Source organism: Antechinus flavipes, chromosome 2 (genome assembly GCF_016432865.1).
Source record: "Antechinus flavipes isolate AdamAnt ecotype Samford, QLD, Australia chromosome 2, AdamAnt_v2, whole genome shotgun sequence".
NCBI lineage: Eukaryota > Metazoa > Chordata > Mammalia > Dasyuromorphia > Dasyuridae > Antechinus > Antechinus flavipes.
The window spans coordinates 541,453,425-541,525,513 of record NC_067399.1 but is presented as its reverse complement, the minus strand read 5'-3'; the positions used below and the strand labels follow the sequence as shown (position 1 = coordinate 541,525,513).

The window sequence follows — 72,089 nt, the reverse complement described above, 5'->3', positions numbered from 1 at the left end:
AAAAAAAAAAAAAAAAAGGAAGAAGAAGGTATATTTGGAACATCCATATACATAGAACAATCATGAAGACTTGTAACAGCACAGTGATAAATAATAAAGCTATAATGTGATTTACAGTGGAACAAGTTATTGTCATAAGGGAGACAACAATTTGTTTCTCTTCTCAAGTTCATTTCAGTATAGGGCAATGGGAAGGGATTTGGAGTCAGTGGATCTGGATTTGAAGAGGCATAAATACAGAGTCAGCAGGGAACAAGAAACCGTGAGTCCAGCCCCCGAAGATCAGGGAAGATCATAGAACTTGCAAGATCTGAAAGGATTGAAACTCAGGTTGAGTCAATGGCAAACATTTATTAAGTACTTGCTATGTGCCAGGTACCTGTGCCATCAGCTGGGAATAGGAGTACAAATATAAAGAAAGATAGAACCTGCCCTCAAAAGTTTACATTCTAATGAGGGGAAAAAATACATAAAAAGCAAGTAAAGGAGCAGCTAGGTGGAACAGTGGATAGAGTCTTTCTCTGGAGACAGGAGGACCTGAGTTCAAGAAATCCAGCCTCAGACACTTGACACTTAGTAGTTGTGTGATCATGGGCTAGTCAATGAATCCCAATTGCCTTAGCAAAAAAAAAAAAAAAAGCAAAAAGATGGGGCAGAGGTGGAAGGGAGTAGTCCAGAATCAGGAGAGGAATGGCAAGAGGAGTGAAGGAGAAAGTATGGCTGGTCTTGGGATTCCTCAAAATGGGAGGTTGTAGGAAGGGGCTGCAGGGCCAGAGAGATTTTTTTTTTTCAGGTTTTCCTGATTCCAAGTTCATAACTGACACTGTCACTTAAAAGCTGTAAACCTTGGTCTTCAGGGCTTCGAGGTGGCCCAGTGCAGCCCTGGACCCGAGTTCAAATCTGGCCTCAAACATTAGCTGTGTGACTCTGGGCAAGTTACTTAATCCTGGTTGCCTCAGTTTCCTCATCTATAAATCAAACTGGAGAAGGAAACAGCAGACCACTCCAGTATCCTTGCCAAGAAAACTCCAAATGGGGTCATGAAGAGTCAGACACCACTGATTGACATGACAGAACAACAAAACTTTGATTTTTATTTTTCTTCAGGGCTTAAAATGAGAGAGAGGGTGTGGAGAGTGGGGAGGGGAAGGGGGATTGGACTGGGTAATCCTCTATAAGCCTTAAAGGGATGAAATCACCCGGTAAAATCTTTGTCCTAAGAACATCAGAACATATATGGATGCTTTCTGCCACTGTGGGCTCTTCTCCCAAAACCCAGAATGCTGGGATTCTCTCACATTCCATGAACCACCAGACTTTGTGGGCCCAGGCTAAAAAAGAATTGGCGGACACACATACTCACCATAGATCCAAGCAGGAGCTCTCTGCAGTCACGTACACAAAAGTTGGAGGCTGTAATTGGTTCCCATTCTACCATAAAATTCTTGGAAACCCTGAAAGGGACTCCATCCAGGTAACTCATCCTGAACCTCGCTTGGCTGTTCAGCAGTTCAAGGACAATGGAATGAGTCTGGAAGGCTTGACCTAGACTCTGAATAGTTCTCTCTGAAATTTGGAGGAAGTCCCAGCGTGGGGGAGGTGAAGAGGCTGGCACTGCCCAAGAAAGAAAAAAAAACCAGTGGCTATGTTATCAACCGCAATTATACTATAAACTATTGAGATTCATAAAGTGATCACTGAATAATAATAGCTCATATTTATGTAGCACTTACTATTTCCCAGGCATAGTGCTAAGCACTTTTTAAATATCTCATTTGAGCCTCACAACTACCTGGGGTAGATGCTATTATTATCCTCATTCAGAGAGAAAATGACATCCTATCTAGTTTATGGAGACTGAATGAGGATTGAAGTATACTATCTTTACCTTTTAAAAATTTGGTTTGCTTTTTCTTTCTCATGATTTTTTCCCCTTTTGTTTGATTTTTCTTTCCCAATATGAAAATATGTATCAGATTACTTGCTATTTTGGGGAGAAGGGAAATAAGGATGGGAGGAAAAAAAGAAAATTTGGAACTCAAAATCTTGCAAAAATGAATGCTGAAAGCTATCTTTACATGTAATTGGAAAAATAAAATACTACTGAAATTTTTTAAATTAATAAAAAAAAAAAAAAGAAAACACAGTCTTGGTTTTCAAACCTTCTTAAATTGTAGGTTGCTGGGGCAGCTAGGTGGTATAGTGGATAGAGCATGAGCCCTGAAGTCAAGAGGACCCAAGTTCAGATCAAGTCTCAGACACCTGATACTTATTAGCTGTGTGACCCTGAGCAAATCACTTAACCCCAACTGTTTCAGCCAAAAAAAAAAAAAAATCTTAGGTTGTTATTTCCTTTTTCAAATGTTTATATTCTCTCCATAAGCAAATTAGGAGAGCAAGGAATAGTTTGCCTATCAGATCTTTGGAGAAGAGCCAAATTTATGACCTTTCAAAGAAGAACTAGAAAACATCATGAAATACAAAATGGACAGTTTTGATTACATTAAATTAAAAATGTTTTGCACAAACAAAATCAATACAAACAAGATTAAAAGGAAAGTACAAAGCTGTGAAAAAAAATTTTATAGTCAATGTTTCTGATAAAAGCCTCATTTTTAAAACATATAAAGAACTGTGTCAAATTTATAATAGAAGTCATTCCCTAACTGATAAATGATCAAAGGATTTGAACAGATAATTTTCAGATGATGAAATTAAAGCCATCTGTAATCATGTGAAAAAATGCTCTAAAAAACTATTACTTAGAGAAACTGCAAATTAAAACAACTCTAAGGTAGCACACCTTACACATCTCAGATGGCTAAGATGACAGGAAAAGATGACAAATGTTGAAGGAGATGTGGGGAAACTAGGACACTAATGCACTCTTGGTGCAATAACCATTCTGGAGAACCATTTGGAACTGTGCTCAAAGGGCTATCAAACTGTGCATACTCTTTGATCCAATAGTACTATTAATGGGTCTGTGCAAAGATGTTGTTAGTAGATTTTTGTGGTAGCAAAGAATTGGAAAATTCATAGTTACCCATCAACTGGGGAATGGTTGAATATGTTGTGGTATATAAAGGTAATGGAATATTATTGCTCAATACAAATGATGAACAAGTGGATTTTAGAAAATCCTGGAAAGCTTTACATAAACTAATGCTGAGTAAAACAAGTAGAACCAGAAATATGTTGTTCACAGTAGTAGCAAGATTGTAAGATGGTCAACTAGGAAAGACTTGGTTCTCAGCTTTTTGATGATCCAAAGCAATTAATCCCAATAAACTTTGCACAGAAAATGCCATCTGCATCCAGAGGGAGAACTATGGAGAATGAAATATAACACATGCTATGTTCACCTTTTTTCCTTTTTCTTGTTTTTTTTTTTTTTTTGCTTCTTATGGTTTTTCTCTTTTGTTCTGACTTTTCTCTCCTAACATGATTCATAAAGAAATGTGTATTAAAAAAATGTAATGTACATAACCAGAAAAAAAGAAAATTTTAAAAAAGGGAAAAAAAAGAAAAAATGTTTATGTTCTCTCTCTCCAACTAGACTGTCAGTTACTTTGGGGTAGGCATCATATTTAATTTTATGCCTATATCCCTCATCTCCATAACATCTAGCATAAGCCTTATACACAGATGGTGGTATGGATAGAACACTGGGCATCAGACGCCAGAAGTCAGAAGATTTGAGTTCAAATTTGACCTCTGATGTTTACTAGCCTTATAACTCTGGGTAAGTCACTCTCTTTGCCTCAATGTATTCATCTGTAAAATGGGGAAAAAAATAGTTCTCCCACCTCAGCTTTGCTATATGAGGTAATAATTGTAAAGCACTAACTAGTGCCTGGCAGACAGTAAGCATTACATAAATATTAAATATTATGATAACTATTTATTCATATTATTTCAAAGAGCTCTATAGATATTGTTCAATCTTTAAAGGTGTCTATTTGTCCTGAATTAAACATGATGATGGAGCTGCTTAGAAAAGCTCCGACCATGGAGCTCTCCGGGCATGAGTAACTGACATCCTTACCCCCTTTCTTCTAGTCAACCATGCCCCTCATTCAAGCCCTTTCCCCATAGATAAGCATCTGAAATGCTTTTTAAAATTTTAATAGTATTTTATTTTTCCAAATTTTTCTCCATTTTTCCTTCCTTCCTCCTTCCTAAGACAAGTAATCTGATATGGGTTAAAACATGTGCAATTCTTCTAAACGTATTTCCATATTCATCATGCTGTGCAAGAAAAAAATCTGCTCAAAGGGGGAAAAAGTGTGAGAAAGGGAAAAAAAAAAAACCCAAACAATCAAAAACAACAAAAAAGGTGAAAAAAACTATGCTTTGATCCAAATTCGGTCTCTATAGTTCTCTCTCTAGAGAAGCAGATGGCACTTTCCATCCCAAGTCTATTGGAACTGTCTTTGATCACCTCATTGTTGAAGAGAGCCAGGTTTACAACAGTTGATCATTACCTAATCTTGTTAGTACTATGTATGATGATCTCTTGGTTCTATTCACTTCACTCAGTATCAGTTCCTGTATCTCCAGGCCTTTCTGAAATCATCCTCCTGATCATTTCTTACAGAACAATAATATTCCATTACATTCACATACCATGACTTATTCAGCCATTCCCCAACTGATGGGCATCCCCTCAATTTCCAGTTTCTTGCCATTACAAAAAGGGCTGCCACAAACATTTTGGCACATGTGGGTCCTTTTCCTTTTTTTAAGATCTCTTTGGGATACAGACTAAGTAGAGACATTGATGTATCAAAAGGTATGCAGTTTCATAGCCCTTTGGGCAAATTGCTCTCCAGAATGGTTGGATCATTTTACTGTTTCTACCAACAATGTATCAATATCCCAGTTTTCTCACATCTTCTCCAACATTCCGCATTATCTTTCCCTGTCATTCTAGCCAATCTGACAGGTGTGTAGTGGTACTCTACCACTACAGAGTTGCCTTAATTTGCATGAAATGTTTTCTTGTGGGGTTTCTTACCCTTGATTAAATCATGTTAAGAGTTAGAAGGAGCTTTAGAGCTTATTTACATCAGTGCCGTCATTTTCACAGGTTAGGTCATCAAGGCCCTCAGAGATAATAACTGTGATGTGATAATAATTCACATTTACAAAGCATTTTCTTGACAATAACCCGGTGAGAATGCAATAAAAACTACATTCAACAAAAAGTTAGGTGTAAATAGACCAAAAAGTAATTGGAAACTAAATAATCTCATCTTAAAGAATGATTGGGTGAAACAGCAAATTATAGACACAATTAATAATTTCACTCAAGATAATGACAACGATGAGACATCATATCAAAATTTATGGGATGCAGCCAAAGCAGTAATAAGGGGAAATTTTATATCCTTAGAGGCTTACTTGAATAAAACAGAAAAAGAGAAGATCAATGAATTGGGCCTGGAACTTAAAAAGTTAGAAAAAGACCAAATTAAAAACCCTTAATCAATTACTAAACTTGAAATTCTAAAATTAAAAGGAGAAATTAATAATATAGAAAGTAAAAAAAACTATTGAACTAATAAATAAAACTAAGAGTTGGTTTTATGAAAAAACCAATAAAATTGATAAACCTTTGGTAAATCTGATTAGAAAAAGGAGAGAGGGAAATCAAATTAGCAGTCTTAAAAATGAAAAAGGAGAACTTTGCACTGATGAAGAGGAAATTAAAGAAATAATAAGGGGTTACTTTGCCCAACTTTATGCCCATAAATTTGATAACCTAAGCAAAATGGATGACTACCTCCAAAAATATAGGCTTCCCAGATTATCAGAGGAGGAAGTAAATTGCTTAAATAGTCCTATTTCAGAAAAAGAAATAGAACAAGCTATTAATCAACTCCCTAAAAAAAAAAAAATCCTCGGGACCAGATGGATTTACATGTGAATTCTACCAAACATTCAAAGAACAATTAGCCCCAATGCTTTATAAACTATTTTAAAAAATAGGGAATGAAGGAGTCCTACCAAATTCCTTTTATGACACAGACATGGTACTGATACTTAAATCAGGTAGGTTGAAAACAGAGAAAGAAAATTATAGACCAATCTCCCTAATGAATATTGATGCTAAAATCTTAAATAAGATATTAGCAAAAAGACTACAGAAAATCATCCCCAGGATAATACACCACGATCAAGTAGGACTTATACCAGGAATGCAGGGCTGGTTCAATATTAGGAAAACTATCAGTATAATTGGCCATATTAATAATCAAATTAACAAAAACCATATGATCATCTCAATAGATGCAGAAAAAGCATTTGATAAAATCCAACATCCATTCCTATTAAAAACTCTTGAGAGTATAGGAATAAATGGACTTTTCCTTAAAATCATCAGTAGCATCTATTTAAAACCAGCAGTAAGCATCATATGTAATGGGGACAAACTGCAACCATTCCCATTAAGATCAGGAGTGAAACAAGGTTGCCCACTATCACCGTTATTATTTAATATTGTATTAGAAATGCTAACTTTGGCAATAAGAGTTGAGACAATAACCCTGTGAGATTGGTAGGTGATTCTGTAATGTCACAGTAATCCATATTTCGTGGCATAGGTCCAAGAATCAGATTTTGTATTATCTATATCTTTATCTGTGAAGAGCAGCTAGTTGGTGCAGTGGATTGGATGATAGGCCTGGAGTTGGGAAGATCTGAGTTCAAATGTGACCTCAGACACTGACTAGTTGTGTGACCTTGAGCAAATCACTTAACCCTGTCTGCCTCAGTTTCTCCATCTATAAAATGAGCTGGAGAAGATATTGCTCCAATATCTTAGCCAAGAAAATCCTAAATGGGCCACAAAAAGTCAGACATTACTAAACAAAAAAATTTTAAAAATCTGTGAAATAGATTTTTTACTTGACATAAGCAGTAAGAGGCTAGAGATTCTTTTATGACATTTAACATTTAGTTACATGTAGATTTGTTGTCTTTTGTACACAAAAAATGTTATCCTAGTAAAGAATGTATTTTGAAGAAATAATGAAGAAAGATTTCACTGAGTTAGCCATACTCTATCAATTGGCCTTTTTGTGAAAAAGGGGAAAACTTTGCCCAGATAATTAGCCATGGAACAGAGCAAAGGTAGATACTATTCTCTATTCTAGACAGCCAAATGAGGTATGGTGTCTAGCACAGTACTTTGTAAAATCTACTACTCCCTAGGAAATACATGCAAGTCAGGGTGGCCATCTTGGGGTCCAGTGGGTTTTGCCAGTCAGCTGATTAACTATTTTTCTTTGTTATAAAAGAGAATTCAATGAGGTGAGGGCCTTGAGTTACTTGTAAGGGATTAGCATAAATCTTCCCCACACACACTTCTGGATCAATAGCTCCCAGCATCCTCTTACACAAATGATGACATCATTCCACGTGGCAAATAGGGTAATCTGAGCCTGGAAAGGTAGAAAGGCCATCTGGCTAACCCTCTTAACTGTCACCTCTGCCCTGGCTCTGCTCACTGCAGCCCCGCCCTCCATAGGCAGAGAGCAAGAAGATGAAGAAGGGGCAAAGGACCTAGTCCAGTGCTTGGAGGTGAATCCTCATCAGCAAACCTAACAGGACCAATTAAGCCTGAGGCACCTTGAGAGGCACTGGGTGGGTGAGGGGGTGAGGAAGAGAAGGGAATACTCAGAGATGAGGTAGCTCCTGGGTCTAAGGATTTTATGGTCATCTCAAAGACGGAGGCTAATAAATACACTCCAAGAATTACACAATGTAAGACACCATATAGTGAGTGCTGGAGGAGTGACACAAACAAGAACCGCACCAACAAAAAAAGCACTACCCAATGCTGAACACTGACAAAGTCTGATAAACAGTTACTGAACGGTCATTATGTGCCGGGCTCGGTCTTAAGTGCTGCAGATACAGCTAAGAAAAAGAGTTCCTGCCCTCAAAGAGCTTGGAATCCAATGGAGGAAGACAGTAATAATAATAATATTAAATTTAATATTGTTCCTACTTGGGCAAGAACCTGTTGGTCTTGAACAGTTGCAGGAGGCCTTATAATAGGACTTGTTCTATCTTAAGGGACAGATCAATTAGTTGTCTGACTCTGTGTGATCCCATTTGGGGTTTCCTTGGAAAAGAAGATGAAGAAAAAGGTTTGCCATTTCCTTCTTTTGCCTATTTTATAGGTGAGGAAACTGAGGCAAATAGGGCAAAGTCACATTGCTAGGAAGGGTCTGAGGCTGGACTTGAATTCAGCCTTCCTGACTCCAGATGCTCTGCTCTATCCTGTGTACCATCTAGACATCCTCAAGTAGAACAGGCAGGATTTAATTAGGTGAGAAGAAAGTGAGTCATCACAAGCTGTGCAAACAAAGGCACTAGGACAGTACCCTATGCTTTGGGGACAAGGAGGATTAGTTTGGTCATGGGGAAGACACAGGGAATAAAGTTGGAGAGATCAATTGTGGCCAGATTATCAAGTGATGTGAAAACCCAGCCAAGGAGTTTGAACTTTATCCTCCTGATAAACAGGCAGCTGTTGAAAGCTTTGGTGTAGGATCTCACTATCCACGAAAAAGCAGTGTTTGACATCAAGTTTAAAGAGTACAAGTGTGTAGGATAGATTGGAGATGAGGGAAAACTAGAGGCAGGGAGATTTAGCAGTATGATGGAAGCAGGCAGGGTCTGTTTCATTTTTATCTTCCCATGGATCCCCAGAGCCCTAACACAGTGTCTTGTCCCTATCAAGAGTTTAATAAAAGTTTGCTGAATTGAGCCACAACTGACAAAGGTCTGGACTGAGAAAGTGTTAGTGAGAATGAGAGGAAATTAAAGGCAGAGCCAGGAGTAAACACCTGAGTTATGACATAGACACAGGGCACATAGTGAACTGGGTTTGTTTGGAGAGTTGTTGCCATGATGAATTTGTCATACTTCAAAGTCCCAAATTCGATTTTAGGTGATACTTGTTAAAACTAAAAGCTCTGTTTAGATTGAACAGTTGACTGTTGGAAAGCTAAGTCTTAAGATGTGCTTCCTTTTTAGCCTGGAGAAAGAAATCCTTTAAGGACTGGAACCTGCAGCAGAATCATCAGTTCTGACTCACATTTCCCTTCATTAACTAGTATCAGTGTAGTCTCTAAATGTCTATTTGATTAAAACAGCTTTGGTTCTGCACAGTAGGTGATCCATGAGTAATGTCAATTGAATCAAAGACCATCCATATCCAAGAATCTGAATACTAAGCAAGAACAAAAGACTGTCTCAAAAACTAAATCACAGAGGGTTCCCACCCATCCCTTCTATTTTTATTTCTAATTCAATCTTATGTTCTGAATTCTCTCCCTTCCACCTCCTTCTTTATGCCATCTCTCCATCCACCCTCCCACAAAACAAGTTATAAATATGTATGGTCAAACAACTCAAATTCCCATATTAGCCATGTCCCCTGCTCCCCCACTTTCCTAGTCAAATATGCCTCAATCTGTACTCTGAGTCTATAATCTTTCTATTTGGAAGTAGGTAGCATGTTTTATGAGTCCTCTAGAATTGTGGTTAGTCATTGTATTTCTAAGATTTCCTAAATCTTTGAATATTGTCATTATGATATTGTTATTATCTAAATGTTTGTTCTGGTTCTGTTCACTTCACTTTGCATCAGTTAATAAAATTTTTTTAGGTTTCTCAGAAACCATTTTCTTCATTATTTCTTACAGCAAAAATAGTATTTCATCACATACATATATTAAAACTTGTTCCATCTTTTCCTTAAAATAGTCAGGAGCATATATTTAAAACCTTCAGTAAGCATCATATGCAATGGGGAAAAACTGGAACCTTTCCCAGTAAGATCTGGAGTGAAGCAAGGTTGCCCACTATCACCATTATTATTCAATATTGTATTAGAAACACTAACCTCTGCAATAAGAGTCGAGAAAGAGATTAAAGGAATTAGAGTAAGCAATGAGGAAACCAAACTATCACTCTTTGCAGATGATATGATGGTATACCTAGAGAACCCTAGAGATTCTACTAAAAAGCTATTAGAAATAATTCATAACTTTAGCAAAAAGAACTTTTAGAAAAAAAAAATCAAATGAAGGTGGCCTAGCTGTACCTGATCTAAAATTATATTATAAAGCAGCAGTCACCAAAACTATTTGGTATTGGCTAAGAAATAGATAAGTTGATCAGTGGAATAGATTAGGTTCACAAGACAGAATAGTCAACTATAGCAATCTAGTATTTGACAAACCCAAAGATCCTAACTTTTGGAAATGAGACCTTTATCAGAACCTTTAACTGTGAAGATGTTTTCCCAGTTTGTTGCTTCCCTTCTCATCTTGTTTGCATTAGTTTTGTTTATACAAAGGCTTTTTAATTTGATATAATCAAAATTTTCTATTTTGTGATCAGTAATGGTCTCTAGTTCATCTTTGGTCACAAATAAGAATTCATTATTTGATAAAAACTGCTGGGATAACTGGAAATTAGTATGGCAGAAATTAGGCATGGACCCACACTTAACACCGTATACCAAGATAAGATCAAAATGGGTCCATGATCTAGGCATAAAGAACGAGATTATAAATAAATTAGAGGAACATAGGATAGTTTATCTCTCAGACTTGTGGAGAAAAAAGAAATTTGTGACCAAAGATGAACTAGAGACCATTATTGATCATAAAATAGAAAATTTTGATTACACCAAATTAAAAAGCCTTTGTACAAACAAAACTAATGCAAACAAGATTAGAAGGGAAGCAACAAACTGGGAAAACATCTTCAGTTAAAGGTTCTGATAAAGGTCTCATTTCCAAAATACATAGAGAATTAACTCAATTTTATAAGAAATCAAGCCATTCTCCAATTGATAAAATGGTCAAAGGATATGAACAGACAATTTTCAGATGATGAAATTGAAACTATTTCCACTCATATGAAAGAGTGTTCCAAATCATTATTGATCAGAGAAATGCAAATTAAGACAACTCTGAGATACCACTACACATCTGTCAGATTGGCTAAGATGATAGGAAAAAATAATGATGAATGTTGGAGGGGATGTGGGAAAACTGGGACACTGATGCATTGTTGGTGGAACTGTGAACGAATCCAACCATTTTGGAGAGCAATATGGAATTATGCCCAAAAAGTTATCAAATTCTGCATACCCTTTGATCCAGCAGTGTTACTTCTGGGCTTATATCCCAAAGAAGGGAAAGGGACCTGTATGTGCCAAAATGTTTGTGGCAGCCCTGTTTGTAGTGGCTAGAAACTGGATATTGAATAGATGGCCATCAGTTGGAGAATGGCTGGGTAAATTGTGGTATATGAATGTTATGGAATATTATTGTTCTGTAAGAAATGACTAGCAGGATGAATATAGAGACGCTTGGAGAGACCTACATGGACTGATGCTAAGTGAAATGAGAAGAACCAGGAGATCATTATACACTTCAACAACGATACTGTATGAGGATGTATTCTGATGGAAGTGGATTTCTTTGACAAAGAGACCTAACTCAGTTTCAATTGATAAATGATGGACAGAAGCAGCTACACCCAAACAAAGAACACTGGGAAATGAATGTAAACTATTTGCATTTTTGTTTTTCTTCCCGGGTTATTTTTACCTTCTGAATCCAATTCTCCCTGTGCAACAAGAGAACTGTTCGGTTTTGCAAACATATATTGTATCTAGGATATACTGCAACATATTTAACATATATAGGACTGCTTGCCATCTAGGGGAGGGGGTGGAGGGAGGGAGGGGAAAATCGGAACAGAAGCGAGTACAAGGGATAATGTTGTAAAAAAATTACCCTGGCATGGGTTCTGTCAATAAAAAGTTATTATAAAATAAAATAAAATTTAAAAATTAAATTAAATTTAAAAAAAAACTTGTTCCATATGCACAAACAGTTTTAGAGGTACAGTTCCTCAGTATTCTCCAGGATGATTGAACCAGTTCACAGTTTCACTAACAGTAAAGTACTTTTTCCCACAGCCTTCTTAGCATGCCATTTTCTTTTACTGTCAACTTAGCCAATTTGGTACTAGAAGGTGGTACCTCAGAATTTTTTCAATTTGCATTTCTCTAAATATTAGTGATTTAGAGTGTTTTTTTCCTTTATATGGCTGATAGCTTTTTTCCTCTTAAAACTGCCTATTCATATCCTTTGACCATTTTATCAATTTAGGAATGACTCAGTCTTATAAACTTAACTTAGTTTTCTAAATATCTTAGAAATGAGACTTTGAATGAGACTCTTGTGACAAATGGGGTTTCCCCCCAATTTCCTTATCCTTTTCTGATTTTAAACTAAATTAGCTTAATTTTTTCAGAAAATAATTTTATATAATAAAAATTATCCATTTTACCTCCTGCAAGCCTCTCCATAACTTGTTTGGTCACAAACTCTTTCTTTACTTAGGGTCCATTTTAGAAAAAATTTTATGTAGTGGTGTTAGCTTAGGTCAAGTTAGGAAATCACTATGAGGACAACTAAAGTTAGCCTAATACCAGCTATTGATTATTCTAGAATAAGTTACCAGTGCTAAATTAAAATGTCTATGAACATGTATTTTAAGAAGAGGTATATGATTTAAGGTATTCTTCCCTCAAAATCTTATACTACACATTGCCTGTTCCCTTAAATACACAAGTCCAAAATAGTATTTCTCTATGATCACATTCAAATGCCAACATTCTGTACCTACTTTGGGGCTTACCTTGCTAGGATATACAGTAGCTTCCTTCTTCTTCTAGGAGTGGACAGAGCAGTAGGCTGCCCAGATGGCCATGACACGTTGATCTTCTTTGTGTTCTTACATGCGGAGGCAGTGACGTGGGCTCAGCAAGAATGGCTTTAGATTGCAGGGATCATACCTACTGGTTCAGGTTTATATTGCAAATCCTCTCACATAACCCTAGTTACTAGGTTGAATATCCCCTGATGCTGTATTTATGTAATCAAATTCTACTATTTAGTCTTCCATAAACCTCTGTACTGGATTACTGTACCTAAAATAGGCTGTTCCAACTCAGATGCCCTTTATATAGTGAGAAAAAACCCCCGTATAAAATAACCTTGATGTAGAGATACTTTACAATATGGCATTGGATAAATCAACTGTCTATAAAGTTAATTAAGTTTAAAAGAACCCAGTTTCAATTTATAGGCACTATGGGCTATGAGTTTGATGTGGTGTTATAAAAGGGAAATGAATTATATGTCTCCTAAGATTGTTCAGAAAAGTTCTAGACACAGCAAACATGATTTCCTCCTTTCTATTTTATTGTACCATTCTCTATGCACAAAACATCTTCCTTTCCTCTTTGCCTATTAAATTTTTTACCCTTTAAAACCCAACTCAAATGTCACTTCTTTGATATTTTTGTAGTCTTTTTTTTAACATTTCCCATGGGTAACCCTTCTCTACCTCAAACTTTACATTGGTTTTTTACCTTAGAAGACAGCATGGAGGAGTGAAAAACAAAGCATCAACTCTGGAATCAGAGAACTCGGGTTCAAATTTCTTGACACTATTGGCTGTCATACTGTTCATCACCGAGTCTTCCCAAAGCCTGTACCCTCATCTGTAAAATGGGTTGCACTAAGCAGCCTTTGAGGTTCCTTCCAACCAAAGATCTATGATCCTAATGTATTCACCATATAAAGCAGGCATTGGCAAAAATATAGCAGGCAGAGGGCAGCTAGGTGGCACAGAAGATAAAGCACCAGCCTTGAAGCCAGGGGGACCCAAGTTCAAATCTGACCTCAGACACTTCCTGACTGTATGACCCTGAGTTTAAGTCACTTGACCCCAATCATCTCAGCAAAAAGATATACAGATATAGATATATCAGGCAGCCCGCTGTTTTTAGAAAAATGAGAAAACCATACTTAACTCACTGACTGACCTTACAAAAAAGCCTAACAGAGAGCTGGATTTGGCCCTCAGACCATAGTTTGCCATCCCCTGATACAGTGACTAGTTCTCTAAGTCAATGTCCTCTCAGGTTAAGCTCAACAAAAGAGCTTAGTGAAGTTTGTCATCCTTTACTTTCTATTCCCCCCAGTGCCTAATACAGTGCTGTGGGACATAATTCTTGAAACTTCAGCATTTTATAGATCAAAGATTTCATCCACAGACACACTGCCTCCATTGATAAAAATCACAATTCTTCTACCATTTATCCTGTCTCCAATTTTCTGTCATTGTAAGTTTTCATCATCCTGCAGCTAATCTGGTGACAAATATTTCTAAAATTGGACAAGGCTGATCCTTGAATGACAGATATAAAGCCTGTCATGTAGCTCAAATTGTTTAGTTGGACCTGCCAGAACTTGTGTCCTACTGGCAAATTCTTACAAACATTTGTTGAATTGAATTAGGGAAGCAAAATGTAGACATGATTCTATTTCACTCGTCAAAGGATAAAGATTTCACCTAGAAGGACCAATCTTTTTGAACAATTACTGTTGCTTTTGCAATTTAAAAACAAATTTAGATATCTTTTGCACTAGGAACTATGTACTTTGTACAATCAATTTTGTATTTCAACCAAATGAGAAAAATCTTAATTTAAAAAATAAAATGATGTTTATTTAGCTTTATAAAAATATAAATTAATTTTAGACCATCTGGCATAAAGCATGTGTAAACTCTCATTTTACAGTACTGAGTATCTAGAAGAAAAACATTTCATTGATAAAAACAAATTTTACTCTGTGTAAAAATCTGTTCTCTATTCTATTCCATATATAGAATTTCCTTAACAGTTCCCTATGGAACATAAGCAACATTTCAACAAATGTCTCATCTATAATTGATGAGCTAACAAAAAGTAAACAATTTAAGATCTACTTTATAATATAGTTGTATATTTCCTCCAATGTATAACAGTTTTAGGTTAGAAAGTCTGTGCCAGGAGCAAACTAGTATCTTTATCAATGAAGATGCTATGCTGAGCCTTCCAACCTCTCTATAGAAATGTATTTACATTAGTTTTTTCAATTTGCAAAAGAGACATGACTCTACAATTAAGGCAGATCCATACAATCTGTAGAAAGAGGTATTCAACATTTTGTTCAAGCTTCCTGAAGAACAAAGCTCAGATCAAAAGATCCAATATATGAAAGACATAGGTGACCTGTCCCCAGCTGGAACTAGCTAAAAAGCACCAATATGTTTTCTCTTATTTGAATACAAGTAGTAGTCATTGATAATGAAGCTACAAAATTATAGTTGGGAAAAGCTGGCAAGAGGGAGACTTAAGGACTGTTCTCACCAGTACTTTGATCTGTTTTTAAATGTGCAGTCTTCATTCCAGCTAAGATTGTGTCATTTTTGCTTTATAAAGAAAGTACCAACCTAGGCCTTATGACTTTAGATGAAGAGAATGAGAGATTTAGCTTTAACATTCACTCAAAACCCTCCATTTTTAGGAAAGATCAGCTGGTTTTTTTCCCCCTGATCTTTCAGGAAAGTCCAACAGAGCATACCTGGATTTTTTGTTTGTACACATGAACATCCTCACATACATTGCATAAAGAGAAGTTACATATAATCAACCCCCTCAAAATAAGGGCAAATTAAGTTTAAAAGTGCAACAACAAAAGACATTCTATACAGTAAGAGCACAATTTGCATCCCTTCCTTCTTGCCCTTTATCCTTTCCTGAAGAATAGTATTAATTTACTGATTCAAAAGGTTCCTGTAGCACAAGAATCTGCATCATGAAAATATAACTTTCACTCAGTGCTGCCAAAGAGAGCGGAGATTCTGTCCTAATTTAGTCTGAAGAGAGACACAAGAGTGTTCCTGAGATCATCTTCATTGATTTAGTCTGAGTGCAGCTGCCCAGGTGTCACTGCTGGGGAGAGTAGGAATGACCCATCCTTGAGGGACCGAGGTTGCATCAGGATGATCGGCTGGTACCAAATACTGATCCCATTCATGCCTTTAGAAGAACATTTGAGAACAAAAGTTTGCTTCAATTTTGCTTAAATTTTTTTTGTTACATTGTGCTATATTGCTATATTATGCTAAAATGTAAGACTAAGTTTCTTAACTGTAAACAAAGAGAGGAAAACATTTTTATTCTTTTTTTTCCATTTACAAATGCTATTAATTGATTAAACTCCTGACTAAAATATGGTAAGTTATTACTGAAGATTCAGAATTGTATACAACATAAATTTTTTTTGTCCTTCACCAGAATAAAGTAGGTAACTAACTCTCCCTAGTATGGAAAACACTACTTTCTTAGAGAATCACAAAACCTAAGGAATGGAAAATATCTCTGAACATAACGTTATCTACAATCTAACTCCATCATTTTATAGATCAAAACCCTGTGACTCAGGAAGGCTAAATGACTTGTCCTCAGTTATGTGGGGCAATAATAGAAAATAATAGAATCAGCAGAGATCTGCCTAATGAATCCTGGACTGCATGTCACAATTGAAGTCCATTTCAGGGATGAGGAAAATGGATTCAGTGGTTTGTCCAAGATCACACAGAGAAGACAGAGTAAAACTGCTTTCAGGTCTTATGTTTCAAACAAAGACCTAAATTCAGAACAGATTTTGCAAGATTATTATCATCAGTTCCACAAAGAATCCTACCTCTTGTGTTGGCAAGTTTATTTTGCATGAGCATGAAGAATTGGAAAAATGATGCTTCAGATATGTATCATCTGAGGATCGATAATTTTCCTTTTTTTCAGCAAATGTAATCCAAGACCCCAGTTACAAGAACAAGTGCTCAAATAAGGTCATGGTCCTTTATGCGACCAGAACTAGTATGGAGGCACCACATTTTAATTACAGGCATAATAAGGTGGAGTACATTCAGAGTCAGGTCAGAGACCACCATGCCACAAGAAGATGGACTGAAGAAACAAGAATTGTTTAATCTAAAGAAGAAAAAATGCTGGGAATGTGGACAGAGAGAAAGGGCAATGGTCTTCTACTATTCTACTTCATGTGGAAGTGGGAGTAGATTTTTTTATTTTTATTTCCAGAAAGCAGGGCTTGAAGCACCAGATAGAAAAACTTCTTAATAAAGAATTGTCCAAAAGTGGAATGGGCTGCTTTTGGGTAATGAGTTTCCCTTCAATCGAAGTCTCTGAGTGGAAGTTAGATGGTCTCTTGTCACATATATTACCTATGGAATTCCTGTTCAGAAATAGGTTGTATCAGATGGTTTGTGGGATACCTTCCACCTCTGAACACGTGGGATCAAAGTCAGAAGACCCAAGATTCTAGAGCAGGCTTTGCCACTATCTACCTATGTGTCTCAAGGAGAGTTAATTAAACCCCACTGGACCTATTTTGTTATCTATATAATTAAAAAATTGGACAATGTTATCTTTCAAGTCCCTTCTTAGCTCTTAAATCTTACAAAAATAATAGCACTAACATTCATAAGTAGTATGATAGGATTGTACATGAAAAACTTGACAAATTAACAATTCTACTTTCACATTAACAATTTATTTAATGGAAAGGAAATTTATCATGATTACAAATAACTAATACTCTTACCTGATCTGAATGAGAGCTGGTAAGGAATGTTCTGCTTGTAGATAATACTGTCTAAAGGGCTGTAGGAGATGACTAAGTGGAAATTCATCTAAAAAAGAAAAGCCACACAGAACCACAACTTAGTATTTCTTATTTTCACCTTAATTTATAAGCCTGTTTTGTAAAGTACTTGACTTCGTGTATTACTGTAATGATTTAACAGATTCTTACATGGTTAATCATCTCATTCTAATTCTCATTATTTAAGACCCTGAAGAAATAAATAGCTTTCTACCAGCTTTTAAACTCAATTTCAGATTATTCATTATCAAATTTCTTCATCTTTTTTTTGTGTCCTACAACCCTTTTGGCAGTCGGGTAGAACTTGCTCAGAATAGTTTTGGTTTTTTAATTCATAATTGCATAAAATACTAAGGTTCAATTAGTCTCTAGAGAGTCTTAAATTCCAACCATTTCCTTTACAGTCACAGAGCATACCTGGATCCCCAAATAATTTGGAATTAATTTCTTTTTTTTGATGTAAGATCTTCTCTTTTTCTTTTTTCTGTTTCCTTTCTAATTCTCTTTTTCTTTCTTCCTCTTGTTCTCCTTCCAACATAACTCGCAGGGCCCTTTCTTCAGCTTCATACAGTTCTGTGCGTTTTTTGATTAATTTTCTCAGTCTCTCTACATGATGTTCAAAAGCTTCATCTGCTGAGGCAGGAGGACAAACACCTGCAAAGAAAGTGCCAAAGAACAATTTAGATATCTGCATTTAAATATCTGATTTAAGAAGCAAAACCCATGATTTATAAATTACTGTAAGATCCCAGCTACATATGAAAATATCTACAGCTTAACTGATAGCATCCTTCAAAGTTCTCGCCACCGAATTGTGGCACAAAACAAACACTAAGGAGAGGACTGATGGCAAATCAAATCAAAGAGAAAATCAAAAAAGTGATCATAATTTTTAACAGATTAAAATGTTAGATCTTTATTCCGTAAAAAAAGTAATCATTAAGATGGGAAGAAAGGATTTCTTAGTACAAAAGCATTTGTAACTGCAACAGCAAGAAACAAAAAACAACTTTTACTTTAAATGACTAAAGAATAACAATTATAATATTTAATGTAATGTTATTAAGGTGCTGTTAAAATGATGAATACAAGGAAATATGGACAGATCCATAGAATGACATAAAATGAGAATAGCAAAACTAGAACTATATGTATGTTGACAACTATGTGTATGCATGTACACACATATATACAGACACATGCACACATGCATACATGTAATGTGTGCATACACACCCACACAGAGAACTTGCATGAGTACCAAGACAAAGGTAATGGAATTTCAAGTGGTTTTGACAAAGGACATTACCAACACATTTTTATACAAATTTAATCCTGATTGCTTCTCTTTTGAAGATTATTAAGGTCCATAATAAATTTTTAAAATTGTACATGTCATTAAATAAAATGTTGGACTTGCTTGATCTGTTAGTTCTTTTGCTGAACTACAAAATTCCTTATTTTGTTTGTAACTATATATTAAGTTCCATGTTAAATCATTAGTTGGTTTTCTGGAACTGCCTACTGACAGGTCTCACTTTATCTCAGTCTTCAACCTAATTTCTCTCACCATTAAACTTCTGGACTAATATTTTTTGTTTGAAAGAATAAGTTTTTAAAAAAGAGAAATATGAGAACTTAATGATAGGGCTTTTAGGGTTTAAAAAACTGCCCTTAAAGTAAATTATATGTACCAAAAAAGTATACATTAGACTCCTATACATGAGACATAGGGAATTCTAAATCCAACCCTAGAGCTAGTTTAATGAAGAAGCAAGATTTCATAATCTTTAACATTTATTTCAAGAGGCAGCTAAGTGGCACAGTGGATAAAGTACCAGCCCTGAAGTCAAGAGGACCTGAGTTCAAATCTGACCTCAGACACTTCCTGACTGTGTGACCCTGGGCAGGTCACTTAACCCCAATTGCCTCAGCAAAAGAAAAACACATTCACACACACAACACATTTATTTCAACTCTAACTTTTTGTTCTATGAGAAGACAATGAAAGCTGCTAGGCTTTTCACTACGACCATCTGAAGGTTGTAAAGATGTCTATCTTCAGAAGAGAGAGGGAATTAGTCTAAATGGGTTTACATCCTAGATAGACGGTTATAAGTCACACACCACATTTTCCCCTGCAGACCAAACTTTTATAAACTCATTTGTACTCATTTTAAACTACTAATCTGTTGTTTCATAATTTACTTGTTTTTTATACAAGGCTTCATCTGGGATTAATTCTTTCTTTTTCATACATAGTATTTAGCATGACACTTCAAAAACAATGGATACTAAGTTTAATACCTTACATATATTAATAATTGTTGGAGTATGAGAGGCTGGAGAGGTCTAGGAATGAATCTTGATTAAGTGACTTCAGATTAGTTAACTTTCTAAACTAGGGTCTAAGCTTAATTAAGGACAACGTGGTGTCTACTAAGTAATATGTCCAGAATCACATTACTAGTTGGTTAGTGGGACAGTCAGAATCAGAATTCAGGTTCGGATTCTTAATCAGAGTAATAAAAGCAATTTATATATGTTTTAAGGTATAATAATAACAGCTAACATTTATATAGGCAGTTAGGTGTGGTATGGATAGAGCACTGGGTCAGAAAGACTCATCTTCATGAATTCAAATCCAGCCTCAGACAGTTACTAGCTGTGTGATCTGGAAGAAGTCACTTAACCCTTAGTTTCGTCATCTGTCAATTCAGACTAAAAGAGAAAGAAATGACAAATCACTCCAGTGAATGTCAAAAAAATCCCAAATGGGGTCATGAAGAGTCAGGCCCAACAAAACAATTCAACAACAAAATATTTAGATAGTTCTTACTAGGTACTTTGTACCTAGTTTAGCAAATGTGCAAAATGCTTTACAATGATCATATCCCTTGATCCTCATCACAACCCTTCTGGATAAATGCTACTCTCATCCCCATTTTACAGATGAGGAAATGATGGCAAAGAATGAAAAATTGATTTGCCAAGAGTCCCACAACTGATAAGTATTTGAGGTGAGGTTTGAACTGAGGGCTTCCTGACTCCAGCCTCAGCCCCTTGTGCATTAAACAGCCCCTAACTGTTGCTCCCAACAACCCTGTGAAGTCTGTTTTACAGAAAAGACCTAAGACATGTCTAACAAATGTCAGAGCCACATTTGAACTCAGTTCTTGTCTACTTCCAACACATCATTTCTTTGCTAACCAAACCACTCAGCATTTAAACAAATGAATGATTGCTATGGGCCAGGAACACCAACAATATTGGTGTTACAAAGCCAGAAAAATAGTTCTTGTCCTCAGGGAGGAAGTTATTTTCTATCAGAGCAGATAACACAACATGTAAGTAGACACAAAATATATGCAATATAAATTACAAGGCAACTTAATTTGGGGGGCAAGGAGGAAGAATGCACTTGCAAAACCCCTAGACTCAAGAAAGGCCACACATAAGAGATCGGGGAGATGTAGATGCATGGGGAACAATCTATGCAAAGGTGTTTGTTGTTTATTCTTCAGTCTCAAAGAGGCCCATGACATCAGGGAAGTGATGTCAGGATATGCAAGTGAATTGGATTTAAGTGAGGGAGGGCTTTGCAAAGTCACCACTCCTCTGGAACCATCCAAGGCCAGTGGCCAGGTACAGAACAGGACCAGAGATGGCCCTAGTTAGACCCTGGTCTTTTAAAGGTAAGGCTTTTACTAAATCTCAGTCTGACTGAGGCAACACCCAAGAGTGATTAAGGTTAGGTAAGAAAAGGTATGGACACAGGAGAAGGTAAGGAAAAAAAAAAGGGGGGGGGGGGGCGGGCGCAGGGAGATAAGTCTGGTTTAGAAGGAGGAGTAATAGATAATAGTTAGAAAGGTGGAAGGGAGCTAGCATGTAAAGGACTTAAAATACTGAACAGAGGATCTTATATTTGATCCTAGATAAAGAACTACCAATTTATCCAACAAGGAAATGAAAGGGTTATCAGAGTTGAGATTTAAGGAAATCATTTTGGTAGTAGGTATGATCATAAACAACAGGATCTTGGGGATAAAATTATATTGGGGACACTAAAGTTTCATTTCTATTATTTAAATCTTCCCCATCATTTTCTTAAGTCCAATTAACACAACAACAAATCAAACTCTAGTGTGCAGAATTTGTTGATTTGCAATATAAATATTTTCACTGAAAATTTAAGTCATCTGACTTAAGCTGAGCCATCTGGCTCCAGCACACCCCTGGATGTAAGTATATTAAAAGTTACCTTTCCTAGCTGCAGCCTCTTTTCTTAGTTTCCTCAGTTTCTCTAAGGCTCGAAGAATATCTACCATTCTTTTGGTATCTGCTTGCTTTTTCCTCACTTCTGATAAAACACCATCAGCAGCAACTTTGAGTTCTTGTTCCTGGTGGGAAAACACAAATTATCAAGCTTTATCTTCAAAGCCAATCTTATAGTGAATCCTATCCCCCAAATTTTCTCCACTTAGTTAAATAGAACCTGAAATAGCATAGGAAATAATACTTTTTGGAATATTGGGAGAAGATATCAATTATCAATTAGTATTACTATGTATCCTTCATTTAATTTAACTGAGCCTCCAAATTAAATTGCTTTGAATTTATATTGCATATGTTTTGTGTCTATTATATGTTTGTGCTGTCTGCCCTGATTGAATGTAACTTCTTCCTCGAGTGAAATGAAGTGAAATCTATGAAATGAGGAAGCTGGGTTAAAATGAACTCTTAAGGTCCCTTCCAGCTCTAGATTTATTTTCTTTTGAATTATGTGGCACTGAGGAAATAGGCATTTTGACTGTGCCATGGTGGGAAGAAGGGATAACTGTCCAGGCATTGCACAGAAATCTTTGAAGAGAAGTGAATGGTCAGTGCCTAGGCAACCAGAGAGCACATAGACACTAATAAATGTTGTACAGGAAACTCAGCTGGGCAATAGATAGAGTACTGGCCTGGAGTTGGGAAGATCTGAGCTCAAATTCAGACTCAGACATTTATTTACTAGCTGTGGATTTTGAGCAAGTTATTCAAGTTGTTTGCCTGTTTCTTCATCTGCAAAATGGGAACAATAATGGCAGATTATTTTGAGGATCAACTGAGATTAGATCAAATGCGCCTGGCACATGGGAAACTATTTAGATATTAATAATAATTATTATAGGATGCAGAGATGAGGACATGACCATAGCTCACAGGGAAAAAAAAATGGGCGAAAGGCCACTTTTTTTAAGAAAAATCTCCAATCTTGTCTAGGCAGCTAAATCCACATAGGATGGTGCTAAGAATTTCTGAAGCATGTGCTTGCCCTGCATATAGGGCTGTTTCTAATATTTATTCAAAAAGGGCATCTGTGTTGAGGCCCAGAAGATGGAATCACAGGTTCCAGGGTCCGGGAAGGGGCAGGGGCGGGGCCGGGCCCTCGACTTGGTCCAGCCTTACCCGGGCCTTCTCCTCCACCTCCTGCACACACTTGTTCCTCCAGCGGTCGATCTCCTCCTCGCGCTCCGCCGCCCGGGCTTGGGCCGCTTCGCGCTCTGCCTCGCGCTCGCGGGCCCTCTCCCGGAGCCGCTGACGCCGCCGCCGGACGCGCTCCAGCTTCCTCCGCGCCGCGCCCACGTAGGCAGGCTGCTTCAGGAGCTCCAGGTCCCCGCGCAGCTGCTCCCGCAACGGGGCCGCCTGTTGGTGTAGCCGTCCCCAGGCCTCGCCGTCGGCCTCGGCTTCTCGTAGGGCCCGGCACAGGCCGCGCAGCTGGTTCACCAAACGCAGAGCTCCGCGCAGCCGGCCCCGGAGCTCTCCGAGGCTGGGGCCCGGCGGAGAGGTCGCCGCCACTGCCCCAGAGGCCGGCGGGCCGTTTGCACGCCGTGGGGCTGCGAAGACGGCCTCCAGCCACTGGCGGTCACGTTGGCGCTGCAGGGCCGTGTCCCCGAGCCCATCGGGCGGTGGGGCCTCTGGCCAACGCTGGGCCCACGGAGGTGTTGGGGAGGGTTGCGGAAGCCGTTCCCCACCCTCGAGCCCCGGAAAAGGCCTACACTGGGGTGGAGGAGGCGGTGGCGGGATCGGGGGCGGCGGGATCGGGGGTGGTAGGAAAGGGCCCGCATTAGGGCCTGGAGTCCCCAGGAAGGGGCCCAGCCGCGGAGGTAGCGGTGGAGGCGGAAAGGTTTGGGGAGGTGGGGGCGGCCCAAAGGGGAGACATCGGAAAGGAGCGGGAGGGGGAGGAGGAGGCGGCGGCGGCGGCGGCGGGACCGGGCAGACGGGGGCGAAGCGGCCGGGGAAAGGCGGCAGAGCCATGAAAGCTTAACTCCTACCGCCCAATCGGGCCCGGAAGCAGCCTCTGAGACGGCTCCGGGAGGTTCCCAAGGCGACTCTGCAGGATATGACGTCAACCTGAAAACTCCGCCCTCTGGAGCCTGCGAGCCAATAAATAAGATCCCGTTTTCGCTTGGCCCCGCCCCACAAACGCTGTCCTTTCGTCCCAGGTGCTGGGGAGTTTATTCTCCGGCCTGAGACAGCAAAAGAAAAGCTTCCGAAGGCGAACAGGTCCACTGCAGGAGTTTGCACTGGATACCTGGAGGCCCCGGTTGGTTCGGCAGTAAAAGATCGTTCATATTTCTTTAAAGTACCCCAGATTCTCAAGTCCTGGGCTGTTCCCTCCTAGAGCCAACCTCTCCCCTACACTCACCCCGCCCCCAACTAGGACTAGTTGGTGCTGGTTACTTTATTTCATGGAGGACAAGATAACTTTCATTAATAGCTTCGTTTTATTCAAATGCCAAAACAAAGTTCCAAGGTACAAATTGTAGTTACACTGCATTTGTGTTTGATTTAAAAACATCGATCACAATGTTATAAACAACTTCCAAAACTAAATGCAAGTTGTTTTCTGTTGCCACTTATTGTCTCCCCGCCATTTCTGGAGGATTATCCTCAAAAGAATTAAAATCTACTTCCATTTTTCCCACTCTACAAAAAGGAAAATTATACAATAAAAGGAAAGTAATGAATGAAGTTACAACACAGTATCAAGGGCTTCTTGAAAGTAACTTTAACCATTACGGAGGAGACTAAGTAGGATTCTTGTTCCTGCTCATTGCTACATAAACCTGACTTAGTGAATGTGCACCTCTGTACCTATCCCATTCATAGATAAATATTTCACAACTCTCCTATTATCTAAGTCATGTAAAGCCCTAATTAAGTCACCTCTTCAGTACAAGATGAGGACTTGTAATTAAACTTGTTAAGGGCTAATGTTTTTTCTTCCTGACAAAGTGCATGAGGAAAATCCTTATTTTTAGAAAGCAGGCTAAAAGTTGAAAATAAAGGTTTAAATCAGTGTTAAGTTGAATTTTTTAAAAAGTTGAACTAGAGGAATAAACAATCTGCAACCTCTTTGCAGTAAAGGAAAAAACTGAAAAGGTGTCTCAAGATTTTATTTTAAAAAAAAATTTTAAATTGAAAATCCATTACTAGTTTCCTTAGTTTTCTACTAAAGGATCTTAAAAAAAAAAAAAAAAGTCCTCCAAGGGTTTCAGTTTTATTCCTCTTTGTTTTGCTATAAGTCCAAATTAATGACGACCAAGAAAAATATGTACAACAAATGAGAGCAAAAAATTTAGAAGTCATTTTTGTATTAACAAATTCACTACTGATTACAGAAAAAGAATTTTTTTCTTTGATGTTATAATTTTATAAGGAAATAGGAGGTTGGACAAATATCCAGCACCAAAAAACTGATGCACACTAGCTTTTAGGTAATTGCACAATATTAAAAGTATTTTACTTAAAATTTAAATATACCTACATGCTGTATTCCTCATTTGTTTTTCCTGTGAGAAATTTACTGAGATTCCAATTCCATCTGCTTTTCCATTGCACTGAAGTGCAACTCAATTGGCCAATAAATTAGACTGGCCAATAAGCAAATTGCATTTTATATTGAAATCACTTGGTAAGTTGGTGTTATGAATTAACAAAGCAGCCTAAGAACATAACTAAAAATCAAAATAATCTTGGGCACTTTTCCATTACTAATGTGACCATCAGTGTATTTTTCAATTTCAAATGTGAATAAAAATCTGATCTCTTCAGGAAACAAATGTGTATGAAAAAAGTTGAACTAATGGGATATCAATATTCAGTTTTTAAGGAAATTTATTTTCCCATTTGTAGAGTAACATTATTGTAATTTTCATTAGTTACTGGCAACACCTGCATTGCTTAATATAACTTCAGAATTTTGTTAAAGCATATTTTTAAAAACTGAACCAAAAAATGTACATTTAATTTTTGAACATTGTGCCACTGAAGTCCACATAATGTCCACTGCATAAAATCAATGTGATGTTACAATAACATACATGATCTGATTCTTATCCTAAAGGCTTCTGACCATGTATAATATCCAGGATAGATCCAATGCCTTTAATGTCAGACTGTAAAGCCAGTTACGATCTTAAAACAAAAGGGAGAAATTTCTATGGGATAAAGGTTTAACAGTGTTTAACTGTTTGCAGCATCTGCTTGCCGAGGCCACCCTTCCTCTTCAACTCCAGAGTCATACTCCTCTTCATTTGAATCTTTAGTTGGAGCCCTATGATGAAAAGCAATCATTTTTAAACAACTGAAAAGTCTATGTATTTATTTTTCTAAATGAAAATAAAATTAAAATCAGTATATCAGTGTTTCACAGCTGAAAAAACAACTTTAACAATTTATGAAACATTGCCCCCCCAACACTTTCAAAATTCTTAACAAGTGAATGCTAAACTGAAATGTTCATTTTTGATGTTTATCTCTGGCCTGAACCTAGTGGAAATTTCCAAATTGTGCTGTACTTCTTTCTAATCTATTTTCTAGACAACTGCTTAAGTACAATCCTAAAGCATGAGTCTGGCAATGTAATTTATTCAAGAAGTGTTTGCTGCTGAGTTAAATTCTTTTATATGGTAATTAAAGCCCTCCCTAGTCTGGCTTCCAAGTTATTTTTCCAGGCTAATTCCTCATCACTTCACCATTCGCTCACATTGCAAAGAAACTGGCCCACTTACAGATTCCCATACTCAAACCTTTATCTCCCGACTCTTGATCTTTGCATGGGCTCTCTCCTCACTTCTGACTCTTGGAACCATGACTTGACTTCAAAAAACCTCTCCTAGAAGGGCCCTAGGCTCCTTAGATAGTATAATACCTTCTCCTGAGAAAACACTTTATTTTGTGTATATTTTGTATTTAATTATCTATGTATATGTTCCATATCTCCAACTTCCAACCCAATAGAACATAAGTTAAATTCTGACAAGAACCTATTCATTTTTGTTTTTATATCTCTCCAGTGCTTTCCACACAGAAACTGCTTTAAAATGTTTGTTGAATGAATAGTGCAGATTGTCAACCAGTCTGTGCCACCTCAGCCTATGCAACTCTAGTCCATAAACCACTTCTAAGTCCTCCACAAAGATCCACCCAAGGTACCAGTGTTTTTTTCTTTAGATCTCTCTACCCATGAAGAATGTTGGTTATCTTTTGCTTTACTTACATGGCACTGCTGTATTAGATTTAAGAGGTGAAAGCAACCTTACACAATACCTAGTCCAACTCTTTGATTTTAAAATAAAAGGTCCTCTGAATCCAACTTGTTTAGCTCTACCACTCTGCGTGGCTAGCCTACTTCCTTTTCTGATCAAATATCTTGATATGTTTGAGGATGTTTTTTGGCAACATACTACTGCCTATTCACCCTCCCTAGGCCTCTCTCTATTGTTCTTTGAGTAAGCAAAGATTTCATTTTATTTATTTCTTTATTTTGCTGAGGCAATTGGGGTTAAGTGACTTGCCTAAGGTCACACAGCTAGGAAGTGTTAAGTGTTTGAGATCACATTTGAACTCAGGTCCTCCATACTTCAAAGCTGGTGCTCTATTCACTGCACCATCTAGATGCCCTGACAATTTTAATTCTTTGGATACTACTGTATTTTCATGATTTTTAGCCATATGATATCCCAAGAAAAATATTAAAAAAAGAAAGGCTTTGATTCATGAAGAAATTTGGAATCATTAAAAATTATTGTTCAAATTCCCCAATGCAACCCATATTGCTCTTTTTCTTCTATTCATTTCTGGGCTTATTGTGGATAGATTGGTATTGAATGAATCAATGGATATTGAACACAAATGTGTTCAAGATACACACATTTCTCCCTCTCCCTCTCTCTCCTGTGGGTTTTCCATCCAACTGCACATCCTATATGGAAATTCTGATTACAGACTTCTTTAGGAGGCTATGCAATGTTTCCATCAGTCATTACATGCAATCCATAAACAGAAGCATCCAGAGGCCTTCATTAATTATACAGAATCTTCTTTCATTTGCAAACTGCACTAGATATTCTTTATGATAATGGCAAATATTTCTTGCATGCATTTGTTTTTCTCTTGTATGTCTGTCAACATTATTATCTCAAGGAACCAGTCTCTCAATACCATCAAAAAAGTGGTAGATTACCTACAGCATGGTCTCTGTATATATCTTTATTTGTATAGAGTTGTTTGCATATTGTCTCTCCTATTAGATTAGATGTTCCTTGAGAGGAGGCATCATTTTTTTTTTTTTTAACCATTTCTTTGTATCTCAGCACGGTGCCAGCACCTTAATAAATACTTGTTAACAGACTGTGTATTTGATTGGTCTGGTTTGCTTTTCCCATATTATTTTCTTTAATGACTTTTCTACTAATGATTTTTTTTATTGTCTTCCTTCCATTTCATTTTTGAAATGCTTCCCCTTAAATGCTTAACATTAATCTCCTGCTACCTTTCTTGTAAACTTAAGTACAAAAAGTCTGGAAGTTGTGAGAATAGAGAAGACATCTTATGTGAAAAATATCAAAGAAGTAGAAATAACAGGACTGATGATTAATCAGATATTGAGTATAAGGAAAAAAGGCTAAAAACATAAAAAAACCCAACACATTGGTTTTCAGTCTGGGTGACTGGTAGTGGTATCACATAACAGACATAGCAAAGCCAGCAAGAGAAACAACTTGAGGTCACATAAGAGGCTGATGTATTGAACTGCAGGTCCTAGTGGAACATTCATGTGGTAAATTTATCCAGTAAGATACTGGAAAAGTGAGTCTGTATTTTAGGAGAAATATACTTAATAGTATTAGCCCTGAGATATCAGTATAAAGTGTGGGGATGGATATCAATGCCAAGAGAGAGGAGAAAGAAAATCAAAGACAGAATGATGGGGGAATAGGAAAAAGAAGAACAAAGAAGACTGAGGAGCAGCTAGAGGTCAAAGTGCAATACAGTTTTCCTGAAGTCAAAAGATTAGAAAGTAAAAAGAGGAAAGAATGGCTGAAGAGACTAATTACTGCTGAGAAGACAAAGAATAAAAGCTGGAATTGGTAATTAGAAATTACTGATGACTTCTGAGAACACAGTCTCAGAGTTGCTGGGGTAACATGAATTATACTGGGGAAACTAGAGAGTGAATGGGTGGTAACAAAGTAGAGCCAACGACTATAGACTATTCTTTCAAGAAATCTGGGGATAAAGAGCAATGATAAGGCAGCTACTTCAAGGAAATTTCTCCTAACCCCCAAGATAGAGGAAATACAATTGTTTTCCAAGAAGGTAGGTCAGGTGCCAAAGGAAACAAGAAAAATTGAAGATGCAATAAAAAGAGGAAATTGAAAAAGTAAGATCTCAGAAATGAAAACAGGAGATAATAAATAGAATACAAGTGGAAGAATTTCTCTGAGATAAGGGTAAAGACTGTGTTGTCCATTCACATGCACTACACAAACATTTCACGTGTAACCTTTATATCTGTTTTTCTTTAAAGTTAAAAATCAAATCTTAGTCTTTTGTTACAGGTTCATAAATACTGCATTTAATAAATTATTTTTGAGAAAAATTCTTATACTTTAGGTCATACATTAATAATAAGAGATATTAATGCTATATTTATGTACAAAGTAAGGCTTTGCTTGTAATCAATTTGTTTTGGCATGATTTATATTACCTTATGTATCCTGGTTCCTTCTTTCCTTCTACAACTTCTTTGTCAACTTCCACACATACAATGTCAGAATTTGGTACTTCAAACATTGGTTCTAGTAACAGCTTTTCCTAAGGGAATAAGAAAAAGATTACATAGAAAAAAGTTTTACCTTAAATTCTTACACTTTGTGTATAGACACTGAATGATCAAAATATCCAATGGACAGGCTCATGTTTTATTTTCAGCACATAAAAAAGTATCTCAGTAGGAGGTTAGTCTGCTAGGTTCAGATAACTACTACTGTTTCCTCTAATTAGGCATCTCACTTGCATATTTACAGCTAAAGACATTCCTTCTCTTTCCCTCTCCCTCTGAATGATCTCTTTCTACACTAAATTACTGTTTGATGTGCTGAATATTTGTGTGCATTCACTTCTGTGTAAAACACACATATATATGCATGCATACACACATACACACTTTTTCTTTTGACACTTGAAAAGCAGAAACTATATAATTCTTGTAAGGCAATGCAAACTTACCATGATAGATCGAAGGCCCCTTGCACCAGTCTTCCTATCTAGTGCCAATCTAGCTATGGCCTTCAAAGCATCTTCGGTAACATTAAGTTCACACTACAAGAAAGAGATATATGATTAGATAATTCAATAAAGCTTTCCTAAGTGGCATAGGATGCTTTACCCTTTAACCAATACTACCACCGCCCTAGTCCAGGCCTTTATTACCTTATGCCTGGACTACTGCAATAGCCTAAAACTGGTTTCTTTGCCTCCAGTCTCTCCTCCCTGCAATCCATCCTGCACACCATTTTGATCATGTCATTCCCCTCCTGAAAAATCTTCAATGGGTCCCCATTGCCTAGGAAATAAAGTACATACTCCTCAGCAGGCAATCAAGGCTGTCTGTGATCTGGCCCACAAGCTACCTTTCTAGTCTCCTACTACTCTTCTACATACTCTAAGCTTTGACCAAATCTCTTTATTCTCTGAACATACTTTCCTGTTTTGCTCAGATAGTTTTCCCTTATGAGAAAAGCCCCCTCCCCATCTATCAAATTTCTATCCATCATTCAATCTCCATTTCACATGTTCCTTCCATTAAAGCATTCTTTGATCATCCTCCCCAGAAGCAATTTCTCCTTTCTCTAAAATGCTACTGCAATTTTGGTTGTACTACTCTTACAGTACTTGTTACATATACCCACACAGCAGAATGATTGACACAGAAGTATTCAATAAATGCTTTTTGATTTTCTTATGCACATGTGCATCCTAGGGTTAAGCCATATGTGTATCTAACATACTAACACACAGGGTCTTACAAAAAAAAAAAAAAAAAAAAAAAAAAAAGCAGGCATTAAACATTAAAATAGTTGCTGAATGAAATAACCAGCATTTATATAAAGTTTCAAAGTTTTTGAGGAACTTTACATATATTTCATTTTATCCTCACATAAACTCTGAGAAATAGGTACATCAGAGAAACTGAGATAGTACAGATTAAGTGACTTGCTCAGGATCCAGCTTGAGTAAAATGTCTTGAGGTTGTATTGTACTCCAGGTCCAGCAACCTAGCCACTGCATTTATTTGCAAAAAAATTTAATGTAGACCTCATTTGCATTTAAATACTGACTTTAGATATTATCTTATTATGATACGTACCATATCATTTAGAATCATTAAAAATGTATAAGCTTAAAGCTTAAACATGTACCCCCCAAAAAAGATCTCTAATATGTTCTGACAGAAATTTCTCTTCTCCAGGAACATTACAATTTGATATAAAACAAGATAACTAAAAAAACACACAACTAACTATATTCTTATTACTCTATGAAAAAAACTAATTTGCCTTTGTCAATAACTTTACACTTTGAGTAGAGCCAGGCTGGCCTATAAGTAGGAAAGTGAGCAGGGAGAAGAAATCCTCTTACATATCACTTTTTATAAATGTACAAATTTTTACTGCCAGAAAATCTTATTCTCATGTAAGAATGTTATGCTGAGGATTTGATGTCTCTGCTGGACTTCAGAGAAACAGGAGCATGGGTGGCTGTCATGCCTCACTGAGAACCTAAAAGGTCTCTGGCTCAATACATGTGTACAGAGGCATGAAAATCCCAGAAAGAGGCAACATATTTTTTACAAACTTGTATAAAAATTGAAAATTCTAAATCACTCTAAGTGGTGAAATGTGGACCATACTCATTAGTTAAAGGAAACCCAGTCAAAGAAAAAGGAGCTAATTGCATAAAATCTTATTTCATTAGTCAAAGAAATATTTCAAATAAGAATTCCAAATAGAAGACCAATGATCACCTCTGCAGTTTTTAGGAATGTAATTACAATTATGATTAAAAATTAAATACAAGGTATCATTTTATACATCCTGCAAAAGGACTAAATTTTTTTAAGTTCCATGTAGTAGGAGAGCCTAACTAAAGGAATTATCTAACCAATAGTCTTACAAAGACAGAGAACAATGGGTCTGCTGTCAGGAAGTTCAAATGCAGCCTCAATCCCAACTAGCTATGTGAGCCTGGGCAAGTCATCAACTTCTACTTGCCTCAGTTTCCTCATCTATAAAATGAGAAAAATAATACCTTCTTCACCATGTTATTATGAGGATCAAATAAAATAATATTTGTAAAGAAAATACTTAGATGCACAGTGCCTGGAATATAGCAGGAACTATATAAATGCTTATTCCCTTTTCCTTTCCCCTTCCCCAACAAGCAAATAATCATCCTTTCCTCTGTTTCCCAAATCTGCATTAACTTAAAGCAGGGCATATATATATTTGTAAATCTAAAATATCCTGACATGTTGTTATATTCTGTACAAATATCTTATTAACCAGTACAAATATCTTATTAACCAATGTATTCTGAGATATTGTCTAATATCACCTTGAAATTCTGAAGAGATTATATAGAATTCAAAGCAAGCTGAAGCTTTAATACAAAATTCATTTTCTCTCTGGACTAGCTCCATTAATAAGAGCATTATGTCAGTAAAATCAGGGATTCAGATTTTATCTCAACATTGGTCATAAAATACCTCCTAACTTCCAAATCCACACAAAATGGCCTAAACTAGTGAACATGGATGAATAAATACAAAACTATCAACACTACTAGCAAAAATCTATAAAACCACATGTCCTGATTGTGGGTCACTTATATCAGGAAATTTTTTCAAAGATCAAAATATCTTTTTTTGGCTGTTATTTAACATTTGATCAAGATTTGAAAGTATAGATTGATAAGTTTATCAAAATTTGCAGCCAAAACCAAGCTGAGAATAGCTAAAAATATTGAAATGACAAGATCTAATGGCAAGCTGGAATTTAAAAGGGACAAGTGTAAAGTCCTGCACTAAACTACAAAAAATTAACTTCACCAGGTTTGTGATTAAACATATCATGAACCATCAAGCATTATCATGAAAAAGATTAGGGTATTTTTAGTGGACAGCAATCTTAATGAACTTACATGGTAGCCAAAAAATGTTAATATGGAATACATATAATTGGAGTGGTAGCCGAGTGGGGCAGTAGAGTGTTGAGCTCTATTCTATGAAGACTCATTCATTTTCTTGAGTTCAAATCTGGCCTCAGACATAAGCTGTGAGACTCTGGGCAAGTCACTTAACCCTGTTTGCCTCAGATCCTCATTTACTAAGATGAACTGGAGAAGAAAATGGCAAACCATTACGTATCTTTGCTAAGAAAATCCCAAATGAGGTCATGACTCAACAACAACAAAAACATTGAGTTTCGCCTTTAATGACCAGTATTAACTCCTTTGCCTTGCATTTTAAATAAGTTACCAAAACTTAGGTCTTTTATAATATTCTTAAATTATAGTGAAGCCTGGCATACATAAAGAGTATATGTATAATTTGGTTTGCCTCTAGGATCTAGAGGTGGAAAGTAAATTGTACCAAAAAACGGGAAAAGTGCAAGTACTACATCTCATGAAGAGGTAAAGGAAATCTATTATATCTGAGGGAAAGAAGGGAAGGGGATGCTCATAGTGTGAATCTTACTCTCATCAGAACTTGCTCAAAGAGAAAACATTAGGCATATTAGGTTTACAAAGAAACTTCTCCCACCTCACTGAAAAGTGGGAGGGGAAAAAAGGAAAGGGATAGGATAAATAGAAGGGAATACAGAAATTGATAGGGAAAGGTTTAAGAAAAGGGGAGAGACTCTAAGGGGCTGGGAAGGGGGGGCGGGGAGGGGGGAATCCTAAAGAGGGAGGGCTGCATGAGGCAAGTGATGCTCTTAAGTTTAATACTTGGGGGGGGGGGGGAGAGGTAAGGAGGAAAGAAAGGAAAAAAGCATAATCTGGGGCTAACAAGATGGCAGGAAATACAGAATTAGTAATTTAACCATAAATGTGAATGGGGTAAACTCCCCCATAAAGCAAAGGCAGATAGCAGACTGGATTAAAAGCCAGAATCCTACAATATGTTGTTTAGAGGAAACACATTTAAAGCACACTATATTGTGCTAAAGGGCAGCATAGATAATAAAGCAATATCAATATTATAGTGAAGCCTCACTGATTCAGAATGATGGAAGGACAGTGTGAATTGTTAAAATTCAAGCTATGCAATGCTTTTCAAGAAACATACTTAAAAAAAAACTTGTCCAATAACAAACTTTACAAAAGGAAAGTCCCCAAGGGTGTTTGTTTTTACTGAATAGCTGTAAATGAATTGTTAACATGCTTTAATTTTTAGTATAACAACAACTATATCTAACACAATGAAATATTTCTGAATTATATAATTACAGACTACCAAAAATGAGAAAATCCTCAAAGATTATCTAGTCCAACTAATATAAAAAGGGAAACAGTTTGACACCAAAACTTGTCCCATAACCTACTTACTGCTTCCTTAATTTTTTTTTTTTAATCACTGGACAATGGAGAATAAAAATGTAGTCCCAGTCCCTCTGAGAGACTAAATTTGGAGGTCTCTAGTCCTAAAAGCTACAACTATATTTATATTTGAAGGCACTACTTATGTTAAGATTTTCCATCAAACTACCAGGAGATAAAACAACAATGCCCCAGTTATCTGTAATTCATGCAGTTTCTCACTGCTAGGAACCTGCTCAGGACTAGATTCAAGATAAGATAGTAAGACTAATGAGCGACAAAGTATATATGCCAAATACAGAGTATTTTCCAAATGTTGCATCAAATCTCATCATTTTGATATGAGGCAAAAGAACTGTTTGGGCTAAGGTATCTGCCAATTCAAATGTCTAATCCAATCTCCTCGGTTGCTTCCTTAGTATTTGAAAATCACACACACACACACAAAATTAGAATTAAAAAAAATCCACAAAATAAAATAAAAATAACACCACCTTAAAAGCACCCCTAGAAGTAGGAATCTAATCAACTGGTTCTTCTGCAACTCTATGGCTAGCAAATTCACATCAAATTCTACTCCCTTTAATATCTAATGTCTCCTTAAACACTTTGGTCCCCTAGTTCAACCTTTACTGTTACTATTGCACCTTTATTCTACCCTTGGACACAAGCAGGAATGATCATACTCTTAATCTCACCATTACCCGTAACTATTCTGTTACCATGATCTGAAACTCTTGAAATTACTCATATTGTCTTATTCTACATAAATCCTTAGTCTTTATTTTAACCTACAAGTCACTCTATTCCTCCCTGATCTTCCTAGCCTATAACCTGTTTTGGGTTCAGTGTCTCCCTTCAGCCTCAATTCTATATTATGCCTTATTCATGAATCTCCCACCTCTTTGTTTACCATTACCCATGTGTTCCAGGAGTTACCAAGCCTCAACCTTGTGTCATCCCCACATTCCTTCTGTTTCTCTCCACAGTTTGCTTAACGTTCCAAGGAAACTATGATGATGAGGTCTTCAAAACATGTTATTTTATCTTAACTGGGCAATCCTATTCTTCTATTACCATATCATAACTTCACAATCTCTTTTGATAGTAACAGCATTTTTCCAGTTACCTAGGTTTGGAACCTTGGAGCCATCCTTTCTTTTACTCTCTTGATATCTACTGAAAATTTGCCATGACTTATAGATTCTACCTCCAAAACATCTGTCACATCTGTCCCTTTCTCTTCTATCACATGGGAATCTTCCTAAGCATCTCATCTAGAAGATGATTTAGAAGAGAAGTCACTAAGCAATGTCCATGGTTCTAATTGCTTTCCTTACCAACCTATTCTCCAACAGCTGTGAAAATAATTTTAAGCAACAGTTCTGACTGCATTGTTGCTTCTAGGATCAAATACAAATTTCTAACAATACAATATACTTGGGATGGAAAAGGCCATCTGAATCCAGAAAGAGAACTATAAAGACTGAATATGGATCAAAACATAGTATTTTCACTTTTTTTTTCCTTTCTTATGTTTTTTCCATGGTCTGATTTTTCTTGCACAACTTGACAAATATGGAAATACGTTTAAAAGAATTGTACAAGAAGTGAATGCAAGGGATAATGCTGTAAAAAATTACCCTGGTATGCGTTCTATCAATAAAAAGTTATTAAAAAAAAAAAAAAGAATTGTACATTATTTAACCTATATCAGATTACTTGCTATCTTGGAGAGTGGGGAGGTCATGGAAGGAGGAAGAAAAATTGGGAAAATAAAATACAAAAATGAATGATAAAATACTGAATATTAAAAACAAACAAATAATACTGCTCAATGAGGAACATAAAGAAGACCAATTCAGAAGATCCCTCCACATGTATTTTTCCATGTGTGGACCTTTTCATAGTGTTACCTCTATGCCTGCTCACTCTCCACATTAACAATGTATATATTTGTGGGAGTATGCTCAAGGTTTATGGAGAGAAAATTCTATTGCAAATAATTTCACTGTACTATTTCAATAAATGTCTTTGTTTTGAATTAAAAAAAAAAAAAAAAAGCTAACCCTAGCACTTAAAGCTTAATTTCTCACTTACCTTTCCAGATTTCATGTTACTTACCCCTTTGCATACACTATGCTCCAATCAAACTTGCCTACAAAAGTTGTTCTCTGAAATCAAGATTTCAAGTTCTTTGCTTCTATATAGCCTTGTACCCTGTCCATAAATGAATTTCTTTCTCATCTCCATTTCTTACAATCCTTGGTTTCCTTCAAATTATTCAGATCAAACTTCCTACATGAATTTTCCCTCACTTCCCCAAGTTCTTGGTATGCTCTTCCTAAAATTATCTTTTAGCTTGTATTTTCTTATCTGTTTATCTACTGTAACTCCATAATAGAATGTAAGTTCCTTGTAAAGACAGACTATTACTATTTAGTTTTGTGGCCCTGGTGCTACCAAAGCACCTTACAAGAAGGAAGTAACTTAATAATTTGAACTTCCTCATTTCAAAGAATCATGAAATGATTTGGCCCACTTCATTAAAGTCATTCCATTAAAATAGAAAATTCTGTTTATCTACTTTATTGCTTAGTAAATTTTTTCTTTCAGATATAGTATTAAAGTAAATTTCAGCCCAGTTATCCTTTAATAGACACAAATTCCAAGTGAGTAGCATCTAAAATAAGATTTTACTTTATCAAAGAATTTAAAAATTATTTGAAATGTAGAGAATTCCTAGTATTATCTTCAATAATTTCCTTCTGCTGACAAATCATTTAATTTAGCTTTTTAAACAAATAAGTACTACAGTTAATATTACTCATAAAACTTCCTTTCAAACAAGAACTAAAATAAGCATAGGGAGAAATTAGAACTATACATCTTGAACAAGGATTTTGTAGTTTGTTAACTGTTTACCATCTTCTGTCTATTAACTATTATTTTTAAAGTAATAGATACATAATCCCATGATGAAAAGCTAACATGCTAGAATGGGCATTTATATTTCCAGGAGAACTGTGATGTGAGTTACCTCTCCATGTTTCTAGATTTTGTTATCACCATTATCACTCTATAAACAAGGAAGAAGCACATTCACTACCTTCATGACTCCAACTATATGTGCCTTTCACTCAACTTTTTGAATCTCACTTCATTCTACCTTTGATATCTGTTAGTGGGTACTGACAATAGTGGAAGTGACATTTTTTTTTTTTATGTGAAGAACTAGTTTAGAGAATTCTATGAGGGAACTTTTAAAATAATGACACTAAATAAGAGGAAAAATTATCAAACCTTATCCATGCTGAATAATGCCTGGTACTGGGGAACAACTGCGTTACGTGGTTCAGTAAGAATCTGTACAAGAGTTTTTTCATCTAGGCTATGCAAGGGAACCACCACGGGTAACCGTCCCACAAACTCTGGAATCATGCCAAATTCAATGAGATCTCTGGCTTCCACATGGCGTAATAAACGATCTTTTTCTTCAATGTCTTGATGGGCATTTGATTCCCCACTTCGGTTGGCAAGATCTGCTGCTGCTGCAGCTCTCCTGCCTTTTCCTAAGTTAGCTGGTGTTCCAAATCCAAGATACTGTCAAAGAAAAAAATATTCAGTTAAGAGAAATTCTAAGAATAAAAAAAATATATATGTTCAGCAGGGTTCTGTGATAAATCAAATGATAAATGTCACAGGACAAGAAATGTGTCCATCCCTCTTTGAGGTTATAAATAATTACAGAACTTTCTGAAAATCTTTTTTTAAAAACTTTTTTTTTTCAGACAAAACATGCCAGAAAATTGGAAGTTTTCTGACTTTATATGCACTAATTTTAAAAAAAGGGAAAATAGTAATTAGCATCAGTTCAATTATAAAAAGATCATGATATAAACAAACACCCACCTATTCACCCATACATACACAGTATTCCATTAGAATGATTAGAAAAGAGGAAAAGGTTTTTGAATGACAGAGCAATATGACTGAATGCAGAAAGATAATCTGTATGAATGATATGAATGAATTAAACTATGAGGAGGAAAGGAGATGTAATTTTATATTTACATGTTGCCTTTAAATTGTCAATTTATTAAGAAGGTAAAGTCTAATAAAATATAATGGCAGCAAAAAAGTATTTTTGCATGTTGTTAATGAGATCTACAGCTTTATTTCTGATGTTATTTTTAAAAAGTTTTATTTTAAGGTTTTGCTTGAAAAATAACTAAAGATATATATATAAAACAATAATTATCTATAGAATTAACAAATATGCTTTTTATTATAAGAATACAGAAAAGGAATCTGAAAAAACCTGAGAGATAGTTATTATTATCCCCATTAACAGATGAGGAAATGGAGACTGGAATGAAGGAACTGAGATCAGTGAGAACGATCCTGTAAAAGTGGATGAGGGCTTGAACTACACTGGTAACTAAGTGAACAGAAAAGGAAATGGATGTAAGATCTATGTTAGTAATAATGCTGACAAGATGTGGCAACTGACTATATATATGAAATGAGGAAGGTCAAAGTGACAAAGATAACTCTGAGGCTGGGAACTTGAGCAATTAAAAACAATTTTTAAAAAAATTTTCCCCAATTACATGTAAGAGCAATTTTTTTTTTTTTTTTTTGGTTATTTAAGTACATCCATTTTTTTTTTTTAAACACATTAAGTAATTCTCTTAACAGAAAAGTTGTGAAGGGTAGATTTTTTGGGGGAGAAAATAATGAGTTCTGTTTTGGCCATGCTTAATTAGCAGAGCAAGTATAAAATAAGATCTCATTTTAATAATAACATTAATGATCTCATCTTATTATGTCTTTGGAAAGCTCACCTTCTCATTTTTCCTTCTGCTGATTATTCTGTCTAAACCATTAAAAGCACCAGATGCAACAAACAGTATGTTTGTTGTATCAACTTGCACTGTTTCTCCACGAAGTTTTCGGGAATTCTTTTCTGGAACATTGACTATTGTACCTTCTAAAAGTTTTAATAAACCCTAAAGAAAAAAATGAAAGGTTTATGACATCATATCAAAGTACAACTCTGAACAGCAAAAAAGAAAAAACTGAAATTGCTTTTCTCAAAGAGGAAAAGCAGAGAAATGATAAACAAAATTCCCAACTTTCACGCAACATAAAAAAGTAAAATTTAAATAACATTCTGTTGTTAATTTCTTCTGAAGTTATTACAAAACCCTGTTATTTAAGAAATCACTAATTTGAATTTCTTGGCCTATGTGATTAGGTTCTTCAAAATTCATTATTAGTAAATGCTTTTTAAAAAGTGAAATCTCTCTATGCCTCAGATTAGGAAACAGGAACTATTTACTAAAGTATCTGAAGTGCTTACAGCCTCTAAACCTTTCCCCAGTTCTGAAGAAAAAGGGGAACTTTATAATTAAGAACTTTTTTTTAAACTTAAGAACTCTGTTCAAAGCAATAATCAATTATGATTCCAAAAGATTAAAGATTAGAATGTCACCCACATCCTGTTAAAAAAATGATATGCAGAATGAGATAGACATTTTTAGACATGAACAACATGGGAATTTCTGCTTGTCTATGTGCTTATTACAAGGATTTTGTTTTTATATTTTTTTCTTCTGAAGGAAGAAAAATATTCAAATGTCCTTTAATTATTTTCAAAGAGCCTCTATTTTCCAAATATTGGCTAGATTGTTTCAAAGTATAAGAACAAAAATGCAACTCACATTAAAATTTAAGACTAGTTTTATTAAAAATTGGATGCTGGAAAAATATCTATTTTGTATTTTCATTATTTATGCATTTGTTCCTTTACTAAAATTATAAACTGAATAAGCTGATTATTATAACAAAGATGATGCAAGGAACACAGAACCAGGAGCTAAAAGACTTGGGTTCCAAACTTGATTCTGCCATTAAGTGTAGTCACTTGGGCAAATAGTTAACTTCATTGGGGGGCGGAGGGGAGAGGGGAGGAGGGAGGGGAGAAGGGGGAGAGGCCTCAATGTTCTTTTTCTGTAACATGAGAAAGTGGGATTAAAGAATCTCTAAGGCCCTTTTCCCCTGTAACATTTTAAGACTCCATACACAACTCTTAAAAATTAATGTCTAAACATAAGGGGAAAAGAAATTTATTCATGTGTAAACATAATAATAAGAACACTCTCTTTAAGAAATATTTGTGAGAAAATCCTTTTTCAAATGTCACTGAAGCTTAATTTAAGGGCTCTGGAAAAATGATGCTGAAAACAAAATTTGATCTTTTTATTTTTCGAAATAACTCAGACTTTCAAGTAATATGATAAATAAAAGCACTCAGAAATATCTTTCTATAAACTCTGGGATTTTGCAAGATGACACAAAGTTTACTGTAGAGATAGTATGAATAATACAGACTCTAACTGAATGTCAAACCAAACGTACAATATCTAGGAAGTTGATGTATTCCCTCCTTTTTAGTAGGCTTGAACAAAATATTCAACTGCTTACTTGCTGAACGCCTTCTCCACCTACATCCCGTAACTGATGAATGCCTGGCACACTGCCAATCTTATCTACTTCATCCAGAAAGACAATTCCTATAATTTAAGGAGGATTCTATTTATAATATGAAATATGAAATACATACAATAACCTTATCTTTAAAATATTAAGTAGCAAAAGTAAGTTTAAAAATTGTTACACAACATATGCATTTGTTTCCCATTACACAAACATACTTGTTTGCCCCATTCATCTTTTTTCATGTGCTATTATGATTTACAGAGTTTACTAAGATGTAAGATCCCTGTACTCTATTGATTTTTCCTCCTAGATCTGTACTTCATGCTGGAGGCTTCCAGTTCTTTTTCCTGAGAAGAATCTTTAAAAAAAAAAAAAAGGCCCTTTCTTACTTCTAGGGGGATTATCTACTTGTTCTGATGAACCAGAGAAATGGAGGTGGGGGAGGCAGGAGTAATCTGCTTGTATCTGTCTTTAAGGCTGGAAATAGGAAGTATGATGACAGAGGAAAAATAGGCCATGAAGCAGCAGGTTCATACAGGCTCTTGTATATAAGGTTACTTCTCTTTCTCTTTTATCTCTAATTAGAATTAAGATCTACAAATCAACCAATAAGCATTTATGCCCTTAAACCACTATCCACTTTAGCTCTATGACACTGGTATGGATATGAGTGGCAGACAGAGTCTGGCAATAATGAATAAGAGCTCCTGGGTGACTGGGTCTTCCAGCCTCCCTGTGTGTCACCTCACCAAATTCCTTTTGGGGAAGAACTTCTATGCAGTGCACTAAATATGGTGGAGTATATGACAAATATGCACTTTAAAAAGTACTTAAATTACTTTTTAAAGAAGTACACTTAAGAGGACTTTATTTCTCAACCCAAAATAAAAAGCAGCATTCTAATACCCCAACACAATTACTTCAGCAACTTTGTCAATTAGGGGACATATGAGAAATCCAGAGAGAAATTACCTTGTTGTGCTTTTTCTACATTATAATTGGCATCCTGTAGCAATTTGGCAATCACAGATTCAATATCTTCACCTACATATCCCGCTTGAGTCAAGGTAGTGCAGTCACAGATAGCGAAAGGTACATCAAGGCATTTAGCTAAAGTTTGGGCCAGCAACGTTTTACCTACAAATAGAAAAAATAACCAAGAGTTCTGCTGGGCCGTGCTTTGGAAGTACACAAAACTAAAAACTGAATTCAGGTTTGAATATAATCATTATGCTGCTTCTCCAGCCTTAGTCTGTGAGCTCTCTGAGGGCAATACCTGTCTCTTGCCTCTTTGTTTTTATTTCCAGGGCTTAGTCTAGGGCATACAGTAGCTTTATAAATGCCAATGATTGACAGCACTTATCAGACCACTGAGGCAGGTGGTCCTGCTGCTGAAGTCCCAAACTCTTCTCCAATCCTTTTTCTATCTCCTTTAATTCCTCAGATTCAGGGTGCTTTATAAATCACCTTACAAAGGTAAGATGCTGGCTGCTCATAAGGGAGCAACATCAGGCAACATGAAGCCAAAGAAGAGTTAATAATTTATGATAAGACTGAACTTTTGGACTTCCAAAAAACCACAGTCCTATAATAAATGGTGTTTAGAATCCTAGAAGAATTTTAGAAGAATCCTAAACCAACTTTATCTATATAATAGCAATGTTTTTTCAAAAAGTAAGAAAATATTTACATTATTTACCTGACCCAGTTGGTCCCAGCAGCAAAATATTACTTTTTTCAAGCTTTATGTCATCATGGGCAGAATCTAGGACTTCACCTCCCCTTTTCTCCTGAGGTATTTGTTGATTCACTTGCTGCTGCATTGATGCTCCTAGAGCATTGCCATGTGGACTAATTCCAGCAATCTGAAGCAATTCTGAAAATTGAAATATTGAAAATACCAAAGACAATTTCACTTAAATTGTTACACACATACACACCCACCTATCTAAAGTCAAATACCTTATGATATTTTACCTAACATGCAGCAATGCTTTGTGCTATGGTAAGACAGCACAGCTAATGCTACTAAACTTTTTTTTAGAAAGCACTTTAGAAGCACTTGAATTTGGTTATTATACCTATTAAATGATGAAGTAAAAAATTAGAGGTTGGTTGAAAAAACTAAAAAACTAAAATACACAAATAAATGACCTTGCACAAAGAGCACAGAGCTTCAGATTTAGAGGTGGACCTGCTCCTATATATGGGATAAGATCCTCATTCAATGATGCAGATCAGAATTCTCCACAATCAAAGGATACAAACAAACAATTCTCAGATGAAGAAATTGAAACTATTTCTAGCCATATGAAAAGATGCTCCAAGTCATTATTAAACAGAGAAATGCAAATTAAGACAACTCTGAGATACCACTACACCCTTGTCAGACTGGCTAGAATGACAGGGAAAGATAATGCGGAATGTTGGAGGGGATGTGGGAAAACTGGGACACTGATACATTGTTGGTGGAATTGTGAACACATCCAGCAATTCTGGAGAGCAATTTGCAACTATGCTCAAAAAGTTACCCAAACTGTGCATACTCTTTGATCCAGCAGTGTTACTACTGGGCTTTAACCCAAAGAGATCATAACAAAGGGAAAGAGACCTGTATGTGCACGAATGTTTGTGGCAGGTCTCTTTGTAGTAGCCAGAAACTGGAAACTGAGTAGATGCCCATCAATTGGAGAATGGCTGAATAAATTGTGGTATATGAATATTATGGAATATTATTGTTTGGTAAGAAATGACTAACAGGATGATTTCAGAAAGGCCTGGAGAGACTTACACGAACTGATGCTGAGTGAAACGAGCAGGGCCAGAAGATCCTTATATACTTCAAAAATAATACTATATGATGATCAATTTTGATGGACCTGGCCATCTCCAGCAATGAGATGAACCAAATCAGTTCTAATGGAGCAGTAATGAACTGAACCAGTGAAAGAACTCTGGGAGATGACTAAGGACCATTAATTACATTGAATTCCCAATCCCTATATTTTTGCCTGCCTGCATTTTTGATTTCCTTCACAGGCTAATTGTACACTATTTCATAGTCCGATTCTTTTTGTACAGCAAAATAACGGTTTGGTCATGTATACTTATTGTGTACCTAATTTATACTTTAATATATTTAACATCTACTGGTCATCCTGTCATCTAGGGGAGAGGGTGGGAGGAAGGGAGGGAAAAATTGGAACAAAAAGATTTGGCAATTGTCAATGCTATAAAATTACCCATACATATAACTTGTAAATAAAAAGCTATTTTAAAAAAAGATATCTGTAAGCTAGTAATTTTACTTTTTATAATCTGACAAATAGGAAATCCACAAACTTCAAAAATAGTTATTAATATACAATGACATAATTATTGACATAGAAATACTACAGAACATTATTCTGCAGGCTAATAAGGATCACAATAGAAATGAACTAAGAACACCAGACACAGCAAACTATACAAAATAATGCTGAAAAAACTCCCTGAGACGTTTATATTTCATACATGTTTGGATAAACATATTTAGAAGGCAATGTTTTCCCAATGATATACATGCAAACAGATACATTCCTATCATTACTATTGAGATACTTGACTAAAGCAAAATTTAAAAGGAATAAATTACACAGGCCTAAGAAATCACTTACTTGTAAATCTGTACTCATCCTCCCGTCTTCTTATTTCTAATTCTAAGAGAGAAATAAAACAGCCAAATAATCACTGTTACATGTGGTCCCTTGTTAGGTATAAAAAAGAGATTGAGAGGGACTAAATAATTTTTGTCTCTCTATTCCTAGGATCTAATCCAGTATTTATTATGCAGTTGGGAGTTTAATAAATGTTTCTTGAGATGCCATGTAAACTTAATCATTTGTACTACATATGACAAATATAAAAGCAAAAGAGAAAAAAACAAAAAAGATGAAGTGATGCAGAATAATAATAATAAAAAAACAGAGCCAAAAATATGACTATAATTATTTGAATAACAGGAACAAAAATCTGAAAAGACCCCCAAAATAAAAACTTCAAAGGGAACATGAAAAAAGGGCATTCATTACCATAAATGAAATTAAATAAAATACTGTTTTTAAACAAACGATAAATCATAAAAATTTATTGCTTGACGTACAATCTTTTAAAATTCCTATTATTATATACTGAGTTTATTGATGGTTACAGTTTGATAATTTTTTAAAAATCCTATTTAGGGGCAGTAGGTGGTACAGTGGTTACAGTTTGATAATTTTTAAACAATCTTATTTAGGGGCAGTAGGTGGTTAGAGCACTAATCAGGAGGACCTGAGTTCAAATTTAGTCTCAGACACTTAACACTTCCTAGCTGTGTGACCCTATGCAAGTCACTTAACCCCAAATGCCTCCTCAGCAAAAAAAAAAAAAAAAATCTTATTTAAAAAATTAGAATGATAAAAGTGGCAAAACCACTGCAAAAATTTGTATTTTTTAAAGATGCAAAAGTTAAATTACAGAATATATGAGAACACTAGTTTTAACTAAAATACAGAACTTGTTCGTAGTACATTCAAGATGCAGCCTTATTTAATCAGTTATATATTTGGTCTCTGAAAATCATCCTCAGATACTATTATCCATAAAAACTTAATAAAATTTAATAAAAAGTTGTAGCAGTCACTATTTTTTGCTACTTAAAATTACTACATTAAACCTTTTTTTTTTTTTACTGCCACAGTCCATAACATATCAAGATAGCTTATTGAAGAATCAAAATCTACCATTTACAATGACAACTGAGTGAATCATGGATGCAAATTTTTCCAAAATAACTAGGAACTAGCTGTCATAAGTTGAATTTCAAAAAAATTCTATGCCTCTAAAACAACAGCACTTTAAAAAGATAAAGGAGAAAACCAGTTACTATCTTCTAAATATAGTGAAATTAAGTTACAAAAATTACCAATAATAACACTAACCTCTAGGAGTTAATGATGTCTGCTTTTCAACTTCTGCCTGCTGCCTCAAGTTGGCTGGGATATTATTATAAATTCTCTTGTAATGATTGTAGACAGCAACTGAAAGCACCTTCTTGGCAAATGACTGACCAACAACATATTTGTCGAGGTAGTTATAAATCTGGGGAGCAGAAATGATTAGAAATCAAAAATGATCAAAATTTATTTAACGAAGCCACAGCATAAATATAAAATATCAAGCATATTTTATTAAAAATAAATCTGAACTAAAATACTAAGAAATAAAATTGAGTAGGAGTAATATCCTTCTTTGTGTTTACATTCTTAGCAGACTATAGAGCCTGGCACAGAATAGGCAATTGATGCTGACTAAGCTGACTAATTCAGAGGCACAAATTTTTTTTTCTTTTTTAATAATTTTTTATTGACAGAACCCATGCCAGGGTAATTTTCGGCACAAAAATTCTTAATGAAGAGAAACTCAACTTTTGTTTTTAAAAGTACTTTGTACTTTTACGACTTGTTTTTTGTCAATGTTTAGTACAGGAAACAAAGATAACAATACAAACAAAAACATTTAATGACAACATAAATGAGTATAAAAAAGGTTTTTGTCACTGTTGGTTAATTAATTAGACTTTTTCCAAGTTAATCACATCAACTCTTTTCTTACCTTCTTCAAAAGGATACAGACAAGACTGGAACCAAGGTTTACTTTTTCATAAAAAGGAATTTTATAACTATCAAAAAATTACCATTTACACATATATAATAAGAGACATTTAGAATTTGACAGATATGAAGAAAAATTGAGCTAGATGTTACGATTCTGTGGAATGACAACATTAAGATTCAATTCTATTTTCATACCAATAATTTAGGGCATAGAGGCAAATTTCTTCAGCTTTTTGAGCAGGACTATACCTTTTAAAAATGATCATCTACATATTTTCTGAAGTTTCATTTGAAAACAAATGTCTAGATGACATATACATTAGTACAAGATAATCTTAAAAGGCTATTTTTTCCTATTTTGTTATTTCACATGGACAGTTCAAGTTTACAATATACATTTAATACAATTCTTTTCTATATTTCATACACATCATCACAACTATAAATCCAGAAAATATGTCAGGACATACCTGAATAGGGGAATCCCTAAGCTCACTAATAAAAACGGATGAAGGGGGAAGATTAAAAAAGGGGGGGAAGGGGAGAGAATGTATAGAAGGGGAAGCATACTAAGAAAACAAGCTACAAATGAAAAGAAATACTCTGGTGGAAAGAAGAAAGGGAGATTTCTTAATAGGGATGCTGCCCACATAAGATCTGGTAGGAGATAGCCAGTCAATGAGAAAGGCTTTGAGCTCTCCATGAAAGAGCCAGGTCATTCCATGGCCAAAACCACCTATAAGAACTGCAAGAAAATAAAGTGGAACACCAGGTTCCTGAGCACCTTGATCAACAAGTAGTTTCAGTACATAGTGTAAAATGCAGATTTGTAGACATGTGAAATATAATATTTCATTCACACTGTTTCAAAAGGGAAGAACCATAGTATCCTAGGATCCGTAGGTACAATAGGCTAAAATCAATGCAAAAAAAGTAGCTGCTGCTCATTAAGGATCATGTAGTTTATTTTTGATATAAAGCTACTTTAATAATCATTTGAATACTTTTTTAAATTGGTATTTTAAAATAGAAAAAATACTCAAATTATAACAAATGAATGCAGCTCTGATATGATCACAAAAGGCAATTAATTTCTCTATTTAAATATTAAATATCTACAATAATTCAGACTACTATGCCAAAGTTTTGAGGCTTACCTATGTTTTATCATTATTAAAGATTAGAATTCACTATGGACTTAGAATTTATTGGGGAGGGGGGGACGGAATATTTTAAGGAAAGAATGCTTACAAAAGATTAAACTAAAACCTATACCTTTTTGGGGGGAGGAGGTGGTTTCTGTTGGAATGCCAATTTTACAGCTTCTGCTGCTGATTCAGGCTCTTTAATTATGCTTTTCTTTGAGTCGGCTTCAGATAGCACAACAAAAAAATGATGACATTTTTCACACTTCACAAATCGGGTGGAAGCTGTGAAAGAAAAAAGGTGAACAGGGGCAAATAAAAGAGAAATTATTCAAGTAGCAATTATTTTACCTTATGGACTTAATATAAATGAAAGCTGTACCCCTGAGCAAGAGTGCCCTGATAGCCCACTCACTAGCAGCAAAAAGGCTTAGAATTATTAGTTCAAAATAACATACTAAATGAACTATAAAAATAGATGGGTTTAGTAAATATGAAGCCATGTTAAAGCTCTGCAAACCTTTTCTCCAAGAATTATATTATGTTAAATTAATATAATCACTTAAGAGGAAACAAATAGAAGACAGATTTGTGCTTGAATAATGTAACACATTGTGGTAGTGGTAGTTTGTAAAAAGCTGAAAATAAGTCACTAGGACCAGGCATTTTGACAAATAACAAACTACAACTTTGCAGGTGCTGTTGAAATTCTGAAGCTGTCAAATTTCAAAAGTAGAAAAATACAGATAAAGCTCATTTCACCTGTAAAAATGCAAAAGGCATATACGTAATTTAGGAAGTCAAATGAACATTTATAAATCATCTAACTTTAAATAATCCCAATTATTTCACTATTTAATTACTAAAGTTCTTATTCTTTTGACCTAAAATCACTTTGTATACAGGAGGGAGAACTCATGAAATAAAATAACTAAAATAACAAGAAAAATATGAATGTAAATACCAAATATGAATAAGACAATATGATATCTAGGCAAAGTATTTAACTTGTATGTATGTGATTAAAAAAAAAAAAATCAAGCTTTACAATCCAACAAAGACAAACCTGGAAGGCTAGAAAAGATTTCTTAGTTCTAAACTATAAGCCATTTATATACAGTGCCCTCTGCTGTGGGTTACAGTACTTTGGGAAAACAAAAATCACCTGACAATTATGTTCATACTAAAGGAAAAGAGGAATAGATGATCAGTCTGAAATAATAACTAAATCAACATCTGTCCACATGATTTTAGAATGTATTCAGAAGCCCACATAATTTTATCTCTTTCCTTGCCTCTCTCCACTCAACTCTTGTTTTGGTAGTTTAGGGCCTAAAGTTCACCAATGTCACTGTCACTTGGACAATCAACAATTTTACTCTCACTGTCTTTGTATAACATGTAACAATTTCCAATATTGACCAAACTACAAGGAATTGTTCTTTTGGGAAAGCTATAAAAACACAAGCTTAAATTAATATCTATATTGCTTATTTTGTGAAAAAAGGCAAATACACCTAAATATTCACATAATTCAAAGAAAAATATGAGAAAGGTAAACCTTTCAAATTTAGAAAACAAATGTTTGTTGTAATGCAATTTTGATTTGTTTTCATTCTTAGATTCAAGATAATTTTCAAAACTTTTTTATTTACTTGATAAATTTTAAATGGCAAATTAGAAAAATGGATTATTCATCTTTTTTTCTTTTTTAAAACCCATGGTAAGAACACAGTAAGCATTTAATAAAAGAAAGCCAACCAAATTTGCATATAACCCTCTGCACATAATTCTTTTTCAACTTTCTAACTGCTTTCCCAAAAGGCAGATTGTAATGAAGCACTTATTTACAATGGGTTTAGAAGTAACCAATGTCAAAAACTAAAAACTTCTAAGAGTTTCTCTTACTTTCAGATGTGACCAAAAAATCCTGCCTGCCCAAGAATACAAAAGTAAAATATCCCTCCCAATAGAAAACTAGGTCAAAGGGCAAGCATCCCCGGTATGACACAACTCTTGTTTACTGTCAAGAGATTACTTGATTTTTACCTGAACTAGAATTTGCCACTGAGCTGGATTTTAAAATATATTCACATATTGCAGATAAAGAACAGATTTTGTATGTTTCACTTGGATTCTGTTTTCCAAGTTACCCAGTACTTACACATCACAGAACTAAATCCTTTAAACTTTTACACATCAAAATGAAATTTTTTTTTGTTTTACTCCCATAATATTTAAAGAGTGGTGGTGGTGGTGAAGTTTTAACATTTCATAAATATTTGCACTTATTAAAATTTTGAATTAGAAATTCAAAGATTTTGTAAAGTTTAAAATTTCTTTGAAATTTCCTAATTTTCTTATATAAGAATATGCAACACTATGAAAAGCTCAAATTTCTTGCCTATTCAGAAGCCCTTTTTTCTCCAAAACCAATGATCATCAAAGATAGAATAAGACTGCATGCACATGCTTGTACATTCCCAACAGTTATGACCTTGCTTTCAAAGGCCACTAGGAAAAGTTTCAAATTAACCAAAAGTTTTGAAAGAGAGAGAGAGAGAGAGAAGGAAGGAGGGAAGAAGGGAAGGGAAGAAGAAAGGAAGAAAGACAGAAAGGAAGGAAGGAAGGAAGACAGAAAGGAAGAAAAGAAGGAAGGAAGAAAGAAAGCAAGGAAGAAAGAAAGAAAGGAGAGAGAGAAAGAGACAAAGAGAGAAAGAAAGAAAGAGAAAGAAAGAAAAGGAAAGGAAAGAAAGATAAGAAAGGAAGAAAGAGAGAAAGAAAGCAAGAAAGAAAGAGATATTGCTTCTTCAGGATCCCTCAAAATTCTCGAAGCAATATGCTATCTATTTCTGGAAAGAAAGGTGATAGATTCAGGGTACAGACAGAAATCCATATTTTTAGACATGGTCAATGATGAATTTATTTGGATTGACTAAGCATATCTGTTAAAAGGATTGGCTTTCTTTTTTTTTTTTCCCCACCAGATGAAAAAGGAAGGTAGGAACAGAAAATAAAATATCTTTTGAGGGAATAAGACAAAATAATTAATTCAGAGGACTGAAATTTCCTACAGTAAAACAAATTTTAAAAGGAATGTCTAAAATTCAAGTTTTTCCAGAGACTTTTTAAAAAGTTACCAGATTTTCAATGTTAATTAAAGAATACTTAGAAATTTAAACAACATTCTACACAAACAGCTACATACTTTATTAGTCACAGATTGAAATTACTCATTCTATGTATTAAATATTCTTTATTTTAACTCAATTTCCTTTTTTGTGTTTCTATGCTGTTGCCATTCCTGTATTATCTTATTTCCAATTTAGAATAATGATATATGAGGTATTATGGATTCATTCACAGGCATGAGTTTTAGAGGTCTTTCCAGCATACCTCACTAAGCTGTGAAAGGCAACAATTATCCTACATCTATTATTAACCAAATACAGTCTAACTGGTAGAGATGTAAAGGGGACTAGTTTTGAGCAAGGGAGTCTCCTGGCAATTATTTACTCTCATTCTTTAAAACCAGCCACTCACAAAATACCAATTCTTCCTTTGACTAGTTTACCAAAGGGTAAATACATATCCATGGAATACATTTTGTTAAAATAATATGTAACTAAACACTAACTTTTTAAAAGATGGCAAATTTTACAGGACTTAGCAAAAATAAATAACTGCCATTTGGAAGGAATGTAGGTGAAATGCCCAGAATCCAATTTTTAAAAAGTCAAGGAAAAATCTAGGAATACAGGTTTTTTGAACATCTAATTTAATATTCAATATCCATTCATTTGTACAAATTTCTTCTTTAAAAATAAAGAGTTATTTGCTAGGTCTGTAAGGTTTAGAAATTTGTCTTAAGACAAGGATGTTCGTATGTTAAACCATAAGACTAAAAAATCATAGATTACTGCCAGTAAAAATTGAATAATTTATAATCTAATAATCTTATTTTTAATTCACTCACACTGACTCTTTTCTATATCTCTTCAGGGCATAATAGTATACCATTCACTCATCTCAAAAGCAAAAACTTCTTATACTGATCTCAAGAAGAAAAATTATGTAATATTAATTCTAGAAGTCATCTAAATGATCCTATTAGAGATCATCTAAACTTCTCCCATCTCACTATCCGGGTGAAAAGACTAAAGTCCAAGAACCTTAAGTAAATTATCCATGGGCACAGATGAAAAGTATGACTTTTAACTCCATTCTAAGCTGACATGACACTATCTTAAAAATGAATTGTGAGTCTCTTTTCCCTCATGGGTTTAGAAAAAGGGGAGCATCAATACATAGGTTTTATTACCTGTGTTTTTTTAAGATTGTAAAACTATAATGTATATAATAATTTTTTTTCCTTTAAGTGAGAATTTTATGTTTTTAAATGTCTCAAAAATGTTTAAATGTCTCTTGAACTAATTGCAAAAAGTGAATGTTGCAACTAGGTATATTTTAATATGGTGCGGTGGGTGGGATTCTAATAAGGTCAGATTCAAAAGCTTGACAAGCCTGTCCTTCAACCTTTTTATACCTGGAACAATTAAAGGGAGATGGTTCAAAGGGTGGTGCCATCTGAATCACTTTTTGAATCACTATCATTCGCTTAAGCAGTGATAGCAAATGTGACATTTGGTTCAGAAAATAACATTAGTAATAGCACCTCTAGATTTGGAAAATTAACATTGTTTAAAAAGGTATGTACAATATGGATTCAATAAGTTTTCATTTTCCTATTCTCTATATTGCTTTTTTTGTCACTTATTACAAACTACTTTATATTTCATATGTGCTTTATATCTCATGTATTAGTATTAAAATTCCTTGAGGGCTTCAATCAGTATCTTATTCTTTGTTTTCCCCTCTACTTTCCAGAATGTATCAGTGCCTTCCCTGTACATAGAAAGAATTCAACAATGCTTGTTTAATTAATTAAATCTTTAATGAAGGAAGTCTATGTAAATGCATCTTTGACTTAAAGATAAGTCTTATGTCACACATCAAAAATACTAAATACAAAAATAATTAGTAATCAAGGTCTAAAATTTATTCCCTAAACCAGTGGTATTAAATCCAATAGAATCATCTCCCTGCCCACCACATATTAAATGAGAAAACTAAAAAAATTAACATTATTGAAGTTGTTTGTATTTTTATTTTGTTTTTGCCGATTACATTTTAACATGGAGCAACTAGGAGAAATTTTTTTGACACCTCTGCTCTCCACTATTACGACAAATATAAAATTAACAATATAAATATCCTATCTGTAATAGGAATAAAACAATTCTACTTTCTAAATTACTACAATTAATTTATAAAAATGAAAAGAGAGAAAAAGAAGAAATGAGGAAAGAACACTAAAAGGTAACATTATGTTAACACTTACACACAAAAGTCTCCACATGTGTACACAGATCACCACATTTTGGACATCTCAACTGGTTTCCTCCTTTCCCAGAACTCCCAGAGCCTGATTTTTTACTGCCTCCTTCACTCACTGGTTTCTAATGTTTGTGGGAAAAAAAAGAGGAAAGTGTTAGTTTCACGCAATTATTTTATATACACCTTAATAATGTATGATTATACTAATAATATTGTAAGAGCAACTATAATTTTTATCCCAACTTCTAGTTCTTGAATGTTATCAGCATACCTGACTTATGAAGTGTTTTACAATCTGACTTATTCATTAGGCCTGGTCAAATTAATTTCATTTACATTTATTTTTGACAATTACATTCATTTCTTTATATATTTTTCCTCCTCCTCCTCAACCAAGTAAGCCTTCCCTTGTGACAAAAGTTAACACAAAAAAAAAAAAAAAAAAAAAAAGAAAGAAAGAAAGAAAAACTCTGCAAAACTACCATCATTCCAATTATGCCTGACAGAATGTGCAACATTCCATACCCAGAGTCCCTTATCCCTCCAATAAAAGAAAGGAAGTAGTACAATTTCTTAATACTTCTCGGTCATTATAATTACATTGTGTTTTGTTTCATTTCCTTCTTCCTGCTTATGTTGCAATCATGGTATATATTGTTTTCCTGGTTCTTATCTTCAATATTCTGCATCAATTCGTGTCTTTCTATGTTTCTTTCCACCATGTATTTAGTGTTTCTTATAGCATCTAATATTTCATTATAGTAATGTACCACAATTTACTTATATATTCCAAAATTGTTTCCAATTCACATTATTATTATTTTGTGATGTAGATATGTGTATGTGTGTATCTATATCTATATCTATAACTGGGAGTACATACACACACACACACACACACACACACACACACACGAATGACCTTTTTCTCTTTTTTCAGAATAGCTTAAAACTACATATGCATATGAATAAATTAATAGAATATTATTAAATCATATAAAATTATTAAAGGGATGTTTTCAAAGAAACTTGGGGAAATATATACGAACTAAAACAGTGTATGTATTATTATTTACCCTGTGACAGAAAAGTGATAGACTCAGGGTGCAAAATAAGATTTTTTTTTTTTTTTTGGACAAAGGCCAATGTGGGAATTTGTTTTGCCAATGTAAATGTTACAAGGGTTTTGTTTTTCTTTCCCCTGTGCTAGGTTGGGAATGGGAAAAGAAAAAGAAAATCAACTTCTGTTAAATGAAAAAAAATATTTTTTTTTGAAAAGATCAATCAACATGAGAAAGAGATAGTTACTACTGGTAAGCAATTACAGATTCGTATATTTGAGCCCAAAATGGTTAGAGTTTTTTTTTTTTTTAAATCTTTGATAATGCCAATACCTTATGGAATGCAAATTGATTCCCCACATGGCATCACAGAATATAGTATTTTACCACAATGCTACATATGGGAAAAATGCAATCTGCAAAAAGTACAATTAGTTATGGAAAATTAAATGCATGTTATTATACTATTGGGGGAGCTATGAATAAGTACAACTATTTTAGGGAAAAAAGGTAATTTGGAATTTTGTAAATAAAGTGCCTACAAAGTCAGTACCCTTTGACCCAGAGATTCTACAATTAGGTTTATATTCTAAGACCACCACTGACAAGAATAAAGTGACCACATAGACCAAAATCATTATAGCAGCACTTTTTAAAATGGTAAAGAATTGCAAACAAAGTAGTTATCTGTGAACTGAGGAATGGTTAAACAAGCTGTGGAATAGAATAATATTAGAATACATGGAATACATATATATGTATAATGAAAAGATCTATGAACTGATAGAAATTAAGCAAAATCCAATAAAATTACACGTGATGACTACATTAATGTAAAAAATAAAACTGTGGGTTGCAAAATTACAAAGAATTAAAATTACAAAATAACATAAGATACAAGAAGCTATGCACCCCGCCCCATTGCAGAGATAGAAAGCCCACAATTGTGTTAAATTGCACATATTTTCAGACTTTCAGTCTGTTTTCAAACTTTCTGACTCATTGATTAATTTTAGTGATTGTTTTTCTCTTTTTTGGTATCTAAAAAAAATAGTGCTATAAGAGATGATTCTTTGGGAAGAGACAGAGTAGGAATGAATAATGGGGAAATTCTGGTAATGTTAAAAAAACCAAAGGATACCAATAAATTTTTAGAGTTCTATTAATAAGACTCTGTGATGACAAAAACAGGAAACAAAATAGATATTCACCATTTAGGAAAAGCTGAACTAATTATGTATATGATGGTCAGGAAACACTACTGAACCATAAGAAAAAACACATGAGAAATTCAAAGAAAACTTGGAAAGACATGTACATATATAATAATGACAAAAATGTGAAAAAAAATTAAAAGATAGCAGGATTCTGAGGACCAAAATGACCATTCTAGAGTACAGGAAGAAAGATAATGAATCCATACTCTCACATTTAGACTCACTCTCTCAGCAAAGACTATAATAGACTAGGGATGGAGAATGCTGTACATGTTTATCATACATTACAGATGCATTAGTTTGTTCTGTTTAACTGTGTATCTTTGTTACAAGAAAGGTTAGAGGTAGTATTGAGAAGTGGTAGTAATTTTTTAAAAAATGCTGATAAAAACATTCTCCCCTCCTCCCAAAACAAGCATACTCATGGGCAAAAATATACTTCCAGATTTAGGGGGAAATTTATCATCCTGTCTGCTGGCTAAAAAGTTATACAATATCATATAAACAAATTAGAGAATACTTAATAACTGGAAAATGTGAAATAGGATGAACTTGAATATCTGTATTAGGCTAAGAGATGGCTTTTTAGAACAAATATCACATCAAGTTAAGAACCAGAATATTCCAAATAATACTGGTGACTGGCTGACTAGCAGATTTCACCTTGCTCTCAAATTCTATACCATTCTGGGGTATTATGTTTTAATAAATTCATACTTATAAAGGATGATACTATATATAAAACATCATACTGAGTATTTGCAAACTACTTTCTTATCAACAAATCACATTTAACTTCAGAAACAAACAAAACCAAAACCGACTAAGGAACCAGACTGCTATATACTCTCACATTTTTAAAAGAGGTGTTTTAAATACAGTATTAAAGGTACAATGATAAGGGCAGCTAGGTGGTGCAGTGGATAGAGCCCTGCCCTGAAGTCAGCAGGATCGGAGTTCAAATCTAGTCTCAGATCCTTAAGTGAGTATCTGCATTCCTAGCTATGGGCACCTGAGCAAGTCACTTAACCCCAACTGCCTCAGCCAAAAAAAAAAAAAAGGTACAATGACTACCTTATTTCCATCTCCAGAACCATCCTTGCTAGTCCCATCTTTTGAAGCAAAGTATGCTGGTGTTTCTGAAAAAGTCCTAAAAGGAGTTCTTCGAAGAATCTGTGTTTCAAACGTCCCCAGCCTTCCTAAAACTGGGAAGTGACTTCGTCCACAAGAAATACCTGAGGGAAAAAATATAAGCTGGTTAGTTATGTGGTATGTCAAGTTGACAAATCATCTAAAGATAATTAAGTTGTCTTTTTTTTTTTTTTTTTTTAAACAAAGCCAGCCTGGATTTAAAGGGAGTTGGAAGGATACTGTAATCAACTTGATGTTCAGTCAGTGAAACTGGAGGCTGAGGAGGAGATAAAAGCATCATTCAGGTTAAGACCTATTGTAGAAAATGGGCTAGGATGCAGTCTGATTGACAAGACATAGCATGGCATCAGCACTTGGAAGAAGAGGGAGAGGCCAACCATAATCCTGAATTGTAGTAAAACGCCTCCTATATTATTTCTACCTCCAAAAATGACATTTCTGAAAAAGAAGACTATCTTTGGAACACATCCTCTTCCTGTAATTTTTTTAATAGAAGCAACTCCTCACAATCCTGAAAACTCAATCTACAACCTGTTAAGATATTAAGCCTCAATTTATTAGAATAGTTTGTTATTATACTTAAGCTAATTGAATAAAAATTTTCATTTTCCAAGGACATAACTAAAAGTTCATATTTAAACAAGACTAAAATCCAGAGGATAACATCTTTGACAAACCAAGATCTAAACCCTGCAAATGATTCCTTTTTTCCCTCCAAAATACAAAAATGGATGTTTGAATTTATTTATTATAACAGATGGATTTTTGATATATAAACAAAATGTATTCAGGCTACAACCATACTCAAAATTCCCAAATTAATTTTTTTTAAAGATTGGTGGTCTGAAACTGACTGAATTTTAACAAGTTTTAATCAAAATAACTTATTTTTTCAAAGATGTCTGTTACTCTGAAATGAGAATACCAGGAAGAAAACACTTTGTAAACCATAAAGCTAGAGGTTGTATATTTTTATGGATCCATGACATCATACAGGTAGGACTACTTGTCCATAACTTTTCATCATATGCAATTCTTGTCCATGTTTTCCTAAAAATGCCAAGCTTTGTTTCCTTCTTTATTTTTCTTTCCCCCCCCTACCCATATCTACTCATCAAAGCACTTTAGGAAATAATTTTCTTCAATTATTCCTGAGAAGAGTTGAGTGGGAAATATATTCATTCACCAGTGTGTATAAATCTATAAACAAATTTCCTTACAAGTTTTTAAAGGTTTATACCATTCCAGCAATCTGATCTATGTCCAAAAAATTGTACTTTATAATAGCATGCAAATGAATCACCTAGTACCATGGCTTATAAACACACACACACACACACACACACACACACACACACACACACACACCCCTATATCTATCTATATGAAAGAGAGGGAAAGAGGAGGTACTTGATTGAAATCTATATGAGAGAGGGAAAGAGGAGGAGCGGTTGAAATGAATAATGGATCATAATATTACAGAGTTGGAGCTGGAAGGGCTCTTAATGGGCCACCTAGTGTAGAGGTATCAAACAGATTCCTAAGAGAGGCCTGAACCAGACTAAAATGTAATAACTCTATTATAAAGCAGTAGCCATCAAAACCATCTGGTACTAGCTAGGAAATAGAGTATTGGATCAATGGAATAGTTCAGATACAAATGACAAAATAATGACTTTAGTGATCTACTGTTTGATTAACGTCAAAAACTCCAGCTTCTAGGATAAGAACTCACTATTTCACAAAAATTACTGGAAACACTAGAAAATAGCATGTCACAAACTTGGCATAAACTTACATCTCACACCCTATATCAAAATAAGGTCAAAATGGGTACATGATTTAAGTGTAAAGGCTGATGTTATAAACAAATTAAGAGAATAAGGAATAGTTTACCTGTTACCAGACCTGTTAGCAGAAGAATTTATGACCAAATAAGAACTAAAGAGCATCACAAAATGCAAAATGGATAATTCTTTTAACATTAAATTAAAAAGGTTTTGCACAAACAAAACCAATGCAACCAAGATCAGAAGGCAGGCACAAAGCTGGGTAAAGATTTTTGCAGTGTTTCTGATAAAGACATCATTTCTAAAATATATAGAGAACAGGATCAAATTTATAAGACTACAAGTCATTCCTCAGTTGATAAATGATCCAAATATTCTGGAGAACTATTTGAAACTATGCCCAAAGGGCTGTAAAACTGTGCATACCCTTTGATCCAGCAGTGTCATTATTAGGTCTATATCCCAAAGAAATCATAAAAGAGGGGAAAAGAGGTACTTGTTTGTAGCAAAAATGTCTGTAGCAGCCTTACTGGCAAAGAACTGGAAAATGAGTGGATGCCCATCAATTGGAGAATGGCTGAATAAGTCATGGTATATGAAAGAAATGGAATATCATTGTTCTTTAAAAAATGATGAAAGCACTGATTTTAGAAAAGCTAGGAAAGATTTACATGAATTGATGTTGAATAAAGCAAGCAGAACCAAGAAAAACAGTATACATAGCAACAAGATTGTGTGATGATCAAAAATGATTTTATTTTTCTCAGGAATTCAGAGATCCAAGGCAATCCCCATTAACTTCCATTTGCATTCAGAGAAAATGTTATGGAGACTGAATGTGGACCTACACATATTATTTTCACTTCTTTGCTTATTTTTTTTTCTTGTGTTTTTTTCCCCCTTTTGTTCAATTTTTCTCTCCCAATAGAACTCTTGAGGATAGATGTTAAAAGAAAGAAAGAAAGAAAGAACGAAAGAAAGAAAGAACGAAAGAAAGAAAGAAAGAAAGAAAGAAAGAAAATGATGTACAAACAAAACCAATTTAGAAATGAAGTAAAAAACTGAGAAAAAAGATTTTGCATCGAAGATTTCTGATAAAGGCCTCACTTTTAAATATATGGAACTGATTTAAATTCGCAAAAATATAAGCTATTCTCCAACTGACAAATGGTCAAAAGATATGAACAATTTTCAGAAGAAATTAAAGCCATTTCTAGTCTTATAACAAAATGCTCTAAATCACTTTCAAACACAAAGTAAGGCAAATCTGAAGCACCACTTCACACCTCACAGAATGACTAAAATGACAGAAAAAGATGATAAATATTGGAGGGAAATGTAGAAAAACTGAGACACTAATACATTGTTGGAGTTGTGAACTGATCCTGCCATTCTGGAGAGCTATTTGGAACTATGACCAAAGGGCTTCAAACTGTGTATACTTTTTGATCCAGCAGTGTCTCTATTGGGCTTGTCCCATCATAAAAAGGGAAAAGAACCCCATGTGCAAAAATGTTTCTTTCAGCCCTTTTTGTACTGGCAAAAAACTGGAAACTGAATGGATGCTCATCAGCTGGGGAATGGCTGAATAAATTATGGTATATGAATGAAAAAAGTTATGATATGTGAATGTAATGGATTATTATTTTCTAGATGAAATGATTAGCCGAATGATTTTAGAAAGGCCTAGAGATATTGACATGAACTGACACTAAGTGAAGTGAGTAGAACCAAGAGAACATTATACATAGTATAACAAGATTATTATTATTACTAACTGTAATGCGAGTGGTTCTTTTCAACAATGAAATAATTCAGGCCAGTTTTGTTTTAAAGAGCTATCTGCATCTAAAAAGACTATGGACATTGAACATGGATTATAACTTAGTGAAAATACTAATACTTTTTTGTTCTTTGCTTGCTCCCCCCCCCTTTTTTTCCCTTTTTCATCTGATTTTTCTTGTGCAGCATGATAAATGTGGAAATATGTTTAGAACTGTTCAATCTATATTGAATTATTTGCTGTCTAGGGGAGATAGGAGATAAAGAGGGAGGGAGAAAAATTTGGAACACAAGGTTTTGCACAGGTGAATGCTGAAAATTATCTTTGTATTTTGAAAAATAAAAGGCTATTTTAAAAATGAATGTACAAACAAAACTAATGCAAACAAGATTAGAAGGGAAGCAACAAACTGGGAAAACATCTTTACAGTTAAATGTTCTGATAAAGGCCTCATTTCCAAAATATATAGAGAACTGACTCAAATTTATAAGAAATCAAGCCATTCTCCAATTGATAAATGGTCAAAGGATATGAACAGACAATTTTCAGAGGATGAAATTGAAACTATTACCACTCATATGAAAGAGTGTTTCAAATCATTATTGATCAGAGAAATGCAAATTAAGACAACTCTGAGATACCACTACATACCTGTCAGATTGGCTAAGATGACAAGAAAAAATAATGATGAATGTTGGAGGGGATGTGGGAAAACTGGGAAACCAATGCATTGTTGGTGGAGTTGTGAACGAATCTAACCATTCTGGAGAGCAATCTGGAATTATGCCCAAAAAATTATCAAATTGTGCATACCCTTTGATCCAGCAGTGTTTCTATTGGGCTTATATCCCAAAGAAATACTAAAGAAGGGAAAGGGACCTGTATGTGCCAAAATGTTTGTAACAGCCCTATTTGTAGTGGCTAGAAACTGGAAAATGAATGGACGCCCATCAATTGGAGAATGGCTGGGTAAATTGTGGTATATGAATGTTATGGAATATTATTGTTCTGTAAGAAATGACCAGCAGGATGAATACAGAGACGCTTGGAGAGACTTACATGAACTGATGCTAAGTGAAATGAGCAGAACCAGGAGATCGTTATATACTTCGACAACGATATTGTATGAGGACATATTTTGATGGAAGTGGATTTCTTTGACAAAGAGACCTAACTGAGTTTCAATTGATAAATGACGGACAAAAGCAGCTACACCCAAAGAAAGAACACTGGGAAACAAATGTGAACTATCTGCATTTTTGTTTTTCTTCCCGGGTTATTTATACCTTCTGAATCCAATTCTCCCTATGCAACAAGAGAACTGTTCAGTTCTGCAAACATATATTGTATCTAGGATATACTGCAACATATCCAACATATAAAGGACTGCTTGCCATCTAGGGGAGGGGGGGAGGGAGGGAGGGGAAAAAAATCGGAACAGAAACGAGTGCAAGGGATAATGTTGTAAAAAAAATCACCCTGGCATGGATTCTGTCAATATAAAGTAATTATTAAATAAAAATTAAAAAAAAAAAAAAAAAAAAGAAATGACCAGCAGGATGAATACAGAAAGGCTTGGAGAGACTTACATGAACTGATGCTAAGTGAAATGAGCAGAACAAGGAGATCATTATACCCCCAAGAAACCTGCACCTCTCCCCCAGAGAGAACCATCATCTTATATTATACATTTTAAAGAAGAAAAAAGAACACCAACATTTTGGCGCCCAACATGGGGCTGATTCAGATCCTGATCTAGTGGAAAATCTCTGATCCTGATCCAGTGGAAAAGACTCTTCAACCCAGAAATTAGGGTGAGTGCAACAAAGAAATTTTGTTAAAAGAGTTAAAATAGAATTTCAGCTAAGATGGGACATGTTTAGAAAACAGCCTTCTATTTCTGTTCAAGGAAAATGTTTAGAGAGTATTGTCAAAGTTATGGAAAGCCAAGGTTTAATTATAAGTTTACAGCAAATCACTGAACTTTTACAAACTGTAAAGGACATATGTCCTTGTTTCTCTCTGGAAAAGGAATTAGATCTAAATGAATGGAAATTGGTAGGAGAGGATCTTTGTCAATTCTATAATAAAAATGGGCCTAATTCAATTTCCAAAGACATACTTAATACATATAATTTAATACAACTAGCTTTAGGAAAATTTATAAGTATTAAAATAAGGAAAAAGAAGAAACAGCAGCAGGGAGAGGTGTCAACTATACCAAGTGAAAAGGAGCAAGAATGAGATAAGAATGGAGTTAAGTACAATTCTGAGTATGATACTTCACAGCAGGAGGAATTAGGTGATTCCACATCTCATGATATAGTATGAGGATGTATTCTGATGGAAGTGGATTTCTTTGACAAAGAGACCTAACTGAGTTTCAAATGATAAATGATGGACAGAAGCAGCTACACCCAAAGAACACTGGGAAACGAATGTGAACTATTTGCATTTTTGTTTTTCTTCCTGGGTTATTTTTACCTTCTGAATCCAATTCTCCCTGTGCAACAAGAGAACTGTTCGGTTCTGCAAACATATATTGTAACATATATAGGACTGCTTGCCATCTAGGGGAGGGGGTGGAGGGAGGGAGGGGAAAAATCGGAAGAGAAGTGAGTGCAAGGGATAATGTTGTAAAAAAATTACCCTGGCATGGATTTTGTCAATATAAAGTTATTATTAAATAAAATAAAATTTAAAAAAATTAATGTACATGGATAACCTAAATGAATAAACTTTTAAAAATTAAAATTAAAAGCATAACTAGAAAATATTTAATGCAATAGATATGTAACAGAACATAGGTAATGTTAACATGCAGTTTTCTAGGTCAACATGTGGCCCTGTTTCTATTTGAGTTTGACACCTCTGAGCTAGAAAAGCAAGCCCTTCTTTTACAGATGAGAAATCTAAGAGTCAGAAAGAGTTAATGATTTCCCTAAGATAAATCATAACAAATATTGCACACACACAAGATTGGGACCCAGATACTCTCAAATTATTTTCACTGTATGATGAACAGATGGAAGGGGGGGGAGGGATTTTCAGCTATTTGTCCTATGCCTAATACAGTCATTTACAACTAAAAAGAGCTCCCTTTTCTATTTAATTTCATTTTCTCTAGTACAGTGAATCTCCAACTATGGTCAAAAAAGCACTGGAGTCCCCGAGATCCTTTCTGGGATTCCTTGTGGCCAAAACTATTTTCATAATAACACTATGTTTTATTAATAGCTACATTTTTACATAGTATTATTCTGTCTCAGGCACTACTAAGAACTTTACAATTATTCGTGGAAGATAGGTGCCATTATTATACCTATCATATACTTGAGGAAACTGAAGCACACCTAGAAGTTAAGCCGCTTGCCCAAGATCACAAAAATGAAAAGTGTTTAAGCTTGATTTGCATCAGGTCTTCCTGACTCTAGGCCTTAGTGATATTAACAGCTGCATCACCTAACTATGCCAATTTTAAAATTTTAATAGGATAAATATAAATAGATATACTAAATATATACATACATATTTTAATAAAAAGACAAAACTTTTAGCTCCTCAGTCATTTTTGAGTGTTAAGGAGTTGTCAAACAAGTAAGTTTAGAGAGCCTCCATTATAATGTAATTATATTCCTGTTTGCCTCAAAACAAATACTCTATAAATGCTTCTATTAATGTTGTACAAAAACTTTAGACAATCTGGATAAACTTTAAGCTAAACATTAACATCTCTATCCCTCCACTACTCTCCTTCGTCATCAAGTCCATAATAGGTCTAGCAAAGTAGGTCAAATAAATAAACAAGCTAAAAAGAACCAATATAATTCAGAAACCTTCATATAAAATTAATTTATAGATCACTAATAGTAAATGAGGTTTTGTGAGTTAAAAATTTCAAGTGTTTTATTTCAACTACTTTTATATAAACATTTTCAATTACTCCTAAAGCAAAATTAACATATCTCTGAGATCTTATTAATGTAGAACATAAATAATTTTATTTCCCAGTAAAAAGCACACATTATACATAGCTTCCTTTTCAGGTACTTTTTAAGGCATTTCAGAAAGTGTGAAATTAGTTTATCTGTTATTAGGGAAAGAAAAAGTATAATAAAACCTTTCAAGAGAATCTCATGCTATGAGAATCATATTAATGATACTGATAAGTAGAAATACTTTATTTTGTAAATAGAGAAGTCAAACCTTTGGGATAAAGAATTTAGTGCAGGACCAACTCAACTCTATTAACCAACCAAATGATTTTTCTCGTTATTTCAAAACTGAAGTTTTATTATCTTCACATAAGTAGTATGTTGTTAAAACAGTAACAAGCAGAACTATTTACATCCAGAGTCAAAACTGGGATGTAACCAACACCCAAATTGCTATACCTAAGTGACTAGTTCTTAATAAATAACTCCCAATTCATTAAAGCCAAGGGAAGTTAAATCTTATATTTCATTAGATAGAACCTCTATTAATGAAATCAAATAGTCTTACACAAGCTCACATTCATAAACCTTACAAGTTTTTATAAGAAATTAAGAAATCAGTTTATATTAAAAATATAAACAATCATAGCTTGGTAAAACAGACCAAATAAAGAAACATTTAGTGCTACATAGTGCTGTATTTCAGAAGGCTACTCTTTATATAACTTTTGTTTCTGTAGAGAAAGGTACACTAGATCAGCTAATTTTAAAATTATTCTAATAAAGTATTTTTTCTGTTATGAGAATAGCAAAGAATAGAAGAGTAATTAATCAAATTTTTAATATTTGTTTTCCTGTTAAATTGAATTATAAAATTTTCACATAATGAACACAATTTTTTTAGAAAAGCAAAAGGTTATTCAGCTTACAACATAAATCAATCGTTAATCTTTAACAATTCCAGAATTAAAATACTGAGCAAAAAACTTTTAAATATTTCATTTCCCAAACTGAAAACCAAAATTGGACAAAGATCTTTTATGATCAACACTTTTAAACAGTTCAACACATTGCTCGATTAAGCATTTGGTTTCCATATAAATGTTGTTTGCAAACAAAATTCAATAAGGATAAATAATAATACTTTCCCAATTTTATAAATGAGTGTTTGCCTCTTGTTTCCATAACAAAATAGTTTGGTCTACTTTTACAGGATTCTATATTCATAAGATTCCCTCCTATTCATAAAATTAACTATGAAGAACAAACTTTTAAGATCTCTTTCCCTATTTAAACATTCTGAAAGATCTGGGATTTTTCTTTTGTTGGGTTCTCTCAATTACTAGAGATCACATTCTTATTTCTTCTCCAGCTGACAAGGCCAAAAAATTCAACATCTGGCAACCAAAGGCTTGATGATATAATAAAAGTTTCAGAATATCTGTTGTTTTACAATTAACCAGCCCAATGGCTTCAATAGGCAAATGTCAAGAAAAGAAAAACAGGGTTTGCTACAGCAGAAATGGAGGTGATTTAGCATTTATCCATTTTGTTAATTTATAAACCCTGTGAAGTTTGTGTTAGCAAAAGCATCTGGACAACTTTAAATCTTCACATTAATCCCCAAGAAGGTATACAGACCTTGATTATGAAAGAAAGGGCAACAGAAGTTTCAGGAAATCTGAATTTGGCAATCACGATTAAAAGCCTGCCCTACAGTTTTTAGATGAAGAAATTAAAGGTACTATATTAATATTAAAATATGTTCTAAATCACTGATTAGAGACATAGAAATCAAAACAACTCTGACATACCACCACACATCTATCACAATGACCAATACAAGAAAAAAGAATGATAAATGTTGAAAGATGTGAGAAAATTGGGACACTGATGCACTATTGGTGGAGTTATGAATTGATCGAAACATTGTAAAGCAATTTGGAATTATGCCCAAAGGACAATCAAATTTTATATAATATTTCAGCTAACAATACTAATGTCTGTATCATAAAGATATTTTTTAAAAGGAGGGATGGAGAAACTGTGTACAAAAATATTCATAGCAGCTTTATAATGACAATTGGATGAAGGGATGCCCATCATCTGGGGAATAGCTGTACAAGCTGTGTCATATAATTGTGATGGAATGATACTGTGCTATAAGAAATGATAAGCAGGCTGATTTCAGAAAAATCTGTGGAAGATTTAATATGAATTAAAGCAAGGTGTCTATGCCACATATGTGTGGACACAGCCTACCCTTTTCTGATAGGAGATGTATACACATGTCAGTTTGGTGGCATTAGCCATTACCATTTACCAAATAACTGATTTTTCAAATTTCCTTTAGAAATCAAAAAAGGCCTGAAATGACCAATAGGACATATGACACGAATTATGGTACTTCACTGAGTCCATCACTTCATATTCATTTTGCTTCCCCCCAAATGATAAAATTAATATTTATTAAATTAACAACTGCACCTTACACAAGAAATTCAATTCTATAGTTACTCAAGATATAAGCCTTACTTTATAAGTGAGCAGAACCAGGAGAACATTGTGCACAGAAAGTGAAATACTGTAGGATAATCAACTTTGAATGACTACTATTCTCACCAATACAATGCTCCAAGACAAATCCAAAGGACTGATGATTAAATATGTTATCCACCTGCAGAGAAATCAGACTGATGGGAGTCTGAAAACCGATCAAAGCATACAATTTTTCACTTTTTTTCCATATTTTTTCCCTTTTGGTCTGTTTCTTCTAATGACTAATATTGAAATATGTTTTACGACTAAATGAATGCTAAAACTTGTTTTCTTTGTATGTAATTGGGGGAAAAAATACTACTGTAAAGAAAATAAACAAAAAAAAAAAAGCTTACCCTAGAATCTAAAAGACCTGGGTTCATTTTAAATCTTTCCTGACATAACTACATTGGCTGTGTGACCCTGAGCAAGTGACTCTGGTATCATTTAACTCTATCTTACATTGGTGGAGAAGGTTCCCTAGGCAAATGAAATCAGAAATATAAAAAAATCTAAATTACTGGCCTTCAGGATCAGGAATTTTGTAGTTCGGGATAATTATATTTTAGAAAGTAAATTAACTTGTAGGAGTTGAAACTAATTTTTAAAAATATACATTTTATATATATATATATATATATATATATATATATATATATATATATATATATATATACACACACACACACATACACACACACACACATTTAAATTATATATATAATTTTAGCTAGAAATAAAATTTTATAAATCTCACTTAGCTATAGTTAATTCTGTAGAAGTTAAAACATGAGAGAGGAAAAACAATAGTCATACCTGATCTAATTGATTTTGCAAAAACATAACATTAGGCAAAACATTATAAGAATATATTTGTATAGGAACAATATAAATCAGTGTTCAGTCAAATAACATTATAGCAATATTATGAAACATTATGGTTGTTATAAACATAACCATGTTAGTCTTAGCAACATTATGCTAGGCATGCCTATGCCATACATTTGTAGACATAGCCTATCCTTTTCTGGTAGGAGATATAGATGTGGTATCATTAGCCATTACAATTTGCCAATTAACTGACTTTTCAAATTTCCTTTAGAAATCAAAAAAGGCCTGAAATGATCAACAGGATATCTGCTATGAAGTATGGTACTTCACTGAGTCTATTACTTCACATTCACTTTGCTTCTTCCCAAAATAATAAAATTACTATTTTTTAAATTATTAACTACATTTTATACAAGAAATTCAATTCAATTAGTTACTGAAGATATAAACCTTATTTTAAAAAGAACTTTCCAAAAGTATTTTAGAAAAATGAAGTTAGCATCAAGCCTATAAAGATTATTTTATTGGATGTGAATACAGACTTTGTTTTATCAGGAAATTAAAAGGTCTACACATAATATAAGGGCATCTAGTTGGTACATGGATAGAGCAATGGGCTTGGAATCAGGAACTCATCTTCATGAGTTCAAATCTGGCTTTAGACATTTATTAGCTATGGTGCTCCTGAGCAAGTCACTTAATCCCCTTTGCCTCAGTTTCCTCATCTGTAAAATAAACTAGAGAAGGAAATGGAAAATCACTTCAGTATCTCTGCCAAAAAAACAAAAACCCAAATAGAGCTGTAAAGAGTCAGATATGGCTGAAAAACAATACGTAATATGGACACGATAAACATTTTTAAGTTTTATTATATTACTATACAACTTTTAAGATTCTATATTTCACAAAACTATTGGTAGTATATACTAATATCCTAGTGTACAGAGTGCTGGGTTTGTATTATGAGGAAAACCAGAACAGAATTCCTGAGTCAGGTACTTAATAGGTATATGTGAAGGGCAAGTCACTTAACCTGTTTGTCTCAGTTTCCTCAGTTAAAAATAGGGATAATAATACTCCTTACACCTCCTACCTAAAGTTGTTCTGAGGATCAAAAGAAACATATGTAAAATATATGGTTATTATGTTGTAAATGCTAGTTATTATACATACTAACAGTAATGCCTACAGATGACAATCCTAATATTCTATTTTTTTCAGAAAAAATTTTAAAGTGCCAGGAATAAAAACTCTACTCCCCTCTATTATCATCCTCTTTTAAAATTATGTAATATTCTTTTCCAAAGAATTTCCTAAACTGCATCAGACAATCTAAACCCAGCGATTCAATTACTTGTAGTTACAAAACTGATTCTTGGAAAGAGAGTTTTCTACCTGTTGAGAGCAATAATATGTAAGCAAAGTTAGACACAGCAAAACATAGGCCTAAACCAAATTGAATACTATGATTGAGAAATTGTTACTAAAATTTCCTATTAAAACTTCCACAGAAAATTATGCAGGATTATTTTACTTTTCCAGAATTTTATTTTTTTTAAAAAGGAAAGGTTAATATCATAATCCTCTGATTACAAATTTGTCTTGCTAGGCAGGAAGTCATTATGTAGGTCTAGGCCACATTTATTTTAAGTGTATGACACTTTTGGGATAGGAACATATGCTTCTTTCGGAAGAGCTTTTTAGTTGCTAGCCCATCTCTTTCACAGTGACAGCAATAATTGGGGGGGGGGGGAGGAACCACTTGCTGATAGCAACTAATTCCATGTCCCCTAATGGGGGACAGAAAAACACATATAGGGGTGTCTATGACAATATTCACAGAGAGGATAGTATCTTCCCCTTTTCCCATTGCCTTCTCTCCGCCCTCCCCACCCCCAAAAGAAAATTCCAAGGGGAAATCTTTCCTGATCTCGATCAACTCATTCCTGAAGTTGGCAGAACTGCTTTTGGATCAGTTTCCCAACGGGATCACGAGGTTCATTAAGTCTTGCGAGGCCTGTTTATGTCTGTGTGTGAGCAATACAACACAATGACAGGGACATGACCTGGGAGGCTCTCAAAGAGGCCTATGTCCCAGAGGTTGCAAAGTGACGGCTCCGGAGCAAGTCCAGGCAGGGAAAAAGCCTCGGGATACAGACTAATCCCCACCCCCCCACACTCCCCACCCCCCCTGAGAAATTAACCCAAGCTCTCACGTACACAAACACGCACACACAGCTCTCCTTCCCCCCTCCCCCCCCCCCCCCCCCCGCTCCTCCGCGGATAAGTTTGCTAACAAATCCTTATGATTTGGGGACCTTGGGGGAGGTGACAGAAGGGGGGGCGGAGGGACTCGAGCAGCTGTTTGCAGCTTCCCCGATTTCTCCTAGTGACACGGAAATGTGAGTTTGTTTCTTTCGTACCACAAAAACCTCATCTCTAAGAGTCTTCCCTCGGAGGCTGCGAAGGAAAACCAGGGGATTCACTTCAGATGAGGGGGGCTAGCTGAGCTCCCCGTTTGTCAGGAGGGGAACCTAGGGGCGGATCATCTTGGGAGGCGAGGGGACAAGTGAGACGGCCCAAGGAAGAAGGCGGCCTAGTCCCCTAATTGGGGAAGATCCCGCTGTCAGGCGGACAAACAAGTCCCGGAGCGAGCGAGTCGTCTCCCGCCGCAAGGTTGGGGAAAGGAGGAAGAGGGACTACTTTGTTACCTCTCTGCGCGGAGCCGAGCGAGGAGGTGATGAGTCGCGCGGCCGCGCAGGTACAAGCGCAGCAGCCGGACATCTCCGCCGGGCCTAGGCCGGAGCTGCCCCGCCGGCCGCCCTTCCGCTGCCGCTTCCCGGCCTTAGCCGCTTTCTCTGCCCGGCCGTTTTCTCCGGCTCTGCTCCGGCCACTCTCGCCCTCCCCGGGGTCAGTGCAGAGCCTGCTCGCCTAGTCACTAGGCCGCACCGCTCTTCGCGCCCCGCAGCTGCCGGCTCCGCCGGGTAGATATCTAACCACACCCCCCCCACCCCACTCTTCCCTTCCTACCCCCCCCACCCCCCTCCCGCCCACCGGGCCCGGGAGCGTGCGCGCGCCTGCGCCCTGGGACGCCGGGGGGAGGGGAGGGGGCGTGGGCACGCGCTGAAGGAGAGGGGCGGGGTACGTGAGATTAACGTGAGGTGGAGTATAAGAAGAAAAGGGTTTGCGCACGCGACCTCTCGTATCCAAAACTCTATTTTCAGGACTACAAATCCCGCCAGGCCATTCGGGGAGGTGGGCGCCCTCCCATATCCTTGGACTTTCTGATAGGAGACATAGAACCTAGTCCGCCTGCTGGGAGTTGTAGTTGTAGACACTTAGTACGGATTTATGTTGAAAGCTTCCGGTGGGTATTGTATAGAAATTCTTTCCTGTAGGAAGAAGATAGGAAAACTAGTGGCACATAGGAAAACTAGTGGCAGCCTGAGAATGCGTTAAAGTGATCCACGAGATAGAATTGTCTTGCTAATAAGTCGATGTTTAATTTTAGCCTTTAAGAAAGTTCAGAAGAAAAATGCAGCCATATGCTTTTCAGGGCTTTCTAGAATGTATTTTTTTGACATTCAATTAGATTTTTCTGAAGCTTGAGTTATCCAGTTGAAGATAATTAAGGATTTTTGTTCATTTTAAGATATTACATCTAGCAGTGACAGCTTGCTGTTTATTTCTATCGATAACTTACTAGGTTGTGGTACAATTTCATGTTGTAATGAATTGGAGGATCATAATTTTAGAGCTGTATCTTATAGGTTATATAATCCAATTTGTATGGATGAGTGAGGCCCTAAAAATTCAGTGACTTGAATAAGTGCTGAACTAGGACTCAAACTAAGGTCAAATTATTCCAAATACAAAGCTCAACCATGTTGATTTAGGCCAGGAAGGAATCCTGTGGCTTCAGTTCTTCATAAATAGTTCTTGAATCCAAGGTCCAAGATATCTAACTAACAGTTGTTCCTCCAAATAACCTCAGAATGGCCTTCATCTGTCTCTAAGTGGTGTTTGTGGGAAAATTACTTAGTACAACCATTGATTTCTGAGGTGGCTGCTACTAGACTATTAATTTCTCTAAAATAAATTAATTACTGAATAATATTATTATATTAGTTTGGAACTGTTGCTTCATGTTAAATCTTTGAAAAAAGACATGCTCCTGTGTAATTGAGTCCAATCTTAGGGAAATGTTAATTTAACCCTTTTCCATATATTTTCCGAAGCATTAAATTCTTTGTATCCACTTCTCTAATGGAATACCTCTATTAGAATAGACTTTAAAGAGAAAACTGATTTAATAAACTTTTCTTATTGGATAATATTGGCATTTTAAAAATTTAAATTTACTTGTGAGTTCACTAGATAAATGACAAACATAAAAAATAAAATAAAAAGAGGGCCAGGATAAACTGAAAGCCATAGTGTGCCAGCAACCTCAAGGCTCAATGGTTGTAACAGGTGTCCTTTCTGTCAGACTGTACTCCCCTGGAAAGACTTCTTATAAACCCCTACAAACTTCTTAAGTCTTA

General features: G+C 35.0%; 2 protein-coding genes across 3 annotated transcripts; both read right to left on the bottom strand.

Moving 5' to 3' along the window:
• Positions 1 to 14,597: 14,597 nt before the first annotated feature.
• On the bottom strand, positions 14,598 to 24,010 carry PDCD7 (programmed cell death 7). Its single transcript, XM_051980850.1, has 5 exons — positions 23,076 to 24,010; positions 21,886 to 22,024; positions 18,042 to 18,278; positions 17,565 to 17,652; positions 14,598 to 15,976 (listed from the first exon to the last, which is right to left on the bottom strand). Exons 1-5 carry the CDS (start codon positions 23,922 to 23,924, stop codon positions 15,850 to 15,852), a joined length of 1,440 nt encoding a protein of 479 aa, XP_051836810.1. The 5' UTR covers positions 23,925 to 24,010; the 3' UTR covers positions 14,598 to 15,849.
• Positions 24,011 to 24,375: 365 nt separating this feature from the next.
• Positions 24,376 to 70,563, bottom strand: CLPX (caseinolytic mitochondrial matrix peptidase chaperone subunit X). Of its 2 annotated transcripts, XM_051980843.1 has the most exons (14): positions 70,257 to 70,562; positions 56,591 to 56,751; positions 53,243 to 53,360; positions 47,972 to 48,126; positions 46,022 to 46,181; positions 44,717 to 44,758; positions 42,760 to 42,936; positions 42,033 to 42,197; positions 41,046 to 41,134; positions 39,404 to 39,568; positions 37,860 to 38,159; positions 30,186 to 30,278; positions 29,665 to 29,771; positions 24,376 to 26,226 (listed from the first exon to the last, which is right to left on the bottom strand). In XM_051980843.1, exons 1-14 carry the CDS (start codon positions 70,327 to 70,329, stop codon positions 26,136 to 26,138), a joined length of 1,896 nt encoding a protein of 631 aa, XP_051836803.1. In that variant the 5' UTR covers positions 70,330 to 70,562; the 3' UTR covers positions 24,376 to 26,135. The 2 variants fall into 2 exon arrangements, 1 of the variants encoding a protein (XP_051836803.1); XR_007951040.1 differs by lacking the exons at positions 24,376 to 26,226; positions 29,665 to 29,771 and adding an exon at positions 30,390 to 30,522 and having other exon boundaries at positions 70,257 to 70,563.
• Positions 70,564 to 72,089: the final 1,526 nt, after the last annotated feature.

Coding starts and splice junctions, on each gene's coding strand:
- PDCD7 (XM_051980850.1), bottom strand. CDS start 23,924: ATGGCTCTGCCGCCTTTCCCCGGCCGCTTCGCCCCCGTCTGCCCGGTC. Junction 22,025..23,075: donor AGGTGGAGGAGAAGGCCCGG/GTAAGGCTGGAC, acceptor TTTTCCCACCAG/GAACAAGAACTCAAAGTTGC. Junction 17,653..18,041: donor CAAATTATTTGGGGATCCAG/GTATGCTCTGTG, acceptor TTTCTTTTTTAG/ATGAATTTCCACTTAGTCAT.
- CLPX (XM_051980843.1), bottom strand. CDS start 70,329: ATGTCCGGCTGCTGCGCTTGTACCTGCGCGGCCGCGCGACTCATCACC. Junction 56,752..70,256: donor GCTCGGCTCCGCGCAGAGAG/GTAACAAAGTAG, acceptor TTTTTCCCTCAG/GTATTTCTTGTGGACGAAGT. Junction 26,227..29,664: donor AAGGAACCAGGATACATAAG/GTAATATAAATC, acceptor TTTTCATCATAG/GGCTCCAACTAAAGATTCAA.